Below are 72,089 nucleotides of genomic sequence, written 5' to 3'. Positions count from 1 at the left end.
CTTCAACTGCAATGGCCTTTTAAAGTATAGAGAGGAAATTAATCACCAGTGTTCAGAGCCACATGGAAGAAATTAATGTCTTTCTTCACTAATTCTCTTTTAAGGCGCAATAGTAAATATGCATTATATTTAACAGTCATGTTTCCTAGAGCGAAGCATAGGTGTCAGTGAAAATAATTATTCTTTAATGTGTCTCAAACGCTACCCTAGATTCACAAACAAGCCCTGTGCCCTCAATCCAATCAGATTAAACTTTGTGCATAATGGGAAGGACAGGGATCAATGCATAGAGTTGATGTGTTAGATGGATGTATAATTCATCTTTGCTCGCAAAATGGAAGCTTGATTAGGTGTGAAGATCACTCCCCAAATCTGGCTTTTTTCCAATGTGTTGCTGGCTGAGATGAAGGAAGGGAATTTTCTAAGAACAAGAAAGAGGCATTAGTAATAGTTTTGGCTTGATCAAGGATGTGCTGTTGTAGGTTTGTGGTTCTCATCAAGGAAACAGTCATATGCTCACATATCTGCACACACCTACATATATGTAGTATGTATGATGCTAAATATACATTGATTTCCAACATAAATACATAACATATAGCTCATTATTTTATACAGAGGTTATTTATATATGAAAACTTATTTTATAACAATAAATTGATTGAATATTATGTGATGTATGAATATGGGAGACTATAGTTATTTTTGTGTTTATTTACAATCTCATTAGTACATCTTTTGCTAGAGCAAGAAAGTAGACACAAATCATCTGTGTTTAAGAACTTTTTGAAACAATTTCAAAAATCTTGAGTTCACATAGTAGGATCACAAACATCTATGTATTTTTATGTACATTTGCATGTAAATTTGAATCCCAGCTATGTCACTTGTTAACTCTGGGATCTGACAGAGTATGTATTATTTCCTTTCTGCTTGCACTTTGAGTTTAAAAATTCAGGTATATCAATTGTTGGACTTATTTTTAGCAGGCAGAAAAATTCTACTAAACTAGTCAGTGTGTCCAGGTGGTCAGATTCCCTCAGCCTGCCTAATACAACTATTGAATTTTTACTACTTTCAGCTATTTACAAATGTCATCTCCCTAGATCTCTACAATCACATGGCCAGATAGACAAAAACACTTATCTATTTTTCTACCATCAGGGAAATTTATTCATAAGCTTTAGGTAAACTGCCCAAACCTCACGACAACTCTTTCTGTATCATTTCAATCCTCCTCCCTGAGAGGTAGCTAGCTTTCTCTATGTGTATCTTTTGGTTTGGGGCTATTGCTAGCTGTACTCAAAGCTACTCCCGCTTCATGCTCAAAGGCTCAACCCCAGAAATACTTGGATAAGGGGAATAATACAGTTGGGAGAATTGGGAAACTTGGGCCTCCTATATGCAAAGGAAATTTTTTCAATCCCGTCCCAGGACTTCTTAAATTAAATGGGTTTCAACTAGCTTTCAAAATAAAACAAAAGAGAAATAGCATAGAAGCCTATCACACACTAAGGTTAAAATAGGGTTCTGTCAAACTATGTATATGTTTGGATATTCAGGATATCTGTGCAAAATAGATAGAAAACCAGATTTTTAACTGTAAATCTCAATAAGAAAAGTATGAAAGCTACTACTCTGATTTTTTTTATATTACCCAGCTTCCTGGGAACCCTCCAGGCAGAATAAATTGTTTCCTCGTGTTTGTACCCATAGCAAAGTAAAGTGTACATTCCTATGTTATGGCCCAAATCAAATTGTACTTTGGTTTCCTCCCCAGAGGGTGTCCCTTTATGTGCAGATTCTGTCTTCTCTAGCCTCATAGTGCAACTTCTAGTGGATTCTCTTACTATTACACCTGAGAAAGTTGAGTTCTTAATAAACATTTATAGTTTTGTATTTGATGGAATAGGAAACTGACCGATTTGAAAACCAATTGCTTTAGTTTGTCCATTTTCAGAGTTTTCATTTTGATAGCCTAATCTGAGATGAAATTATTCTCCTTTACCTTCTCTGTCTAGGAAAGACTAAAGGAAAAACAGACCAGAGAGAGAGAGAGAGAGAGAGAGAGAGAGAGAGAGAGAGAGAGAGAAGAAAGAAAGAAAGAAATGGAGAAAGAGAAAGTGTGTGAGAGAGAAAGGTTTGTACTTTCTAATTTGAGTTAGAATTCCCAAAGAAATAAAACCCTAAACTACACAATATGCATTTGGATATAAAGGATATAAGAATTAACTGTTTTTCCAAATGATTACAGGCCCAGAAACTGTCAAAAGCCAATAATTAATAGGGGACTGTAATTGATTCTATCCGAAGGAAGGACATTTGAACTAAATGAACTTTCCACCCACTCTTCCTGAATTGTTCTTTAGCCAGCATAGAAAGTGAAGCCAAGCCCTGCCTCCTGAGGCTAGGGAGGGTTTGCATGTAATTTTTTTGGTTGTTTTTTGTTTACTACTCTCAATTTTCACACGCCTCTTTGCAAGAGAAGAGGAAATGCTAATCCCTGAATGTTCTTTCTCATGAAGTGGAAGCCACAGTAGAGCCTGGGAGAAGCCAAAGACCTCTGGGGCCATGTTTCCCTAGTTCCTTGTAGGAGGAACATACTTGAATCATTGGATATATTATCTGAGATGAACACATTCTTAATGTGGAGTCAAAGTTGACCAGCTGGTTTCCAAACTAGAGTTTAGATAACTAAGCATTTTCTCACTTAGTTGCTAAGAGAAGCTACAAGATAGACATGAATTTCATCCATAAATTCCTTTGGAAATTCACTTACCTGACCTGTTTATTTGTCTATTGTATGATCACTACCTTATTGCATCATAAATTACTATTTTTATTTAAGTATCTTTGATCCTATTCACCAAGATTAGATCTTGTTAGAACTGAAAGGGTAATGTGGAGATGGGCAGAGCACACACTGGAATAGTAGTGGGAAGAGAATAGAGCATATAAACTAGTAAGAACTGGGAATATATAAAAAAGAACAACTAAGAATTTTGATGTCAAAGTTATGCAGAAGACTTTTCTATTCTAACTATACTTAATGTATTCTATTGATTTTGATTACAAGAAAAATGTATGAGTAAATAAACCTATGATGGGTTAAGGAATATGAGTGTAAAAACACATTTTCCTTTCTATTTTTCATTGCAGTGAGACACTAAACATCCTAACCCAGTTGAGACCCATCTTTTTCTTTCTCTCTTGATTGCTTCTTTCTTAATTCAGCCTCTAAATTTTCTTTCCTAAACTGACCTTCTTGCTTTTGCATAATATTTTTCCTATATTTTTCTGAGTGTCTTTAGACAATGGATAGTGAAATGGAAGCCTAAAGGCATCCTCTTAGCCAGTGATTTAAAATGGCAATTAAGATGTATGATGATAACTTTTTTTGAATACTTGAGACTATGACAAAGAAGACATTAGTTCTCTGTTGAGGAATCAGAAAAGTAAACAATGACAACTAACTGCAAATATAGACATGTATATTTATCTATGATTAAGGTACCAATTTGCAATACAAAGTAGTAAAATGAAAGCTCTCTGTATTTCTATTATCCCAGAAAAATATCCTATACATGATTCCAACATATATGTCTTATTAGCAAGCTACTTCTAAACTAATTCTATATTTGACTACAAGATAACTAATATTGCAAAGGAGACCAAGTCATAGATGATCTTGTCTGTATTGTTTAGGAGATTATAATGAGCAATAATTAAGGCATTTCAGAAGTACATTCAGATGTAAATGATACACAAGTCAAGAGTCTTCAGAGAATCCTTTTGAACATGATTGGGTTGTACATGCATGCTATAGCTATAGAGAAACCTAAATTATAATCGTCTTAACTTTGTACTAGCAGACTGGAGCATAATTTTAATATATACATGTAGCATTATGTTGTTGATGTCAGAACAATGAGGCCCTTGGTATAACCATTTTAAAATGTGGATGTAGTTATGTATAGCACCTACTAGAACCCCTATCACTTAGCAAATTTTAACATATACAATGTTCTCTTCATTCTTTTCTGAGTTCAGGGTTTATGTTTCAATGGTGTGAAAGTTATAGTGGTATTATGTTAGATCCTCCAACTCTCATACTTGGTCAAGCCTCCGTGAATCTGCATAGATTATTTACTCAGTCCAGGCTGCTTTCACATTCTTTTCACTATTGGCAAGTTTCCAGTCTTTAATAAACAGGAAGACTATAAAGCAGACAAGCAAGCTTCTACTTATGTATGCATGCTTGATGAAATGTAATAGTCTTCAAACTCTTTCCTGAATCTATCCACCCCTCCATTATTCAAATCCCCACTAATTTTCTCTTCTTACAATTATACATTTGGTATCTTTGCTCTATGCCTCTTGTATATCATTTTGTCACTTAACAATTACTCTATATCACCTCCACTCTACTAGAAGCTTCATGACAATGTCCTAAAATGTACTAAAATCCTTACTTGACTAATTCTCAGTAAAGTCTAACTAAGTCTACTGAGGATCTGCCCCCCCCAAAAAAAAACAGAGAATAAACAAGATTAACACTAAAACTTAGTTTTTGAACAGTGCTAAGATCTTCATATCTTAATGGACAATTATTGTCTCTGTCTCGACACTAAATAATCCACAGAGAGAAGCTTTTCTTAGCCTTACAATTTATTAAACTTTGAGGGAAATTTTTTCTTAGTAATTCTTAAGTCTCATATTTACCTTCTTATGCAAGATCTAATTATGAAAACCTGTATATCTATGCTCTAATCTCTATAATGGTGTAGCATTCTCTTAACCCCTGCTATCAGACCACAATTATTTGAGCCTTGCTCTGTATAAGACCAAATCAATCCATTATCAAGGGATATATATATAGCAGCACTGTTGGGTGCCAGAATCAGCATCCAAGTCCTTAAAAAAAATGTAGCATGGAATTTGAGGCTTTCCCAAAGCAATTCGACTTAGATATTGGGAATTCAGATTTGGAGTGGAATTGTTTTTGTAAATGGAAAATAAAAGTAGGTTAGTCTTTAGTCTTTTGAAAGTAGTTTTGAAATGAAACCTTAATCTGTCCTCAAATGGGAGAGCAATGAAGAAGATGAAAGATTAACACTTGCCTGCTTTGGGGTGGGAGAGCGAAGATCAGAATTTTATTATTATAATTGATTTCTTTTATTTTGCTCTTCAAGAAATGTATTTAACTCTGAAAGTGTGAACATGTCTATATGATTCACTGGAGAATCTTTTTATTCCCGTTTATTGATTTTTGATTGTTGATTGATTGATTTGGGTTTTGGAGATGGAGTAGGTCAGTACCCAAGGACTTCTAATGGCTTAATGTTCCATAATGCATTGCTGAATCTGTCCTAGCCCACTAAGCTATATCTCTTACCTTTTTATCTATTTTCTTTTTTGTTTTGGGTTATACCTAGCTGTGCTCAGGGTTATACTTGTGCTGTGCTCAGAGATTACTCCTGACAGGCTTGGGGTTCCAGGAATCAAAGCAATTTAGGCATTATGCAAAGAAAGCACCCTACCCTCTGTCCTCTCTCTCCAGTACCTGATTCTTCAAATATTTTAAAATCAAATTATTTATTTATTTTTCTGTTACTGAAGGGGAGACACAGCTGGCAATGCTCAGGATTTATCTGAGTCTGTCCTCAGATATCACTCGTGGAAATACTTGCGGTACTATATGCAGTGTCACTACTATATCTTACTTCCTGTATTATCTCTCTGGTCTCCCAAATAATGTCTTTAGAGCTCAATTTATTTCAAAGTATATTTGGTGAGAAATGTAAAAAGTCTTTAACATGTACTACTAAAAATAGATGAACAAATTGAGATTAATAAGAAAGTATATGAGAGATAAAAACTAAAATATGAGAAAAAAGAAATAAAATACTGAAACAATAAATGTAATACACATATAAATTCTTTTTTATAATATCTTTATTTAAACATCTTGATTACAAATATGATTGTGATTAGGTTTCAGTCATGTAAAGAACACCCCCCTTTACCAGTACAACATTCCCACCACCAATGTCCCAAATCTCCCTCCTCCCACCCCACCCCCGCCTGTACTTCAACAGGCTTTCCAGTTCCCTCATTCATTCACATGGTTATGGTAGTTCTCAGTGTAGTTATTTCTATAACTGCACTCACCACTCTTTGTGGTTAGCTTCATGAAGTGAGCTGGTGTTCCGTCCCTCCTCTCATTGTCTCTGAGAATTGTTACAAAAATGACTTCTATTTTTCATAAAACCCATAGATGAGTGAGACTATTCTGCATCTCTATCTCCCTCTGACTTATTTCACTCAGCATGATAGATTCCATGTACATCCATCTATAGAAAAATTTCATGACTTCATCTCTTGACGGCTGCATAATATTCCATTGTGTATGTATACCACCGTTTCTTTAGCCATTCATCTGTTGAAGGGCATCTTGGTTGTTTCCAGAGCCTGGCTATTGTGAATAGAACTGCAATAAATATAGGTATGAGGAAGGGGTTTTTATGTTGTATTTTTGTGTTCTTAGGATTTATCCCTAGGAGTGGAATAGCTGGGTCGAATGGGAGCTCAATTTCCAGATTTTGGAGGAATCTCCATATCGCTTTCCATAAAGGTTGGACTAGATGGCATTCCCACCAGCAGTGGATAAGAGTTCCCTTCTTTCCACATCCCTGCCAGCACTGATTGTTCTCATTTTTTGTGATGTATGCCAATTTCTGTGGTGTGAGATAGTATCTCATCATTGTTTTGATTTGCATCTCCCTGATGATTAGTGATGAGGAGCATTTTTTCATGTGCCTTTTGGCCATTTGTATTTCTTTTTTTATCAAAGTGTCTGTTCATTTCTTCTCCCCATTTTTTTATGGAATTAGATTTTTTTTCTTGTAAAGTTCTGTCAGTGCCCTGTATATTTTGGACATTAGCCCCTTATCTGATGGGTGTTGAGTGAATAGTTTCTCCCACACAGTGAGTGGCTCTTGTATCCTGGGCACTATTTCTTTTGAGGTGCAGAAGCTTCTCAGCTTAATGTATTCTCATCTGTTGATCTCTGCTTCCACTTGTTTGGAAAGTGCAGTTTCCTCCTCTCCTTAAATATGCCTTTAGTCTCAATGTCATGGAGTGTTTTACCGATGTGTTGTTCTATATACCTTATGGTATCAGGTCTGATATCAAGATCTTTAATCCATTTGGATTTTACCTTCATATATGATATTAACTGGAAGTCTGTTCGCTTTTTTGCAAGTGGCTAACCAGTTCTGCCAGCACCACTTGTTGAAGAGGTTTTCCCTGCTCCACTTAGGATTTCTTGCTCCTTTGTCAAAAATAAGGTGTTTGTAAGTCTGGGGAACATTGTCTGAGATCTCAAGCCTATTCCACTGATCTGAGGGTCTGTCTTTATTTCAATACCATATTTTTTTGATAACTATTGCTTTGTAGTACAGTTTAAAGTTGAGGAAAGTAATGCCTCTGATTTTCCTTTTCTCTTGTAGTGCTTTAGCTATTCCAGGGCGTTTATTGTTCCAGATGAACTTCATAAGTGTTTGATCCACTTCTTTGAAGAATGTCATGGGTATCTTTAGAGAGATCACATTAAATCTGTATAATGCTTTGGCGAGTATTGCTATGTTAATGATGTTAATCCTGCCAATCCATAAGCAGGGTATGTGTTTCCATTTCCATGTGTCCGCTCTTATTTCTTGGAGCAGGGCTTTATAATTTTCTTTGTATAGGTCCTTCACGTCTTTGGTCAAGTTGACTCCAAGGTATTTGAGTTTTTGTGATGCTAATATAAATGGGATTGCCTTCTTGACGTCCATCTCTTCCCTATCATTATTGGTGTATAAAAAGGCCATTGATTTCTGTTTGTTAATTTTGTAGCCTGCCACTTTCTGTATGAGTCTATTGTTTCCAGAAGCTTTTTGGTAGAGTCTTTAGGGTTTTCTAAGTAGAGTATCATGTCATCTGCAAACAGTGAGAGCTTGACTTCTTGTTTTGTTGTTTTGTTGTGTTTGTTTTTTTGGGTTATTTCTTTTGGGTTTTGGGCCACACCTGGTGACACTCAGGGGTTACTCCTGGCTATGCTCTCAGAAATCTCTCCTGGCTTTGGGGACCAGATGGGATTCCAGGGATTGGGTACTGGGTCAGCTGTGTGCAAGGCAAAAGCCCTACCAATGTGCTATTGCTCTAGCCAAAAGAGGCACAACTTTATTGACGAAAGCATATTAATTGCCCAGAAAAACCTCAGCTATTCTTATATGGAGATTGTCCACTCCCTGTCCTCACAGAAGCCCTGGTGTATCAGAACACAGTTTCGTAGTAATATCTTCATATTGAAAAAAAGATATTTGTATTGTTTCTTCTTTATTTTTCAAAGTAAAAGATGCAGAGAGTATTTTATCTTAAGTAGTTTGATGTGACAGTGTCAAGTGCATTTAAGCTAATTACTTCTGTTAACTGTTCTGTCTCATTAAAAAATTTAAAGAGAGAAGAAAAGTCATTTATTCTTTCATATTTATTCATTCATTTGAAAAATGCTTAAGAACTTGTCTCTTACTCAAAATATTGCAAAGATAGTTTTATTTCCTACTGCTCACCCTCTTATCTTTAATTATCAGAAGAACAAGAGGCCTATGCACAAAGTTGGAAACTTTCACAGCACTGATTTAAAGATGCAAATTATGAATAATGTTTTCTCCAAAACTTTTCCAGCAAGCCACTCTAGGTTGCGTCGAAATGTTGAATGTTGAATGATGCAGTTAGCATGAAGTTGATGCACAGAATGAAGAAAACTGTGAGTAAAGGTGAAGATTTTCTTGAACAGTCACTATGTACGTAGTATAGATAGAAAAGAATGGCATAGCTTATCCTATTGCCAGATCTACTTTACCATGTTTCTTGTAAATTTTCAGAATATATTTTTAAATATAAAGCTATGTTTATAAACATTATGAGCAGTGGAAATGTCCACATTTGTGGAAACATAAATATGTCATAGAGGCATTTCTTTAATCTTGATATAATAAATTATATTCCTAAAATATTGAAAGGATTGAATAATAATATCCCCAATGTTTTGCGCAAAGTTTTTCTCAAGGAATGTTTGTTTCCTTCTATCATAGAAATTTTGTTCTTATTTTTATACAATTATATAAACTTAAGAGCTTCATTATCTAAATGAATTCTGAAAATCTCCTACAAGTTAAATAAATTAAAATTATGTGTATAGAGAAGCTTAAAAATAAGAAAAAATCATCATTTTAGTTTCTAGAATTGTAGTCTCTGATACATTCTTGGACACTTTTCTTCATAAGAAATGTATTATAGAGATATTTTGACAAGAGTGATATCACTTTCCGCAGAACAAAGATGTTTATATGCAGCATAGTATTTTGGCATTTGATGCTAGGAGCAATGTTTAAAAGTTCTGAATATACATGAATACCCTAACTTCATTTAGCAATATCTTCTTTGAAAAGGTAAACTTGATATGCTTTTAAAGTTTATGCCGTTGGGTCTAGTTAAGATGGCATCTCTGACTGGAAACATTTAAATCTACTCCCCTAAGTGGGATATTTGGGTAATTCTTGAGTCCTCTTCCTCTCTCTCTTTCTTCTTCTTTTTTCATTCTCCTTCTTTACAGACAAATATGTATGTTCATAAGAAGCACTTATGCAGATTTTTATCTCAAAATATCATTTCTAAAAAGAAAAGTGAGTAAATCAACTGGACTGTAAGAAAAAAATCAACTTAAAAACTAAAGATCTCTAAATTAAAGCAATTTCTTTTTATCAACAGTGATGAAACGAATGACAGCCCTAAAACCAGAACATTCAGTGATGTTCTGCTGTGATAGACTTTGCACACTGCTTATACCATTGCAGGTAATAAGCTCCTTTGGTTATTAGAAAGAGATTGCTATTGAAATTAAATTTAATTAATTCATTAAATTATTAAAAAGTCATCCATATCTTTTGAACCAATATCTATGAATCTTGAATTCATTTTGTTTTGTTTTGTTTTGAAAAATGAGAAGTGTACCAAAAACTTTATTAGGCACTTAACTTAAAAAACACTAATGCACTAGAAATTACCTGAAAAAATTGTAATTTATTGAGGAAATTATTTTATATATTGTAAATCCTAACCCTATCTGTAGATTGCTTAGCATTATGTTTAGCTATTCTCTTATACTTGCATCCTTAAAACACTTAGATTTATCTGAGAACTCATAACTTGGATAAAGGAAGGAAAATTTTTTTTGGCTGTTAATTGTGTAGCATTCTCAGATTTAGATTTATACAAACTATTTAGATTTGGATCTGAAGGGCTGGACAGAAGTCACAATTTTACAAGATTATGAGGGTGACCTGGCTCATTATCTTGCCACCCTGCAAACTTCATTTCTTCTTCTTTAAATTAGAGAGATAATGATCTGATTACTAGAGATTACTCCTTCATGTCTTTGTTTTATCTTTCTAGTGTTATATTAATTTTCTTTGATATTAAAATTTTATATTGTAGGCATTTATGTGTGATTTTGTTTTATAGAGAAATACATTAATCCAATCAACCCCATGAATTGTATCATAAAAAGCCTGGCATAAAATCTAGCACATAGAAAACACTTTCCACATACTTACTACTGCAAAATTTCATTTACTTCTTAAATTTTTTTAGATTATCTACTCATTTATATATTACTCCATTCCCGTTCACTGTTGCTATTGACGTCATTTTAATGATGAGAGAGGGTGTGTTTATATTGTGTTGCTAGTACGTGCCAAGCAGTCAATCACATTGGTTGTTGCTCAAAACTTACTTCTGATTTTATACTCATAAACTACTCCGGGCAATGCTTAGGCGATCAATGTGATGCTGAGTTTTCTTAACCATTATACTATCTCAGACCTCTTAGGGATAATTGTAGGTCAGATATCAGGTCATATGACGCTATAAGTTACAGTAATTACTGAAGGTTTTCTTTCCTTTAATTGTAGTGCCTGTACAAAGTTGAACTCTTTAATTGTGGCATGCAAATTCTAGTGGCAGTGCACTTGAAGGGAAGGCTTCCTGTGATACTGATGCACACATCTGCTTACCGGGGTCACATTTCTTTGCCATGGTGCACAAACATCTTCTTAGTTGCAGTGTTGCCTAAGGTTGTATTCCTCTAGCTTCATCTGGGCTTGAAATCATTTGCTTTGACAGGAATCACCTGTCAGTATTGAACACCAGAGTTGCCATGATTGCTATAAGTACACAAGGGGATTGGAATCAATGACCTTATATTTTGTAAGGCTGAACTTCTAAGTTACTGGGCTATTTCTTTGAGGTCCCTTTGATTCTTCTCTATTAGAAACCAGTGAAATGATGAAATATATTATTATGGCTGAGATACATGAATATAGTTTATTCCTTTTGCAAAATATTTCTCCTGGTTGGCTCTCTATAGTTAACAGCTTACAACATTTTTAAAGTATCTTTAATTAAGACCCATGATTGCAAACATGTTTGTAGTTGGGTTTCAGCTATAATAAAGAACACTCCCTTTCACCAGTACAACATTCCCACCACCAATGCACACCATCTCCTGCCTCGTGCACCCCGTGCCTGTATTTCAGACAGGCATTCTATTTTTCTCACTGACTATTGTCATGACAGTAGTCAGTGGAGCTATTTCTCTAACGGAATTTACCACTCTTCATACCTTGGGTCGGTCCTTCCAACATTCATCTCTATTATCTCTGGGTATTATTACAATAATGTCTTTTATTTTTCTTAAGTCCCATAGATGAGTGAAATTAATCTGTGTCTATCTCTCTCCCTCTGACTCATTTCACTCAGCATAACAGTTCTATGTCCATCCATGTATAGGAAAATTTCATAACTTCATTTTTCCTGATGGCTGCATAGTTTCCCATTGTGTATAAGTAGCAGAGTTTTTTTTAGCCACTCCTCTGTTGCCTAGCATCTGAGTTGTTTCAAGATTCTGGATATTGTAAATAGTGCTGCAATGAATATAGGTGTGTAAAAGGCATTTTGTATTGCTTTTTGGGTTCCTAGGGTATATCTCTAAAAGTGGTACAGTTAAATAATATAGGAGCTCAATTTCCAGTTTTTTTGAGGAATCTTCATATTGTTTTCCATAAAGGCTAGACTACATAGCATTTCCACCAGCAGTGAATTAGAGTTCCTTTCTCCCCACATTCCAACCAGCACTTACTATTCTTACTCTTTGTTATGGCTTGAGATGATACTAATTGCTGTTTTGATTTGCATCTCCCGATCACCAGTGATGTGGAGCATTTTTTTCATGTGTCTTTTGGCCATTTGTATTTCTTCTTTGAGGAAGGATCTGTTCATTTCTTCTCCCAATTTTATGAGGTTAAATGTTATTTTCTTGAAAAATTTTGTCAGTACCTTGCATATCTTATATATTAGCCACTAATCTGATAGGTATTAGGTGAATAGTTTCTCCCATTCTGTGGGTGGCTTCTGTATCCTAGTCACTATTTTCTTTGGGGTGCAGAATCTTCTCAGCTTAATATATTCACATCTGTTTATCTCTGCTTCGACTTGTTTGGGCAGTGATATTGTCTCCTTGAAGATGCCTTTGGTCTCAGTGTCATGGAGTGTTTTACCTACATGTTCTTCTATATACCTTATTCCAGGTCTGATATTAAAGTTTTCAATCTATTTGGATTTGACCTTTGTGCATGGTGTTAGATGGAGTTTCTGGTTCACTTTTTTGCATGTGGTTGACCAGTTGTCCCAGCATCACTTGCTGAAGAGGCTTTGTTTACTCCACTTTGTGTTTCTTGCCCCATTAACAAAGATTAATTAATTGCATGTCTGGGGAACATTCTCTGAATACTTAAGTCTATTCCATTGATCTCAGGGTCTGTCTTTATTTCAGAACCATGCTGTTTTAAAGACTATTACTTTGTAGTACAATTTAAAGTTGGGGAAAGTGATGCCTCCCATTTTCTTTTTCCTAAGAATTGCTTTAGCTATTCTTGGGTGTTTATTGTTCCAAATGACTTCAGAAATGTTTTATCCACTTCTACATCTTTTTGGGGCATCTTTTATTTCTTAAAGTAGTGTTTTGTAATTTTCTTTGTATAGGTTATACACCTCTTTAGTTAAGTAGAATCCAAGATATTTGAGTTTATTTGGCAATAATTTGAATGGGAATTTATTTAATGTTTATTACTTATTTATCATTATTTGTGTATAAGAAAGCTATTGATTATTGTGTGTTCGTTTTGTAGCTGCCGCTTTGCTATGTGAATCTATTTCTAAAAGCTTTTTGGTAGAGTCTTTAGGATTTTCTATATATTAGTAGCATGTCTTCTGCAAACAGTGAGAGCTTGACTTTTTCTTTTCTTATCTGGATACCCTTGGTATATTTTTCTTGCCTAATTGCTATGTCAGTTTACAGTACTATGTTGAATATAAGGGGTGAGAAGTGGCACCCTTGTCTTGTACTAGATTTTATAGGAAAGTCTTTTAGTGTATCACCATTGAGAATACTTGCAATTGGCTTGTGGTAGATGTTTTTCACTATACTGAGAAAAGTTTCTCTCATTTCTTTCTATTGAGGGCTTTTACCATGAATGGTTTTTGGACCTTACTGAATGTTTTCTCCACATCTATTGATATCATCATATGTTTTTTTCCTTTTGTTGATATGGTGTATTATGTTATTTGATTTATGTATGTTAAACCATGATTCTATTAATGAAATAAAACCTTCTTGGTCAATGTGTATGACCTTTTTGATTAGGTGTTGAATACTATTTGCCAGTATTTTGTTGAGGAGTTTTGCATATGTGTTGATCAGGGATATTAATCTGTAGTCCTTTTTATTCAGCATCTTTGTCTGTGTTTGGTATCAAGGTGATGTTAGCTTCATAACATCTATTTGAGAGTGTTTCTGTTTCTTCAATTTCCTGAAAGAGCCTGAAAATAATTGGTAGTAGTTCCTCTTGAAAGGTATGAAAGAATTTGTTAGTGAATTCATCTAAGCCTGGACTTTTGTTTGTCAAAGACTTTTAATTAGCATTTTATTTTCCTCAATAGTGATGAGTCTGTTTAGATATTCTAGATAATTCTGATTCTAATGTGGAAAATTATAACAGTCCATTAATTGCATTGGGATCTGAGAAGGTTGTTTGTACAATTCCTATCCACTTGATTTTCTTTATTTTGTTTTGTTTTGTTTTGTTCTTTTTGGGGCCACACTCATTGTTGCTCAGGGATTACTCCTGGCTATGCACTCAGAAATCACTCCTGGCCTGGGGGGACATATGGGATGCTGCGGATATTAAACTGTCCCACCTAGGATAGCACTTGCAAGGCAGATGCCTTACCTCTAGCACCACCACTTCAGCCCCTCCTCTTGATTTTTTGGAGGCATGTTTTATGGGCCAGCATGTGGTCTTTTCTGGAGAATGACCCAGGTGCATTGGAGAAGAATGTGTATTCAGTTTTCTGGGTTGGGTTACCCTGTATAAAAATAAATAAATATGCTAGTACACTTACTTCTATTTCTGTTTTCAAAGCTAGTATATTCTTGTTGGATTCAGTCTGGTTGACATTGCAAGGGGTGACAGGCCATGTTGAGACTCTCACTATTATTGTATTGCTATTGATGCCTTCTCTCAGATTTTTCAACAATTGTTTTAAATAATTTTCTGGTCCTGCATTGATGTGTATATGTTTAGGAGTGTGATTTCTTCCTGTTTTTATATTCCTTGATTATTATGAAATGGCAATCATTGTCTCATAAATTTTCTCAGCCTAAAGTTTGTGTTATCTGAGATTAGTATGCCCACACTAGCTTTTTTAGGGAGGTATATGCTTGGATGCTTGTCCTCCAACCTTTTGAGTCTATGTTTATTCTGACTGTTTCTTGTAGGCAGCAGAATATTTGATTCAGCTTTTTGATCAATTTTGACACTGTGTATCTCTAAACTGGTGCATTTAGTCCATTGTCATTGAAAGATAATTGTCATAAGATTTAGTGTAATCTTTGTGTAGGAGTTTGGTATGTGTCATCTTAAAGTAGGCCTTTAAGTTTGTCTTTTAAGGCTGGTGTAGAGTTTCTAAAATTTCTGAGCTTTTGTTTATCCATGAAGTATGTATACTTTCTTGTAAACTTGAATGTGAGTCTGGCTAGGTTCAATATTATAGGTGAAGGATTCATTTAATTGAGTTTTGTCACTATATACCACCACTGTCTTTTGACTTTGACTATTTTTTTTTTTTGGTTTTTGGGCCACACCCAGCATTGCTCAGGGGTTACTCCTGGCTGTCTGCTCAGAAATAGCTCCTGGCAGGCACGGGGGATCATATGGGACACCAAGATTCGAACCAACCACCTTTGGTCCTGGATCGGCTGATTGCAAGGCAAACACCGCTGTGCTATCTCTCCGGGCTCTAGACTTTGAGGATTCTGCTGTAAGTCTTAAGGATGCTCCTTTGAATGTAATTTCCCTTTTTGATCTTGATGCTTTCATTATTATATCCATATCTGTGCTACTCATCATTGTGACTAAGATGTGTGTTGGTGTACTTTTTATATTTTGGTTTTTGGGCCACACCCTGTGATGCTCAGGGGTTACTCCAGGCTATGAGCTCAGAAATAACTCTTGTTTTGGTGGACCATATGGGATACCAGGGGATAGAATCCCTGTCTGACCTAGGCCAGTCGTGTGCAAGGTAAATGCTCCAGTGTTTGTGCCACCACTCTGGAGTCTTTGTGTATTTTTTATTAGATCTCTTTTTGCTGTTACTCTTTGGGCATGAAGGAGTGTGTTGCATGTAGTCTTTAGCTTTGGGAACTTCTCTTCAATGATTCACTTGACTATTCATTCTTTCTGTATATTTTCTTCCTAGGTCTCTGGGACTCCAATTTTTATGTTGTTTCTGTTGAGTTTATCAAAGACTTCTATTTTCATCTGTCTCCATTCCTGGAAGATTTTTTCAATTGTATGATCATTTGTTTTATTGCTCTTTTCCATTTTCTTTTGTTGCAGCTCACTCAGTCCTCAGCTGCTGTCACTTTGTTGGAGAGGTTTTCCATTTTTGCCTACCACATTTTCAGTCCTTTTATTTCATTTTGGAGTTTTCTGATTTCTATATTCATATCTTCTTGATTCTTATTTGTGGTCCTTTTAGATCAATCTATGCTTTCTTTTAGTTTTATGAACATCCTCTATATTTCTTCTCTAAACTCCTTTTCAGGAAGTCTTATTAAGTGGTTGCCACTTTTTGGGTCATCAGAGCTGTCATCTTCATTCTCTTTGCATGGTATTGACCTGTGTGGTATCCCATTGTCCTGTTTGTAGGGTGACGTTTTCTGCTATTTGTGCTAGGGTTCATTGACTAGGAGATGTGCCTATCTTGGAGCGAATTGTAGCAGTCTGGCTCCTCTGGCCCCACCCTTCCTTGGCTTCTGCAAATGCTTCTGGGTGGGATTGGCCCAAAAACCCAGAACTGCGGGTTCAGGTGGCAGGGGCTTGAAAGTCAGTCCTACAACATTTTTAAAAGTGATTAAATGATCCAGGGAGATACAATAAATATTTGGATACAACAAATGTGGGTTCAATCCCTGGAATCTCTATTAGTTTCTTAAGCCAGAAGAAGAGAAACTCCTGAGCATAGACTAAGAGTAATCCTTGAGCATTGTGAGGTGTGGTTTCATACCAAAATAAATAAATAAGTAAATAAATAAATAAATAAAACTCTTAAACTAAGGTTATTAAAAGCCTTTAATATAAAGTATGTGCATGTCAAAATTTAAATTGAATCTTCTAACAGGTAGACAATGTCTTAATCCTCGCAAAAGATGCTTCTAATTTTTTTAAACTTTATTTATTGATTGGTTGATTTTTGGTCCACACCCAGTGGTGCTCAGGGATTACTTCTGGCTCTGCACTCAGAAATCACTCCTGGCAGGCTTGGGGGACCATATAGATGCTGGGAATCTAACCAGGACCCTCCTGGGTCAGCCACAGGCAAGGCAAATGCCCTACCACTGTGATATTTTTTGGCCCCTAAAATATTTATTTATTTTTAAAGGTTATTACCTCACTTAAATGCTATTGTTTACAATATTGCTTATAATATAGTGGTTTTTGCAATTCTGTGTTCCGACACCAGTTCCAACACTAGTGTAACATTCCCTCTACCATTGTCTCCCATTTTCCATTTCCTCCCAAGATTGCCTGTTTAACAGACATAAAATAATTTACTTTATAGTGCTTATTAAAATGTAATAGTAATTAAATTATTGAAAAAACTTCAATAAAAAATTTATAAAAATATCATAACTCACAATAAAATAAGGAAATTGCTCTCCTGGGTATCTACCCCCAAGTCAGAAGGACATTCATCCCAAAATACGTGTGCACCCCACTATTTATCACAGCACTCAGTATAATAGCCAAGTCTTGGAACCAACCTCAATGTCCAACAACAAATGAATGGATCATTAAGATGTGGTACATATACACAATGGAATACTACATGGCAGTCAGAAATGATACAATCACAGACTTTGCAGCAATGTGGATGGACCTAGAACATATCATGTTAAACGAAGTAAGTCAGAAGACAAAAGATAAACACAGAATGATAGCACTATTCTGAAGCACCTAGAACATACACCTTACATACAACTAATACTCAACAATCAAGTAACGGTTTAACAGGGTAGAAACTCCAAACACTGTAATCAACATATACTTGGGAGCAGTGCCCAAAATACATGAAAAAGGAACAACACAAACTCTTCACTATACATTATACCACAAAGAAACCAGCAACAGCAGAAATAGCAGCATAGAGAGAACAGGTATGTAATCAGCCTTCTACAACAAAGGCCCATAATAATCCCTTAGGAATCTTATACAGGATCACAGGTAAAGAATACCATGGGAAATCACTGACTCCAATGGAAATATCTCATAACACTATGCTTTAATGCCTTAATCTTACTATATTTAAAATAACCTCTTAGCTTTTCTGTCCACAGGCATTCTTGGATACAAACTAAGGTGGCATCTTGGGGCTCAGTCACACGAGATACCATACCCAGCTTGCATTATTAGAATGCCCCAAGAAAACTCTTTAACATACACTTTATCTCTAGGTTATACCTTCTTTTAGGATTTGAAGCTCGGGACCAGTCAGACCACCGAAGCAGCAACTGAGACATACAGACTTATACTACAGGCCCTACTCATCAAATATATTCAAGTAAACTAGCATTCCCTTGCTATTTTCTCCTCTCTTCTCACTACTTTCTTTTTTCTTTTTCTTTTCTTTTCTTTTCTTTTCTTTTCTTCTCTTTTTTCTTTTCTCTTCTCCCTTTTTTTCTAATGTATTTCTCTTTTATTCTTTCATACCCCTTCCATATACTTTTCCCTTTCCCCCCTTAGGAAATTCAACTATCCCTTCACCCCTTAATCCCATCCAGACCTCCCACTGTATTAAAACTCTTCTCCCTCAGTTCTTAATCCATTAGGCATCAAGACTGACCTTCTACCCCCAATGAACCAGTATCCAGCACCCAAGCGAAGGGACACCCAGTCAAACCCACACCTCTCCCCCTGCAAGAAAAGGCTACCAACTCCCCTGTGGACTCATGCTGCTCGGCCCTCCCTACCAACTCCCCTACTGTGGACTGTTACTTGAAACCGGACTTAGCTCTAAAAGTATTCCCAATGCAAGAACTCTTCTAAGACTTCCCTGCCACAAATCTTTTGCCAATCTCAAGAAGATCAGGGGGTGTGATGGAAAGGTCCCTGGGAACCCACACACCAAAAGAAAATCCCAAAAGACAATGAGGAAACCTATGCATCCAACATAAGTATAAGACCTGTATTACACCACCTCTTTACCTGCTTTTCCCCAAATGTAAGGTAGTCTTTTGCATCACTTTGTTCCTTTAATTACTTCGTTAATTCATTTTTAAAATGTTTGTTCTACATATACATATGTGAGCACATATATTTTTATTTCTATTTTTATCTTTTTTGGGTGTGTGACCTGTCTATTTTCTTCTCTGTCTACCCCCAAATGCACTGACAATATAATGTAGCACCATTTCTCCCTGAAAAGGCACACTAAAAAAAGGGAAAAATCTTACATATAAAAAAGAGCTCTTATCTACTAGGGATAAGAACTCATACTTGTTTATAATACAGGGCTGTCTCCCACCTTGAAAATATGTAACGTGGACCCAACTTAGAACTCAGATGATTAAACACCATCCATCCAGCCTTGAACCCTGAATTCCAGACATAGAATCGACACAGTTCTTCACAACAGCTACAGGAAACAAATCTCATCCAGGACATCCTTAATACTGCTGGGCCACCAACAAGTGCCAGGTCTAATATGATATCCTGACAACGAGGAAAATGGGAGCAACTTGATTTAAGAGCAGGTTATCCTACCTCACCAGCTAACAATAAGACAAAATCAGAAGACTTGTCACCCTTTAGTCAGTCCAAAAGCCAAGATTGTGATTCATAGATGACTGGCTGCTAGAACCATGACCGGACTGTATATAGCTTAGGACCAATAAAAAAGCCCTAGTCTAGGGTTTGAACTACGACCTGCACAACAACCATGATCCCCAGTTTCAATGATCTGGCAGAGACAATTGCAACGGAATGGGGCTTCTGGAAACACAATGAAAGACGCTATCCAAGATTCCATCCTAGGATCATTGCAAAGACCAAGACCACCAACCACAAAAGATTGATTAAAATGACACGGAGGGAACAGAACTTCTAGAACCACAAAGAAAAACTTCATCATAAGTCCCACTCCTGGACCTGTGCAGATACTGAGATCTCTAGATACAGAGGTCTGATTTTATCACCAAGGATGGAGAAGTCTTCCAAACACCACAAAAGCACCACTCGGGCCCTGGGGGGAGGGGAAGAAGGGAAACTGCTCCCCTATGTATGTATACTGGACCCCCTGCAGGGATCTTTTCTTACTGATACTCATTTTCAAAACCACGTGGGCGCATTTGCAAATATACTTTTTAAGCATTATCTAAAAATGTTCTTTATTCTAGACTTTTCCTAGGAAAGGAAACGGAATGTCCAAGATTCAGATAACACTCAAATAGATCTTTAAAGTCAGTCTTTATGTGAACATGACTTTCCATACTGACACCAAGTAGAAACCATAAACAATTCATCTATATATTGTATATAGCCCCTATCATGTATTGCCTCTCCCCCAACCTGCATCTCTTCTACCCCCTCATCCCCCAACCCTGATCCATTATCTTCCTCTTATTTAACCCTCTTTACCCTCAGTTCCTAACTTGGTAGGCACCAAGACTGACCTTCTACCCCAACAGACCACCATCCAGCTCCTCAGTGAAAGACACCCTCTTGGTCCCCGATTTCATGCCTCAGCAAAGAACTTCAACCAGCACACCTGCTGACTCATGCTTGATGGCCTCTCTCACCTCACCAAATCGTGGACTGTTGCATGATACAGGAATCAGCCTCAGCAAAACCCCCAGTTCAAGAACACTATAGGGTTCTATAATGCCACAAAATATGTCTCAAACACAACTCCAAGGCCTGTGATACGAAAAAGTACCTTGCCTTTCACTCCCCACAAGAATATATCAAATGACTGATTTGGGAGGTTTATATTGCCTATGGAAGCTTAATACCTGTATAATAATGCATCTTAAGATGTGTATTCCTAAATATACAGGTAACCTCCTCCATCACTTGTTTTCTTCAAATACCTTTTTTAAAAAAAAAACTCAGTTTTATTTATTTGTTCTATTTTAATATATACATATTTTATCTATCCTTACCATTTTGGTGCTGCTTGGTACAAAAAGCCTTGCCTGGAATAAAAGCTGAGATCAAAACCAGACCACAGAGACTATGTGTACAGCCAGTCATCCTTACCCAGAATAGCACCAACAATACAATATGAAACCATATGTTTTTGTATGAGCATAGTAAAAAAAGGGGAAACCATAGACACCGAAACAAGATCTTATCTTCTAGGGATAAGAACTCACTTTTTATAGCAGAAGGGTGCCTCCCATCCTGAACATGTGTCATGTGGATACAACCAGTCCCCAGGAGATTGACAGTGTTAGTCCAATCCCAAACCCCAGATCTCCAATGTAGAAATGATACAGCTCTGGGCAACACCACCAGGATCTAAGCTCCATTGGGAGATTTATAACACCACTCTGGCACCAACTTGTGCCAGTTTTGATATGACAACGAGGAAATGACAACTTGACCTAAAACCAGCTTGTCCTATCACATCACCTAACATTAAATGGAAATCAGAAGAGCTATCGTCCTTTGAACTGTGAAAAATAAGAGCGCCAACTACAGAAAACTGACTTTGACAACCGTGAGTGGACAGAACTTACCTTGGGACCAATAAGGAAGACCCTACCCTAGGCTGTAGCCCACGACACTTAAAAAAAAAACAAACAACAAAACAAGCTGTCTTATTACAGAGACCCAGCTTGGACAACAGAGACTGAGCAGAACCTTTGGATCCATAATATCCTAGGCTTCGGCTTAAGGACTGAATGAAAACAGGGAGCAATTGTTCCAGAAGATTGAACACAACAACAATGATGGATAGAAATCTGTAGAACCGTAAAGACTCTATCCTATACCCTGTCCTATGACCTGCGCAAATATCAAGATCGCTAGCTACAGTGGCTTGATTTTCTCTCCCACAACTGGCACCACAAAAAAGCCCTTGGAATGGGGTAATGAGTATCTATGGAGCCAGTGGTTGTTACCATGACAGTATGCTTCAAGGGTGGAGAAACCCTGAATCTCTTAGGCCACAGAAATTTCCTTTCTTCCCCAATGCTTATTGTGCCTATGCAAAAAAAAAAAAAAAAAGTTGGGGGAACGCCAAACCCTGCCACTCCAGCACCCCTTCTTTTTCTTGTTTTGTTTTGATTTGTTAGTTTTTGACTTTATTTTCCTTCTCTTTTTTCTTCCACTTTTATCTTTCTTTTTCACTCTTGTGGTTATTAATTGGTGATTTTTTTTCTTCTTTGCCAGGTGCATATTTCTTCTTTCTTCTTCCATCTTTCTTTTTTTTCTCTTTTCTTTCTTTGGTAGCTACCAAATTTTTTCTTCCTTTTTTTCTTATACTTTTAACCTCCAATGACGACGGAATGGGTGCTCAATCTACAACAAACTGTAAAAGTGGAGACCAGTTGCATTGGCATACTGGGGGGTAGAGGAGGGAGATATGGGATGCATGCTGGGAATAGGGATGGAGGGAGGTCAGCACTGGTGGTGGGAATGCCCCTCATTCATTGTCACTATGTACCATAAATGATGCAGTGAAAGATTTGTAATGCACTTTGCTCACAATAAAAAAATCATTAAAAAATATTACATCTCACAGTAATTTAAATCTGAAGGTTTACTAAGCTATTTGTTGTTAGATGAGTATTGATTATGTTTGTTGACCTTAGGTGGCTTTTGTGCTACTTTGACATCTAATTTGATGGAATCTTACTTAGATGTCAGTATTGAAAAATCTGGAGGTGTCAAAAAGCCTCAATTTCTATTGGAATTCTGATCTGTAGAGTTGAGCTGATGAGCTAATATGGCAGCTTCTGGGGGACATGGCTATTACTCCCTAGCTTTCTGGAAGCATGGTAATGCAACTGGGGTGGTGGGAAGGGTTGGATGCCACTTGTTTTCACTCTGAAACCCAGAGTTATCAGTCCCAAATCTGGAGATTTTGTTCATTAGGTGTCTGTGTTGAGATCAATGGTAAAGCAGTGGAGGTGAGCCATTGCCTAGGTGGAGATTATAGGGTACAGATGCATTTACTGTGGCTTTCTACAGGTCATGTACCTGCCCCTACCTCCTTTTGAGAGTCCCCCAGAGGTTTCAGCTCTGAGACCTGTGTGTCTATAAATTATTGAGGCTTTGGTTTGCATCTCTTTTGAAAATAAAATGAGTCTATGGATCTGGCTAAAGAGTTGATATGGTGGTGACAGTGGGTCATGTCTGCGGCTCTGGATCTTTAGGAAATTCTTGTTTTGTTACTTAATTTTATTTTTTATGTTCAAATCCACAATGATGGGGAGCATATACAAATTAATTTTTACATTTTACTTTCAATTCCACAGTTATTGGGAGCAATAGAAATGAAAAATGTCTGATCATGGGACTATATTTATTAATCATTAACAACCCAACTCCTATGTTAACATTTTATTGAAGAGATTTTATTTTAAATAAGTAGAGTGGCAACTTTTGCTAAAACCAGCAGCCTGCTTTAGTAGAGATACTTTTATCATCTACGGCAATAGAATAATGAATAATGTGAGTATTTGAGTCAGTATGTGGAAATGATCTCCTGATGGGCTCAGGGACAATTACTTTTAAAATGTCACATCTGCTTCTATAACATTTCTCAGTCCCTAGAATTCATGAATCATGTTATTGCTACATTAATTTTGGGGGAAATAACTTAGAAAGGTGCATGTGTTTTGAATGTTGTTAAAGGAAAAACAGTTGACATAAATATGTATAGGAGAAGATCAGCATATGGAAATTTTCATGTTAAAATTTTCTCAGATTAAATAAAAAGGAATGTCAAGCCACAAGATCCATTTTCCCAAGCTCCTGAGACAGATAGCAAAAATCTCTTCTAAGTACTTAATGGAATAATATGCAGAAATGATTGTCAAGATATATGTATATCATCCATAAAAAAAATACTGTAACATCCAGTTCTTTTTTGAAATGTTTTAAAAATCTTTGTTTTATCAATATAACTTTGGTCTCTTCAAGGTGAGGATATACTGTGAGTTATTTCTCAACTACTGGTTGATTATAAGTAAACTCAATTCTCCTTCACCTCTCCACCTAACCATATCCCACTTGACACTCAGAGGCTAAGCACTCAGATTTTCTCCTAAAGTGCCTTATCTACTCAAGTATACGCCTGGCTTTTCCGCACAAAATGTGTGCCGTAAAACCCGAACTCAGTTTATACTCGGGTCAAACAGGTTATTTGATTCATGTACATAGTCTCCAGTCTTCTGTCGTCTGCTGGAGGTGGCGGTGCTTCAGTTCAGTCCACAAGTCGCGGCTGTACCGAACTGGTTGCCACTGAACTATTGAACCCAGAACATTCAATGGCAACTTTAATAAAGCGAAAACCCATTTAAGGCAGTAAAGTCGCATCAATAAATTTTGTAGATTCTGAATCCTTATAATCATGGGTTTTTGGAGTATAAGGATTCAGGATTTTTTAACCATTTATTTACAATGCTTTACTGTCTTTTTTTTTTTTTTTTTTTTTTTTGGTTTTGGGGCCACACCCGGAGGTGCTCAGGGGTTACTCCTGGCTGTCTGCTTAGAAATAGCTCCTGGCAGGCACGGGGGACCATATGGGACACCGGGATTCGAACCAACCACCTTTGGTCCTGGATTGGCTGTTGGCAAGGCAAACGCCACTGTGCTATCTCTCTGGGCCCGCTTTACTGTCTTAAATGGTTTATTCACTTTGTTAAAGTTGCCATTGAATACTATGGGATAATGAGGTAAGTTAATGGTATGCAGTATATCAAACAATCATGTATTGTAAATGTAACCATGTATTTATTTATTTACTTCATTTATTTACTGATTCCTCAATTATTGTAATTGTTTTGGGTATATATTTTTATTTTTGAAATTTACCAGTGACTGCTGCCTTTTCCACCTGGGCTTATACTCTTGTCACGAAGTTTTCCCAGTTTTTTGGGTAACATTAGGTGGGTCTGCTTAGGCTTGGGATGGCTTGTATGTGAGTATATACAGTATTTCTCTTGTTTATCCCAGATCCATTTTGTCTCAATCTTTCATAAAACCTAAATGGTTAGATGCTTGTAACGTGGTTAACATTTACTTCATACTATACCCTTTGTTATGTTTAAAACATTTTTATCATATTACTAGGTTCCTAAAGGAGATAAATTACCCTTTATTAGTATTCATCCCACCCTTGGGTCATCTGTAGAGGCTTAGCAATAATTGATTTAATAATGCAAATAATTAAACTGTAAATTCCTCATTTCGTGTAGACACTTCTTAGTCATAGTGAAAAAACATTTATCAAACACACTTCTCAAATATTAACTTGTGTTAATGATATGCTTCCTAACCACAAACTTTGTGTTTTAATCCTTATTTGGTAGTTAAGTATATGGAGTCAAAGATAGTGAGCTGCTTTCCCAAGAATAAGCTGCTATAAAAACCGATTATTTAGCACTATTATTATCAGTATATATATTTGGAAAAAAATTACTAAAGATATTTTCTCTATATCAGAGAAAAGGTTTAATTGAGAGATGGACATGATTTTGGATATATGACTTTAAAAGTCTTCTGAATTCTAGAATAATCAGAATGTCCCTGCTGGTTTCCTCAACAACCCAAAGACTGTAGAAGAAGTTGATGAGGAAGATGGAAAAAAGAGACTACTTACGTTAGTAACTCTTTAGCTGCCTTGATGCTCCTTCCAGTTTCAGATAACATAAGTGAGAAATTATTCAATAAGTAGTAATCTTCCTTAATCTTTCTCTTTGCTTTAAACAAAGGGTTGTCAAAATAATAATTTTGATTAATCTAGGTTTTCTCTATACTAGTTATTATATATGGTCTTAGAGGAACATAATTAACCAGAGACACTTAAAAATTTAAGGAACATAAAATGAGTCAGCAGAAGTGGTGGCTGTAGCTTCTTCCCAGAGCAAGAGATGGGGGGCTGAAAGGGTGCCCTTTTACTTTTGGAGTCTGGTGGCTGCTTACTGGGGTAGGTGGACAGTTTTGGTTTCTGAAGAATTAAGAACTGAGGATAAAGAGAGTTGAATAGGGAGAAATAATGGATCAGGATTGAGGGAGTGAGAGTATAGGGTTTTTGTAAAGTGGTGAATTGGGGGGGGTAATATATGAGGGGCAATATAAAATATAGGCATGAATGGAGCCGGAACAATGGCACAGATGGTAGGGCGCTTGCCTTGCATACGCTAACCTAGGACGGCCCACGGTTATGATCCCCCAACTTGGTCCCCCAAGCCAGGAGCGATTTCTGAGTGCATAGCCAGAAGTAACTTCTGAGCATCGCTGGATGTGGCCCAAAAACCAAAGAAAAAAGAAAAAAAAAGCGTATGGTGTGCATTGCCTATTTCAGTGTTCTCTATGGTCATAAGCTATATAGATCATAGAAGCAAACATAATCAAAAGGAAATGGATAATTTGGAGTATTTTGTTAAGACATTGACATATTGCACACTTACCTGAAGTCTAATATGATAGAGCACTGAATTGTAAAATTAGCATGTCCAACCTAAATATCCAAGAACCTTTACGGATAAAAAAAGTTGAAAAGTTATTTTGTTCATAGTAAAATTAAGTCACTGAAACATATGGGATGCATGGTAGGAAATATGGTGGAGGGAGGTCAACACTGGCAGTGGGAATGGCCCTAATTCAGTGTCACTATGTACCTTCAATACAATTGTGAAAGATTGGGAATTCCCATTGGTCTCAATAAAAATTAAAAATAAAAAACGTTTAAGAAACTTTAAAGGTAATTATTATTATAAGCTCAAGTCATGCAAACAAATAATTATATGTAAGTTTAGGAACTATTCACTGTTCTAGTATATATGCATATAAAATGTTCTGGCATATGTGCATAGAAATTTCCTAAGTGGGAACTTATTCAAAGATGAAAAGGGGGGGTAGAAATTTGTACATAACAATTTTTGATGTGAAAATTTAAAGTGGAAATGTAAGTGGAAATTAAAGACTTAAAGGGAGAGTAGAATTTGAGATAGTGAGAAATTCAGTAGCCAAAATATAGTCAAAGGATAAGTCAAGTAAAGAAGAAAACATGAGGGCCCGGCAAGGTGGCGCTAGAGGAAGGTGTCTGCCTTGCAAGCGCTAGCCAAGGAAAGATCGCGACCATGGTTTGATCCCCTGGTGTCCCATATGGTCCCCCCAAGGCAGGGGCAATTTCTGAGTGCTTAGCCAGGAGTTAACCCCTGAGCATCAAATGGGTGTGGCCTGAAAAACAAACAAACAAAAAAGAAGAAAACATGAATAAAATTTAAAATAAAGAAATAGGGATTTTCAAGGATATTTAAATATTCAAGCATAAATATTTTTGTTAAAGTGCATTTTAGACTATGGAACCAGAGGTTATAGTAAAAATTTGAACTCCAACTCATAGATCAATAACTTTATTTTAAATGTAGATTTACTTTGATCAGAGCTAAACTTTAAATATTTCAGAATTATTTAATTATGTGAAATGAGATATCTCAACAGTATCCTTTGTTGATATGTGCAATGAAAGTGGTTTTCTTTTGTTATTGTTGGGATCTGTCTGATGAAGTATCTGATATGTTGAACCTCCTTGATTTCTATCTATTAGATATCAGCCCCATCCCCTTTTACCATTTATAGTAACTAAAATTTTTCTAGACAATGCCTAGAGAGGGCAAATTTCCCTTCATTTGAGAAATGGATATATTGCCTTATTTTAAATTTTTATATTGCATTAGAGTTTATTTTATTTGCACATTTCTCCCCAAATCTAATCTTTTTAAGTAAGTTCCTGCTAGATCCACCCAGATTATTATTGTGTAATAATGTCTCTTGCATGGAGACATGTGTGAAATACTGTAATATTAAGTATTCCATCACCATCTGCCTGGATCCAGGTTTCATCATGCTAAGCATTATGTTACATACATTACAGAGGGATACGCTTTGGAGAAGTCAATGATGAATTAATCACAGTCCCATTATTTACTAACTACATTGTGATCCTGGCATGCAAAAACAAACAAACAATAGTGACACCTAAAACTCCTGTCAGTTCCCATCTAGAGTAACATCTGTTACTTAATTAGATTCTGGAATACTAAGCCTTCAAGGGATCCACAGTTTGCCCTTCTCTATGAAGAAGAGTTTTCGGCTCACCAAACTAGCTCAGAAGAGGCCAGAGCAATAGCACAGTGGTAGGGTGTTTGCCTTGCACGCGGATGACCCAAGATGGACCCGAGTTTGATCTCTGGTGCCCCATATGGTCCCTTGAGCCAGAAGTGATTTCTGAGCACATAGCCAGGAGTAACCCCTGAGAATCAGAGGGTGTGGCCCCAAACCCAACCCCAACCCCCCCCCAAAAAAAAGAGGTGGGCTAAATTCATCCATAGGCAAAATTTGGCCTGATACCTGATATTTGTTTATTTCTTTTTTTTTTTTAGTCATTCATATTAGGATGATTGTAACAAGTTACATTTATGTTTAGGATTAATAACGGCAGAAACACTAGTGCAGTGGGTAGGACATTTGTCTTATATGCAGCTGATCTGTGTTTATCTTTGATCTTTAACATTCCATTTAGTCCCTTGAGTCATTTCATGAGAAATACCGGAGCACAGAGCCATGAATAATCCCTGAGCACTACCATGTGAGGCACCTCCTCCCCCCAAAAAAAAGCTTTAATAGAAAAGGTTTAATTATATTGTGTTATAATCCTTTTATATTATGTTATAATTATATGTATATGATTACATTATGAGTAGAACATATATACCACACAAACACACACACATATATATACTACAACATTTTTCATTTTATATCAGTGGACTATTTGTTTTCTTTATCTTGTCTATCGTCTATTGTCAGTACGGTAGCAATAGGAGTTTGATTATTTTCCAAGATACTCCTTTTATTCCTTTTGAATATTTATGCAGAATGGTGAGAGTACCCAAGGATGTTCAAGGATTGTGTCTTGCTTAACACTCTGGAATAGCTCCTGTAGTGATAGGGGAAATTTGAGAGTCCAGGAATCTAAATCAGTTTTTTTTAATGTGTTTTTCAGTCTTCAGTCAATTTTTGTTTTGGTTTGTTTTGGTTTGTTTTGGTTTGTTTTGGGGCAACACCCATCAGTGCTCAGGGGTTCCTCCTGGTTCTTTGCTAAGAAGTCTCTCCTGGCAGGCTCAGAGGACCATATGTGATACCAGACATTGAACGTAGTCTGTCCCAGTTTGGCCAAGTGCAAGGTAAATGCCTTACCACTGTGCTATCAATCTGATCCCAGTTTTTAATTTTAATAAATAGTCATAATTTTCTTATTGATTACGTCATTACAATTATGATTCTACCAACCTATGTGTAAAGGTTTCCCTTTCTCTATTCATTGTTAATACCTACATATACATTGAGCTATATTCTTGTAAAAGCATCAACACCTTCTGTAACCATTTTTATTTGATGAATTTTCTTCTGGCAATTGATTGCTTTGAGATTTTTTTATATATTTTGAGACTTGATCCTTATTCAATGTGCAGTTTACTAATAAGTAGTACTGTGCTTTAATCTGTACATTATTTACTTTATTATACCACTAATAAGTTGTATTATGCTTTAATCTGTAGATTATTTACTTTGTGTGCAGAAGACTTAGTTAACTATTATATTATTTATGTATTTGTGCTTCTCTTGCTTGTGTTTTATTTTTAAAATATTCTCAGATAAATATCAAAAGGTGTCTTTGTGTTTTATGGTGGTAGTTTGACATTTTCATTCATTTAAATATTTCATCAATTTGAGTTGACTTTGAAAAATATAATAGGTTACAAGGGTTCAATTTTATTTTTATTCATGTATATATCAATATCTTTTATTAAATACACTGTTCTTTACTCCACGTGTGCTCTTGGCATTTTTGTTGACTATCAGTTGACAATAAATTCATAATTCATTTTCTGTGTTCTTAATTCTATTCCAGTACTCTATCTCTATTTTTAATGACTGTACCATATTATTTTGATAATTAAGTCTTTACAGTATATTTTGAGACCAGGTAGTGTGTCCACATTTTTTTTGCACTTTTTGAGATAAAGAGGGCTTTATTTATTAGGAGTTTTTAATATCATTTTGTATAAATTAATTAATTTGTATTAATATAATTAATATGTATAAATTACAAGATTGATTTCTATATGTGTGAAAAACATTACTAAAATTCTTATAGAATTTTTTATAATTTGCTTTGAATCTGTAGTTTGAATTAAATACTATGGTTATTTAAGAATGATTCTTTAAGTACTTGAACAGGGACAATATATTATCTGTTTATACCTTCTAAAATTTTTCTGTAATCTTTCAAAAAAATTGAACAATGAATTTTAGTTATTTATTTGAGCTATAGGCAGTGAATATTATAGCACCATTCTGAACAACTTCCCATCACAATAGTTTTCAAGTTCCTTCTGGTCTTTTATTCCAAAGGCTGGTACCTTGATAGGCACATTTTAAAATTTGGTGGTTATAGCTGGAATCTCATGTTTTCAGTGTTATTGATTCTGTGGTTTGGATACACAAGACAGCCTTCTCTCACATTTTCAATGTACTTGAGGTCTCTGACCCTTACTCCACCATTACTTTTCTTTATTATCTTGACTTTCCCTTCAATTTCTTTCTCTGTCCTTTCCCCTTTTTACAAAATAGTTTATCCCCTTAGTTCAATTTATTACTAAGAATTTTTAGGTCATTGAAATTATAGTTAATAAGATTGTTTTCCATCTTATTCAATTATTCAATCTTAATTATTGGATAATTTCAATTTCTTTTTTGGGGATAGTTTGTTATTAGTTCTTATAAAACAACTGATATTTGTATGTTGATTTTATATCCTACATCTTTAGATATTTTATTTAGTGCAGTATTCAGATCCATATGTAAAACCATATTATTCTCAAAGAAAATTTTATTTATTCCTTTCAGACATGAATGTATGTTAATCCCCGACCTTCCACTTTTGTTTACTTGTTTGATTGGTCTGGCAAGGACTTTCAGAGTGCATTCATGTAGTAGTTTTCAATCTCAGAGTAAAATGTCTTCAAGCTTTTACTATTGAGTATCATGCTAACTGAAACTTCTCACAGATGTCTTTATTAAGTTGAAGTGAGTTGTTTCCATACCTGATTCTCAAAGAATATTCATCATGTAAACATTTATTTTAGCAACTTTTTTCTAATATTTCAATATTTTATTTGGTTTTTCTGTTTGTTTTTATTTTGGGGGGTCACACCAGTAAATGCTCAGGGGTCAGCGAGTGCAAGGCAAATGCCCTACTGCTTGTGCAACTGCTCTGGCCCCTTATTTGATTTATTTTATTTTATTTTTTGGTTTTGGGGCCACAGCCAGAGACACTCAGGGGTTACTCCTGGCCACACATTCAGAAATCATCCTGGCTTGGGGGACCATATGGGATGCCAAGGGATTGAACCATGGTCCATCCTAGGCTAGAGTGGGCAAGGCAGACTCCTTACCTCTTGCGCCACAGCTTCTGTCCCGGGTTTTTTCAATGAAGCATTAGTAACAATCTTAGCTTACTGGCTGAGCAAGAAATTTTAAGTCTGCATTTCTAAATTATGCACATTCACCATAAAAATTATGTATTGCAGTATAATAAAAAATGAATCACTAGCATGAAATGAAGTTCTGTATTGTTCTAAGTGCAGTTGATGTATTATATAATGCAATTTTTATTCATCCATAAATATGTATACAGATTTTCTCTATTTCTTGACTATTGTGCTTAATGCCATGATAAACAGCATTGTAAGGATCTTTTCTAGTTAGAATAGAGATTTGTTTCCTTAGATATGTTTCAATAAATAAAATTATTGCTTTTGTAAAAATCCTCTATGTTGTTTTACAGTTACCAACTGACAGTCTTTCATGTTACACAGGCTTTCCTTTCTACATCTATGATTGTTTTTATTATCCACCTGTCTTTTACATAATGATCATTTTTTGTTTTATTTGGGGAGGTTCACTCCTGATGTTGCTCAGGGGACAATACGGTGCAGAAAATTGAACTCAGAACTTTATCCATGCAAACAAGTGCTCTACCACTCTCACATAGCCAGTCTAATAATGATTAACAATGATTAAGCAGTGTGACATAAGATATTATGTCATTATAGTTTTAAGTAATTTTTGTTTTCCTAATGATAAGTGATGCTTCCAATACCTGTTGGCTTTTAGTATCATTGGAGAGACATCTATTTTGATTCTTTGACAACTTTTAAATTGAGTTGCCCAATATTTTTTGCTATTTAATTGTATCAGTTTTGTTAACTATATGTTGGCTAGTAAGTCTCAGAACTAAATCCTTTGATTCCTTTCAGCATGAATACCCTATAAAAGAGTTACATTATTATCTTTCTTTTTAAGAGAAGGAAACAGAAATTTAGTGATGATAAATAGTTTGCTCCTGATTCAAGACCTGGTAGCAGTCATAGCTGGAATTCAATCTCAGGCAGTCTGGTGCTACAAGCCATGAACATTTTAAAATACTATGAATATTGCTCCTTGTGTTAATGATAAATAAGACCAAGGGTTGTTGGGGCCCGGGATATTGCTCAAATGTAGAGCCCAGCCTACCAGGTTCAAGGCCCTAAATTCGAGCAATTGTTTTCCCCCATCATCCCTGAGGGTAGGCCTGATAGGTCCCAAGTACCATCAACAGGGTGCTGTGTTGGTACCCAAGCACTGCCAGACAGATGTTAGCAATACCATAAAACTAAAATAATGGACTGATTCAGCCATACAAAGGGGGCTGATCATTACTGATATTGATTGTGGAGTCCAATTCTAATGGCCCCTTGTCCCTGTGAGTCCTATTAAGAATAATTTATCTATTAAGAATAGAATAATAATTCTATTAAGAATAGAATAATGATCTATTAAGAATATTTATTATTATTTATATGTTATTAAAATATATTTTTATTAAAATATAAATAATAAATATCTTGGTTTGTAGAATTAGATAACATTCTATTCCATGGAATGACTTTCATCAAGTAATTTGGTTTTGATTTTATAATTTCAGTCATAATAATAGCAGCACTTGATTTATGCATTTCATATGTGTAGTGAGGAAGCAACACCTGGAGAGGTTACCTTTGGTGCCGAGTACAGAGGAAAGAAGCCCTCAAATTCATATATTTTTTAGCTTTACATTTTTTATTTTGCCAAAAATATCATTTTATGGAAGGCAAAATCAGCAAAAGGTGATGCTTAAGAACACGTCTTCTTTGGAGTTTTTATTTTCATAGATACATAGATAACTTATTCTGTTAATTCGTGAAGCCAAGTATGGAAACATTTTCTGCTCTTAAAGTCCATATAAGCTGCCCCTTGACACAAAACAGGAAAAGGATCACTAGGTGCTGCTTTGAGCTCCTGAGTGTAATCACTATTTTATGTGGTTTTGGATATATATATATATATATACATATATATATACTAATATATATATATAAATATAAATATATATTACAGCCACAGTAATGCCAGTATGTATTTCTAACTTACTCCCTGAAAATGGAGCATCAAGCTTTGTAAAAAAAAGAAAATCAACTTTTGATAGCAGTATGAAAACTTGAGTCAATAAGTGCACAGGGGGGCCACAATTAAGCCTTGCCATTTTGTCTTCACTGATTCTATCGAATTCTTTCATTTTCTCTCCTAGAATGACCCATGCAGGTTTTAACCTAAATATATTATGTCCTTCTGAAAATTGAACTCCTGAAACATCTTCCAAAAAATCTTTAGGTTGCACCTCCATGTTTCAAACAATCCTATGGAAACCTTGAATAAAATCCTCTTGCAACGGATCCTCAACAGAGTAAGCTGAGCACATACCCACCACTGAGTATGAAACTTGTACATCAAAAGAGAGGCACAACTGCCCTTCACTCCCCATCCGTGCTTCCCTTTCCTCTCCAAAACTTTGAACAGCCCACCGAGATACTTTCAAGGCTTATTACTGTTGCCAGGGCAACTGTATATTGATCGTTATGGTAATATCTGCAGCTACTCTTTGGGTATTGGTGGACATGAAGTCTGACAGCTCTTTGGGTATCCGTCTTTTACCTCTTTTTAAACATATCATCAGTATCATCTATTCCCAGCCATAGTCAAATTTCAAAGCTGAAATTAAGCTTGGGAGAACTGTTCATTTTGATAGCAATTGTAGATAGGCTGAAAATAAAAGGCCCCTGGGATTAATGGGAAAAGACCTCACTAGAAGTTGAGTTTCCGAGGATGGGAATTAGGGGCGGAGTCAGGAAGAAAAGAAAAATAGGAAACAATTGTTATTCAGCTGCTAAAGTACCAGAGGCCCCAGAGAGCAATCCTTCAATTTGCCACCTCTGAAGTTTTAGCTGTGGGAGGGAGAGGAGAGGCAGGGAGCAGATGAGAGGATTATTGGAGAGCCCAACAATATTAAAAGCAAATCATTCTTGTCACCCAATACTTTAGGAAGAGCCTCAAGGCACACAAGAATAAGGAAAGATAAAAAGCAAATCTATGCAGAAATTAAAGGTATTTTCAGTGTCACAAGTCTAAGACCTTTCCGTTCAAATCCAGACGCAATCACTCCCTGTTTGGAAATTGAGTTTACTTGAACCACTACATAGGTCTTTGGAACAGTTTCATTGTATATGCTATTTTTCTACAAAATGATTCCTTTTAGTACTCTAGTCTCACTTCAGGGAAGAGAAATAAAATGGAAGAACAGATGGAAGCATTCCAAAAATCCTATTTCAAAAACATATTTTCAAAAATTATCTTCCCCTTAGTGGTTTTCTAGACTTAGGTTGAACAGAGCTTTGTTTGCCAGGAGCAGAAATCTAGTATCTGCCACTAACTAACATGTGTCTAGGCAATGTTCTTCGCCTCTCTGAATCTCAATTTTATCACCTTTAAAATGGGCATCTTAAATATCTGGCTAGTTCAGTGGATAGAATGTGAAATCTCTTTATTTTTGGTGGCGGGGCACATCTGGTGACACTCAAGGATTATTCTTGGCTATGCAATGAGCTCAGAAATTGCTCCTGGCTGGGAAATGGAACCATATGCTACGCTGGGGGGAGGATCCAAGGTCTGCCCTGAGTCAGCTGAGAGCAAGACAAATGCCCTACTGCTGCGCCATCACTCCTCCCCAGAATGCGAGACTCTTAAAGTCGGTATCATGTTACCATTTTAGGAATATTATTGAGAGAAGTAAACACAATGTAGATCACCCAGCATGTTTTGTACATTTGGAAAACAGTCCCCATTATTCCTCTTCTATCTAGCAAATTTCAAAACCGAAAGCTAACCTATTATATAAACTGAACTTAAAAGGCTTCTATTACTATTTGGGAAAATTGATTCCATCCAGGCCTGGGAATTGTTTTGAAAGCCAGAGAGAAAATGTTATTTTATCAGTCTCACTTAAAGAGTATTGCTGTTTCCTTTCAGCAATGCAGTTGGATTGGAGTCACATTGCAAGCATATTTCATGTGCAATCTCCACCTATGTGTGTTTTACTCAGCAAGCAGCACATATGGAACAACTCTTTATGGAAAATAAGAATGATGTCATCTCCTTAGGAATACCAGGATATGAACTCACATTCCCACAGTTCTTTTGGGTCACCACAGCTTCCAGTTCACTTTGAGGAAAGGAGACTATTTGGAATGTTTCCGGAGTGGTGTGCTTTGATTTTCTTCTGAGAAATTACTGGAAGAGTGTAATCTGATTTCCACAAAGAGAGATGGGTGTGTGGGGGCCGGAATAGTTTATTCTTAGAGATTCCTAAGGAACTTGTTGAAAGTCTCATATTTCAGAACATAGAAACGTGGAAAATAGAGTAAATGTATTCCCTTTCCTTTTATGTTGAGGAAAACGGTTCCTCTGTTCTTTCAAAACCGCCAGTCTCCGGGAATCTGCTTAGACTTGCTATTCAGTTCACATTCTTCTGTGGAATTGCTGAACAGATTAGCTCAAAAGAGGAGAGTGCATGTTTCTGATTTTTGTTGTTTTAAAACTAGAATTTCAAAATGAAATAGATGAAGAGAAGTCAGATATTTGGACATGCTGTTTCTTAAGGAAATATGTTTTCTTAGAATAAATACTAAATCTATGTATATGATGCATGCATATATACATATATAAGGTTATTCATTAAACTATATTGAGATAGTTTAAATTCCATTCTTTGTATCTAGATACAATGCCTCTCATTAACATTGATCTCCCTATAGAAAGAACCCAAATGCTTGCTTGGAATTCAAACTTTAATCTATTAAGAATTAATCCCCAGAAGCCTGCAGGAATTGCCACCTTGAGTCACACTAGGATGCCTGTCTCATGTAGCTGGAGAGGTCAACTGGTGATCCAAGAATTGATTTATGTAGAAGATGGAATTGGTTTTGCATAAACAGTATAAAGTGTCTGAATTAGAATGCTTTTAGTCAGGTGGATACAGTTCCCATTCCTTTGCAGAAACTAATTCCTCCTAATAAATTTACCACAAGTTTTGACAAATTGTGAAATTACCTGCCCAGTACACAGAAACATTGACTATGAAATCCTGAGACTGTAATGTGTACCATTCACAAAATGTCAATTTTTATCAAGGTCACAATGAAGTGGTCAATAAGTTTTTAGGAGGAAAGAACATTTTCTTCTATTCTCTAAATTCTTTTTATTCTAGAAATACAATTAAACTAGTATAAGGTAAATTAGTGAGGGAAAAAAATGAATATAGCATGGAGAAATAGCATGGAGGTAGGGTGTTTGCCTTGCGTGCTGATGGATGGTGGTTTGAATCCCGGCATCCCATATGGTCCCCCAAGCCTGCCAGGAGCAATTTCTGAGCATAGAGTCAGGAGGAACCCCTGAGCGATGCCGGGTGTGACCCCCCCATAAAAAGAATTATATAAATATATGTGTTTATATATATCACCTAGTCATGAAGTCCAAGATGAATAAAATAATAGAGTATATATCTAAACATAAAAAAGAGTATATATCTAAACATAAAAATATATTGATTGAAGACTTGGGGCATTAAGGAAATGAACTCACCTTATGAAAAGATGATTTATATGATGATCAGATGCTTTACAATTAGAGATGTTGCTTACTCTAAAAGTTACTTTTTCTGATAGTACTAGTACTTCTAGTAAAAACCCAATTTTGAGTAGTAAAACCCAGTTTCTATTTTTTTACTAGTTAAATAAATATCAAGTTTATTCATGAAACTGAAGAGTCCTGATTGACCTCATCTTGTTATAATCCACAGGACTGGGAGGTAGCCTAAAGGTGTGGAGTCCATGCTTTGCATATAGGAGGCCAGGGTTCAAATTTCTGTACCCCGTGCTTTTCCAACTACCACAGAAAGTTGCCTCTGGACAAAAAGCAACTACATGCTTTTAAATTTGTTTATTTTAGGACAAGGAGCGGTGGCGCAGTGGTAGGGCGTTTGCCTTGCAAGGCAGCTGACCTAGAAAGGATTGCATGCAGTTTGATTCCCAGGTGTACCATATGGTCCCCCAAACCAGGAGCTGTTTCTGACTCATATCCAGAAGTAACCCCTGAGCATCACCAGGTGTGGCCCCAAAACAAAAATAAATTGTTTATTTTAGACTCTGTAATTCATTATTTTAATAATGACAGGATGGAATGCCTCCCAAATAAAACAAATACTTTAACACTATACCCTCCATACAGAATATCAGCTTCCCTTCACCGTGTCCTCACCGTGCCTCCTTACCAGTCATATTCCCACATATCCATATCCCCCATATAGCAATATACTATTTACTAAAGACTAGTTCTCAGTTCTTGTTATATTTGAATATTTGTTGTTTACTATGTCATTTTATATGCCACATGTGAGGGGGGTCACTATGTAGCTGTTCCTCTTATTCTGACTAACTTCACTTAGTATGATACCCTCCAGAACTGAGCATAAAAAATCATAAACTGCAGGATAACATCTAATTTTTATAGCTAAGTATCATTTATTCTGTATTTGTATCATAGTTTCCAGATAAACTCTTGCATTGTTGGGACACTTGGGCTGTTTTTAGATTTTGACTATTGTGACTAGTGCTCAAATGAATGTAGGAGTGCAAGTGTCTTTTTTCAAAATAATATTTGAACTTTGGGGTAAATACTAAGACGCGAGTTGCTGAATATTATGGGAAATCAACTCCTAGTTTTTTTGTGAAGTGTCCATATTTTTTTCCAAAAAGATTGGACCAGTCAACATCCCCACTTCTTCTTGTTTGTTTCGGTTTAGGACCACATCTAGTGCTGATTAGTATTACTACTGGCTCTGCACTCAGGATATCATATGGAATGCCAGGGATTGACCCTGGTTAATCAGATGCAAAGCAATAACAACATACCCAAAATACTTTTTGTAATGATAACAAAATCTTCATTTGTTCTTTTAAATCTATATATTTTTCTTTCTGAATTCTGGTAAATTTGCTACTTTTATAGCCAAAGGCTACATGCATCACATGACAGTCATTCAGACTTAACTATCTTGCTATTTGCAATAAATACAAATGCATTTCCTGCTATATCCTCTGAGAAAGTATTTGCCTTACAATCATGGGAATTGATGTCAATAGACAAGCTCCAGTTTTCATCTGCTTGGGAGTATCTCTATACTGTAGAGAGAAATCATACAAATCATAGATAGAGTGAAGTAAACTTAGAAAGACCTGACCATTTATCAGGCAAGTAGAAATGTAAGGAGCTTATTAAAATAGTAAACAAAGATATTGACATTAAAAATGTCTCAAAAATAAAAATATCTCAATAAAAATGTCAGCATTTTTTGATTGATGAGTATAAAAAAAGAACAAATAAAGCAGAATTTTATATTTCTTTCAAAATTCCAAGAACCTTATATCTCAAAACCTGGGATGGAAAGAGACATGGTGTTTGGTTTATATGGGCCTAAATAAGAATAGAAAGAAAGACAAAATCAACAACCTAAAGGCACACCTTAAATATCTTGAAAATCCTGAAACAAAGAAATCCAAACCCAATTGGAAGAAAAGAAATGATAAAAAGTCATGGGGCCTGAGAGATAGCACAGTGGTAATGTGTTAAGTCTTGCATGTAGCTGACCCAGGACGTCCGGATCTGGGTTCAATTCTAGGCATCCCATATGCCAGGAGCTATTTCTAAGCCCTGAGTCAGGAGTAACCCCTGAGAGCTGGTGGGTGTGACCCCAAAAACAAGCAAACAAAAAAAAAAAAAGAAATAAAAAACAAAATAAAAAAGAGTACCAATCAACAGTATAAAAACAAGGAAAACATTAAAAAATAATTGATGAAACCAGTAGCAGTTTTTTAAAGAATAAACAAGCAAACCTTGGGATTGCTTACAGGGAAAAAAAGTATAATCCTCAAATAAATCAATCAGAAATGAAAGGGGAGAAATTACAATAGAACCCCCATAAATCCAAAATATCATTAGTGCTTATTATGAACAACTGTATTCTGTTAAACTAGAGAACCAATAAGAATTGCTAGGACAGATATTTGGAAAAAAACTTCCAAAACTAAATAAGAAGGAAGTATAAGGCCTAAACAGGCTAATCACATATAAGGAAATCAAAATAGTAATTAAGAATCACCACAAACATACAAGTCTATGACCAAATGTGTTTCTGAGTGAGTTTTATCGAACATTCAGAAAAGAGTTACTACCATTGATCCTTAGACTCTTCCAAAACATATAATAACACTAATACTTTCTATGAAGATAACATTATGCTCTTCCTCAAAGTTGATAGAGACATTAACAAGAAATAAAACTATAGGTCAATCTTACTAATGAACATTCATGCAAAATTCCTTAACAAAATCTTTACAGATCAAATCCAACAATGCAACAAAAGATTATACATCATATCCAAGTGGATTTCATCCCAGGAATGCAAGGATGGTTCAATAAATGCAAATCAATCAACATTATATACCACATCATTATAAGAAGGGTAAAAATGATATGATCATATCAATTTATGCAAAAATGCTTTGACAAAATCCAACACACATTCATGATGAAACACCTAAGCAAAATAGGTTTGAATGGAACCTTCCGAAAGATAGTAACAGACAGCTATAAAAATTACACAGCCAACATTATTTTTAATTGTGAAAAATTCAAAGCATTTCCACTAAGGTCTGGCATGAGGCAAGGATGTCCACTATCTCTGTTCTTATTCAACATAGTATAAAAGTTCTAGCAATAGCAATCAGACAAGAGGAGGAAATCCAAGAATCCAAATCAGAAAAGAAGTCAAACTATCTCTATTTGCATAGGACATGATGATAAGCCTTGAAGATCCAGAGTTCAAAGAAAAGCTCCTAGAAAAAATAAACCAATACAGCAAAGTGGCTGGCTACAAAGTCAGTAAACAAAAGACAAATTGCATTCCTTTATACAAATAACGAATCAGAGGAGAAAGAGATCAAAGCATCCATCCCATTTAAAATAGGATCCAAAACTATCAAGTACCTAAGAATCAACATAGCAAGAGATGTTAGAGATCTATATCAAGAAAACCTCAAAACTCTTCAGAAAGAAATTGAAATGAAAGAGTATGCCATGCTCATGGTTTGGCAGAATTAATATCATTAAAAATATGAGCATTACCTAAACTACTAAATAAAATCAATGCAGTCTCTGTACAAAATCAGACAATATTCTTCAATGATAAAGTTTGAATCAAAGTTTATAATTATAAAATTTGTATGAAACCATAAAAGATGTAGGATAGCCAAATAAATATTAAAAAAAAACAATGAACTGGCAGGCATCTCACTACCTAATTTGAAACTCTACTACTATAAAGCCATATGATCAAAAATTATTTATTTTTCCAATCTATGTTGTTCAACAAACACATGAAAAAATTTTCATCATAACTTATCATTAGGAAAATTCAAATCAATACAACCATGAGATATCATTTCACAGAGATATACCAGAGATGATAGTACATATCAAAAATACTAAGAACAATCTGTATTGGTGGGGCTTTGGTTAGAGGGAACTCTTATCCTCTGTTGATGGAATGCTATGTTGTCCAATCCTTATGGAAAACAGTATAGAGGGTTCCCATTAAATTCAAATTTGAACTGCCATATGAAACAGCAATTAAACTTTGGGTTTCTATCCCCAGGACAGAAAACATTCATCCAAAAGGATGTATGCACATCCCTATTCATTGTAGCACTAGTACAATAGAGAAGGCTTTAAAACAACCTAGATTTCCAATCATGGACAAGTAGATCACAAAGATGTGGAACTTATGTACAATGCAATGTTCCATATCTGTAAGAAATGATTCATGTTGCTGCAACATGGATGGAACTGAAACATATTATGTTAAATGAAGTAAGCCAGAATAAAAAGGATAAATGCAGAATATCACTTATATGTGGTATTTAGAATAACTTCATGAAGAAATGCAATGGTCTAAATGGGAGTTATTGTGAACACCTTTAGCCCACAAATAGAGTGAGGAAAGGAAAAAAAAACTAAATGGAGGTTGATAAACACGAATATAAATGTATGTGGGCCAGGGATCTTTGGTTGAGATAGAAAAGAACAGAACAGAAATGTCAAGCCAAAGTCAATAACAATGAAATCAAGGGATCCAAACTCTAAAAATCTAAACTTTAAATGGACCTTTTTACATTAGCAAGTTGGGGGTCATAAGTGAAGAGTGGTGTTCTTTTTCTTAATAATCTTTATTTTGACCAAAGTGGCTTACATATCTTTCACAGTAATATTTTAGGTACATATTAACATTGAATCAGGGGCATTCCCATCACCAAAGTTGTCCTCCCTCCACCTCCGTTCCCATCTTGCATCCCATATCCCCCCATCACACCCTGGGCTACTAGTATAAGTGGTCTCCTCTGTGTCTAGCCTACTACTTAGTGATCATGCAACTGTTTGGTCTTGGTACCCTCCCTTATTTCCTCCTTCATTTGAGAGGCGGAACTAGGTAGTTAAGTTATGTGGTTTTGTTTGAGTAAAGAAAAACAATAAAGTGGGTAAAAATCAAATAAGCTGAATTTGGGACAGAGTCTTTCTAGAGGAGGTGTTCTTTATATGACTGAAACCAAACTACAATCATGTCTGTAATCTAGGTGCTTAAATTGCTTAAATAAAGATATTATTTTAAAAAATAAAGTGTCTTTCAACTGCTTTATAGACTTCTAGATAATTGAGTTCTTTTCTGACACAATTGAAAATGTGAACTTTTTTTGGTAGAAGTGAAGACTCTGGACCCAACTCAGCTGGCTTTGTGCTCTAGAACCATTCCGGGGACCTTGTGCCAGAGATCAAACAGATTGACCATATCAGGAAAAGTACCTTATATCTTTATTTATCCAACTTGCACATGGGATATTTCTAAAAATATTTTATCTCCCATATAATTTTTACATATTAGAACAAAAGATTTTTCTATTCATTGATTTTTCATTCTGAGACTTTATAGGCATACTGGTTCTTGGAGTTTTTTGGCAGTGTATAGTATCCTGTCTTATTTGTAAATAATGACAGTTTGAACTCTTTCCCAGTTTTATTTCCCTTACTTCACATTGTGTAATTTCCATAGCAGAAACTTTCAACATTAGGTTGAATAGTGATGAGTGTCTATCTTTGTCTTGTGCATAATCTTTCAGTTTTTTCATTAAGAATAAGCAATATTAGGTATGGGTTTAATGTATATGGATTTTACAATATTGAGATACTTTCAATACCTTTATTCTTAAGATTTTTAATCACAAATGAGCACTTAAACTTAATGAAAAATTTATTCTACTTCTATGGGATTTGATCATGTAGTTTATCTATTTTTATGTATTGTATCCCAATAAGTGACTTGCAGATTATTAACTAGAATTATTTACAACCACTGGAATAAATATCACTTAATCATAGTGTACATTTAATTTACTGATTTATTGATTCAGTAGACTGATATTGAGAATACATATATCTGTATTTATCAAGGATGTTGCTATGAAATATCTATAGTTTTAGTTATTAATGGGTGTTGGTCACATAGAAAATGGTAAGAAGGACTTCCGATTTTTCCACCTGGTGGAAAACTTAAAAACTATTGATTTTCTCTGAAGGTTTAAAAAAAACCATATAGTCCTGAGCCTTTGTTCTTAGGTAAGTCTTTGGTTACTGTTTTGACTTTCTTGTTAGTAATATATTTATTCAAGTTTTCTACTTTCTTCTAACTTGGAAGATTGTAGAACTCTAGAAATATATTCACTCCTTCCAGTATATCCAATTTAGTTGTATGAAGTTCATAATAATCACATGTGATAGTTTATATTTTTTATACATGTGCTGTTATTTATCTCCTTTCATGGAATTCAACTTTCATGTATTTTTTTTAATCTAACCAGATTTCACTGATATTGCAGATTGAAAGAAAAAAACAAAGTTGGATTGACTTTATCTAAAAGTTGGATAAAATACTACTTGTTTACTTTGTTACATAAAAAATTTCAACAGATAATTTTTATTAAATAAACAGATAAGTTTAATAATTTATTATTTATAAATTATAAATTATTTACAATTTTATTAATATTTAATAAAATAAACAGATACTTTACTAAATTTTATTGACTTGAAAGTACATATGAGATCCTTCGTTTGATTCTTGACAGAAAATGCCCCCCCCCTTTGGGCCTGGAGAGATAGCACAGCGGCGTTTGCCTTGCAAGCAGCCAATCCAGGACCAAAGGTGGTTGGTTCAAATCCCGGTGTCCCATATGGTCCCCCGTGCCTGCCAGGAGCTATTTCTGAGCAGACAGCCAGGAGTAACTCCTGAGCATCGCCGGGTGTGGCCCAAAAACCAAAAAAAAAAAATGCCCCCCAAACACATGTGGATTCATGTTTGATGGTCTCCCTATCTTTGATGGGTCCAAGCTGTTAACCCACATTTCTGCAGGCTTCCTTATTAAGACAGGTTCCAGGCCCCACCCCTAGATATGTTCCCTTTTTAAAAATTACTGAATATTAACAATAGACAAAAGACTGAAAAGATATTTCTAAATAGATCATCTATAAATAATCAGCATATGAAAAAGACCCCAAACCATTATCTAAGATTTCTGGTCTTTAATAATGATGATATCTTCACATAACTTATATATTTCACAGGCTATTTTGAAAAAATATGAAAAAGTATATAAAATGTCTGACTCCGAGTCAATAAATATGGTTCAGAGGACTGTATTAAATTATCTAACTCGAGAGTTTTCGACCTTTTTCAGCTGGGAACCAGCACTAGCTTTTGGACTCATGGTTGAAAACCACTGTCAGTGAAGTAGCTATATAAGTTTTTCCATGGACAGGCATAAAATTTCTGAAGATCAGGACTGCTCCTTGGATCAGCAATGGAAAACCACTGATAAAATCCATTGCATAACACTATAAAAAGTACTATAATTTTAAATCATTTTATAAAATGAGTTCTAATATAAAGGAATTATTACTATTAAAATATTGAATGTATATAATTCCCAAATTCCATCTAGAAATAGGAAGAAACTTTCAGGTTTTTCTAAGAACTGTCAGTATCACTTCCACAGTGATTTTATTATTTTTAAGATACAAAACTAGAAGAAGGATTGCTTTGTCAAGTAGTAGTTTTTAGTTTATTGAGAAACTTTATACTCTTTTCCATACTGTCTATGCCAATTTGCGTTTCCACAAACACATTACTAGGATTTTCTTTTCTTCACATTATCACCAACATGCCTAACCTTTTATCTTTTCGTAATAGTCTGAGATTTATGCCACTATATGTCAATATAGTTCTTATTTTTACTTCTCTGATGTTTAGTGATGTTGATATCTTTTTATGTGCTTCCTGGCAATACATAACAAGTGGATAAAAGAGACACTAGAAAACAAAGACTGAACCTCTTAACTTTGGAAACTAAAAATGATTATTTTAAACAACTGAACTTATAGAAAAAAAGTAGATTGCTACTTGCCAGGGTTATAGGCAAGGAATAGATCTGTATATGTGATCAAAGTGTCTTACAACATGACAAAGCTCTAAAAATGTTTAGTAAAATAATTATAATAACAGTATAATATTATATACATGAAATTGCTAAAACTTTCTCTTTAATGTTCTCACTACATTCATAAAAATTATAACAAAATGAGATAATAAATGTGCCAACTTACCTTATTATAGATATTACTTTGAAATATATTCATAAATCAAATTATAACATTGCATATATTCTAGAAGTTTAACTTTTACCCCTCTTTATTTTCCACATTCACCTTGGAGGCAAAATAGACAAAGAAAGAATAGAGATTTGTCTTTGTACATTCTTGTTCAACAGAGCTTGAGTTAGTCCCTAAGCAGAAAGGTATTCATGATGTGGCTCTCAATTACTATTCTAGCTTTATACCTTAATTAACTTTTCCCTCACTTAATATTTTAGTGACTATGAAAAAAAATTTATAGTCTTGTTAACCTCTCTCATTTCTGGTATCTATGATGTTTTTTCTCTGAATCATCAATCTTAGCCAATTGCTTCTCCAAACACTTATTTAATTTCTATAGGTATTTGAAATCTAAGATAACAGTAATATTTTTCTTGTATTTCGAGCACTCCATCCAAGTTCCCTTAGAACTCTTTAGACTTTGAAAAACAATGGCTTAGTGTTGTCTATTTCTCTTCAGTTCTCCTAATACAGCCTTAATAATGCTTTGGATCTCAGCTCAGTCAGGTGACAGAATATCTCCTTTTGTTGTCACTTGATAATAGAATAACAACTTTTGCATAATAAATTATTGAATACTCTTGATAAATCAGAAAGATTCTTAAGACAAATCGTCACCCATTATGAGGTTTTCTAGAGGTAAAGAAATACTATGGTGTTTAAGTATGTTGAATCTTGGTTTTGAATTTTGACTTATCTGCTAACTAATTGTGCTGTCAATTGCCTAATCTGTCTCATTTCTTTCTGAAAATTAACAGTATAAGTACTGTCAGAATTAAATTAGTATATCATATAAAATATGTCTAACTTATGTAAAATATTTGAAAAGACACTTCACACATAGAAATTATATTTTTAGGCGTCTGAGCGATAACACAGCAGTAGGGCATTTGCCTTGCAAACAGTTGACCTGGTATGGATCTGGGTTTGATCCCCGACATCCCAAATGGCCTCCAAGCTTACCAGGAGCTATTTCTGAGCACAGAGCCAGGAGTAAACCCTGAGTGTCATTGGGTGTGGCCCAACCCCCCTCCAAAAAAGAAATGTGTTTTCCAAAAGAATAAATGTGTGAATGATTGTATGGAAACACAGTGCCCTGCATGTCTGGCCCTCCATTTTTTAAATAAATATAATTTTTATTTTAATCATAGTGGCTTACATATCATTGACAATAATATTTAGGTACATATTAACATAAAATCAGGGGAATTCCCATCACCGAATTGCCCTCCCTCCACCTCCTTTCCTGTCCTACCTCCCATATTCTCCTCCCTCACCCAGGGGACTGCCAGAATAAGTGGTCCCTTCTGTGCCTAGCTTACTACTTAGTGGTCCTACCCCTGTTTGGTATTAGTACCTGCCTTATTTCCCGCTCTAATTGGGAGGCGGTACTAGATAGTTCAAGTTATGTGGTTCTGTTTGAAGAAGAGAAAAGTAATAAACTGGGGATAACAATCAAATACGCCAAAAAATGGGCGGAATCCTTCTGGAGGTTCTCATCCTAGGTTAGAGAGAGGAAGAGGAAAAAGAAGGTGAAACACCACAAAAGTACAAAAAGAAGTGTCAAATAAAATATCCAGTGAGCACTCCAACAATAAAAATAAGCACCACATAAAAGCCATGGTATTGACATTAAAAAAACATGGCAGAGCACATAAATTAAAAAAAGAAAAGAAATAAATATAAATGAAGACAAGAACTTCAATATCCACACCAAAACAAAGACATTGACAGACTAGACAAATAAATAAAAAAAATTGTTTTGTGCTTTTTGCCTTTTTTTTCCCATTTTTTTCTTCCCTCCTGCACAGGCACAGTAAATATTGGGGTCATTCGAAAAGGAATTCCCTTGGCCTAAGAGATACAGGGTTTCTCCACCCATGAAGTATATTGTCATGGGATTAACTATAGACTCCTTTCAGGTTCATTTACTCTCCCCTTGGTGCTTTTGTGGTGTATGGAAGACTTCTGCTCCGTCCTGGGTGATAAAATCAGACCTCTGTATCTAGAGATCTCGGTATCTGCACAGGTCAGGGAGTGGAACTTATGATGAAGTCTTTCTTTGTGGTTCTAGAAGTTCTGTTCCTTCAGTGTCATTTTAATCCGTCTTCTGTGGTTGGTGGTCTTGGTCTTTGCGCTGATCCTAGGATGGAGCCTGGAATAGCGTCTTCCGTTATGTTTCCAGAAGACCCATTCCTTTGCAACAGACCTCTGAAACTAGAGATCATGGTTGTTGTGCAGGTCATAGCTCAAACCCTAGACTAGGGCTTTTTTATTGGTCCCAGGATACATACAGTCTGGTCATGGTTCTATCAGCCAGTCATCTGTAAATCGCGATCTTGGCATTTGGACAGACCAAAGGGTGATAAGTCTTCTGATTTTGTCCAGGGTTCAAGGCTGAACGGTTGGTGTCTAATGACCTGGAGTCTAATTTGGGACCACATGACATATTTTCAAGGTGGAAGATGCCCCTGTATTGTAAGCAAGTATGAGTTCTTATCTCTAGTAGATAAGAGCTCATTTTTATACATAAGATTTCCCCCTATTTTTAGTGTGCCTTTGCAGGGAGAAATGGTGCTACATTATATTGCCGGTGCATTTGAGGGTGGAAAGAGAAGAAAACAGAAATAGGTCACACCCCCAAAAAAGATAAAAATAGAAATTATATATATAAAGAAAAAAGATTACCACTTTTGTGACTGTTTTTTTTTTTTTTTTTACCATACAATTTAAGAAACTGGAGAGAGCACAGTGGTTAAAGTGCTTGACTTAAACATGACTGACAAGGGTAGATCTCCCCTGACCCTTCCAGAAGTGATCACTCACTGAGTATAGAGCTAGGAATAAGCCCTACTGGGTGTGGTGCCAAAAAAAAAAAGATATTCATATGATTTAAGGGTATCTTAAGAACTGTTTCTACTCATAGAACACTTGAATTGGGAAAGTTGGGAGAATACATAAAAAGCTGATTGCTTTCTTCTAGTGCAAGAGCAAGATCATCAAAGGAAAGAAACTAAAGTGTGAAAGGCAAGGTTGTGTGTGTGTGTGTGTGTGTGACAGAGAGAAAAAGATACCGAGACAGTGACAGGAAGAGAGAGAGATGCCAGATAGAGAGTCAGAGGAAAGCTAGGAAATTTCTATCATTTATCCCATCATATTAAAATTTTTCTGCCCTGATTTTTAATGTATAACAAATTCCTAAAAAAAATTTCAGGTATCATACATCTTCTGTGTTCCATTTCACATAATGATACATATAGTTGCCTTGGGTGAGAATATTTTAAAGCATACCAAATTTACAATTTCCAACTTTCATTTCTGAATAATTTGTAGTCCAACTCATATACAAATTATATTAAATGACAGACTCTACTCTGGAGACCTTTAAACAATACAAAGTTATAAAAATTTAAGTTGTTACTGGTATTTTCATTTAAAAATTAAAGAAACCACACATGTACAAAACACTTTAAAATTTATAAATATATTCTTATTTTGACTCTTTCCATGACTTTTATGTAAAAAAATGGATTTATTTTCCATTTTTGAAAAACTTGTAGTCTATATCAACACTTTCTGAGGTGGAGATATATCTTTATATTCACTTAAGGACACTTGTTTACCAAATAATTTCATTTGAAAGTAATTTTTTAAATAGTAATAATATATTTTACTAAAGTATATTGGCATTCTTAAGTTTTATTTATCTGTTGTGAATGTAAATGTTCTTTATCATTCTGTTTATTTGGTTTCCTCCACCTCGGCTCCAAATATTTCTTAGATATGCTACATTTTTGTTGAATAATTTGAGAATAGATATGTCTATTTGTTTTACAAGATTATGAAATATATCCTAGGTTAAATAAGTCAGATAAAAAAGATAAGCACTACATTATGTCATTCATATAAGGTAGAATAATAGAACAAAAGAAAATTCTATTAGAGTTTAGTAAAGAAAATATAGCTTATAAATTTGCATATATCTTGGTATACTTCAACTCTATATAATCTCATAGCTCAATGCTACTTATGTTAAAACAAATCAAATTGAAAATTGACAGTATTATATATTCCCCATAAAACTGTAGTGATAACAGAGAAACAAAGGCATCACAGTAAAATCATAACTAATTCATTTAAATTGGACTTAAAATTGGAGACAGAAAATTTAGAATTTGCATTTCATTTTTCTAATAATTGTGCATATCATAATATTGTCTATAGAATATAGAAAAACTTCACATTGATATATAGATTAATATGACTAAATTAAATGTTTTTAAAGTAACACTGGATCTGATCAATGATAAAGGGTAACCCAAGCGATTATTTTTGTCTATTATTCACTGCACTGTTTATCAAGTCATAGCAAGTTTTAAGTAAGATATATTTAAAGGAACAATAGAAATGTAGAGGACCACTTTTTTCTGTTTGGGTATATTCCATATACCCAATAATATATACCATATATATTTTTTTTTTCCAGGAGTCAGCCAGCTTTATTTCATGGTTCTAACCGCCATGTACACCTTCTCACATGGTCTCTAGCCTTTTCCTAGCAGCTACTTTTCTACTCCTCCTGTCTCTCGGCCTCTGTCTCCCTTTCAGCTGATTCAGGAAAATCCAAACTTCCTAACTGACTTCCATGCTGACTTGGTGATGCTACTGCTTGGTGATGCAAATGCTGAAATGCTGCTGTTTCTTTGATGATGCTCCATTGCTAATGCTTAATCTGACGCTGAATCTCTGATGATGATGCCTCTCATCCACAAAGCTTTGCTATGCTTTCCTGGCCAATGAATAATTTACTAGTGAGTCAACTTTAGGTACAGGAAAGTTAGTCATGCTGCTTTCATCTGGGATTACAGTTCATATATATTTTCTATGAATGTTATAGCAAATCACTACAAAAGTCTGGTAACATAAATGGGGCTGGGCAGATTGTTTAAAGGACTGGAGAATATGCTTTATGTGTGAAACCCTAGGTTCTATTCTGGGCACCTCACAATCCTCCACAACTTTGCCAGTTGTGCCACCTTGCACCGCCCCCAAAATCCTGAAATCAGAAGTTTGAAAGGGATATCATAATGGTATTATTATTGGATTTTATTCCTTTCAAGTGGGTCAATGGAGAAGACATTATTCTTGCTTTTTTTCAGCTTCTACATACTGCCCACATTCTTTACCCTGTGATTCCTTCATTTACAATGGTAGTAGTCACATTTCATTCTGATTTTCTTTTCTGATATTCTTTTTCACGTATCAGCACCTTTTTGTTTGGGTTGTCATATCTCCTTTTTTTTTTTTTGATGTGAGCTTATTAGCAGTCTAATTCCAACCACACTAACTCTTTCCAGAGAGACCCACTAGATTTACAAAAATATTTACAAGAAATAGGTCACAGATTTTTTTTGACAGATTACTTTCACCAATTCAAATCATACTGAATTAGATTTCTCCCAAATCTCAGTTTACGAAAAGAAGCAGCATTTGACTCTGATTCTGAGTTTTGAACTAGACCCTCGTTGATTCCAGGTACTGTTTAATATGACCCAGTTTTCTATCAGCATGGAGCTTTGAATCTAGCTAGTTCATATCACAACCTGTCTTTTCTAGAGCAGTCACATGAAATGAGGAAATTCAGCCCATGAATGTCAGCAGGGTTTATTGGGAGCTTTAAATTCACATCGTTTAAAGTTGATGGTACAAAGGCTAGTTCTACATGCTTCTTTTCTGAAAGCAAACTTTGAAGGCATACTGTTTGCAGCATTCTTTAAAGTTCCTTGTGCAATGTCCCAAAAATACAGGAAATCTCCCTGGCCAAATTAGAATAACATAAGATTTTGGGATAGAGATGCTCGCCTTAATTATGGAAGAAGATTGTGTAAGATACAGGTTGTCCTATCTGGACATAAGCACAAGAATAACAAATGCTTTCCCCATGCCAGGAGATTTATATATAATATCTCTACATGTCATTACATTATTTTGAAGTACAACACACTGTATTTCAAAGGAACTCAATATCTTACTGAATGGCCATTCTGATTTCTATGTTGGAATTCTGAATCAAGTTTCCTTTTCTTAAAGAATTCCTGACTCTTACAAGTCTCTCTCTTGCACATCCTAGGCTGATCACACAAGCTTGTCTTTTCAGAATGTGACATAACTTGGCGGGGATGTGGAGAGAAAGGAACCCTTATCCACTGCTGGTGGGAATGCCATCTAGTTCAACCTTTATGGAAAGCGATATGGAGATTCCTCCAAAAACTGGAAATCGAGCTCCCATACGATCCAGCTATAGCACTCCTAGGAATATACCCTAGGAACACAAAAATACAATACAAAAATCCCTTCCTTACACCTATATTCATTGCAACACTAGTTACCATAGCAAGACTCTGGAAACAGCCAAGATGTCCTTCAACAGACGAATGGCTAAAGAAACTGTGGTACATATACACAATGGAATATTATGCAGCTGTCAGGAGAGATGAAGTCATGAAATTTTCTTATACATGGATGTACACGGAATCTATTATGCTGAGTAAAATAAGTCAGAGAGAGAAAGAAAAACACAGAATGGTCTCACTCATCTATGGGTTTTAAGAAAAATGAAAGACATTCTTGCAATAATAATTTTCAGACACAAAAGAGAAAAGAGCTGGAAGTTACAGCTCACCTCAGGAAGCTCACCACAAAGAGTGATGAGTTTAGTTAGAGAAATAACTACATTATGAACTGTCCTAATAATGAGAATGTATGAGGGAAATGGAGAGCCTGTTTAAAGTACAGGCGGGGGTTCGGGTGGGGAGGAGGGAGATTTGGGACATTGGTGATGGGAATGTTGCACTGGTGATGGGTGGTTTTTTTTACAGGACTAAAACCCAAACACAATCATGTATGTAATCAAGGTGTTTAAATAAAATATAAATAAAAAAAAATGTGACATAACAGGAATATGAACCATGTATTTTCCATGTTTTCAGTATCCAGCATTTTGCCAGGTATTTTGTCAAATTTCAAGACTGTTGACTTATTTTATGAGTAATTTAATTAGAACACTGGAATGGTGTCTTAACCACAGCATCCTATAGAAAATCTCAGATTTGAGTGATGCCATATAAAGACCACATTAACTTAGGACCTCATAAAATCCAGCTCGGAATCCAGGCACTATTTATATGATATTTGATTTGGCTTTCTAAGATGTATTAATCAATCCTCCAAATGCCACTCAAGGCACCACTCTTCTCATTAGTAATCAGCTAATATTTATCTACTGAGACACTTGGGAGGGCAAATGGAAAAAACAGCCTTTCGACTGAGTTCTTTGACTCAATTTTATTTTAAACCGTCTCAAATTATAATGTGAATGCCTTTCCTAGAAAAAATATACACAATACCCCTGAAACTAACTCTGCACACATTGATTGAAAAATCATGTCTACCATATACTATGTATGTCTGAGTAGCATAGCACACATTGGGCAGGAGAGACTGTACATTAAGTAAGGTACTTGCTTTGCACTCATCCATCTGGGTTTAATCGTTGGCATCTCATATAGTCCACAAGAGCATCGGAAATGCTGTTCAAGCACAGAGCTCAGAGTATGTCCTAAAACTACTAGGTGTAATTCCAAAGACAAAACAACATTAAAGATTAAAAAATGATAACAGATGATAAAATTAACATATGCTAATTTATCTAAATTACACGATTCCCAAAGCATTGTACATATAAACAGCCAAGAATAGCTAAGGCGACTCTTAGGAAAAAGAAGATGAAAGGCATCACTTTCCTTAACTTTAAATTGTATTATAAAATTGGTGTTGGGAATGTTGCACTGGTGATGGGGGGTGTCCTCTTATATGACTGAAACACAACCACAATCATGTTTGTAAGCAAGGTATTTAAATAAAAAATATTATTTAAACCCAGATATGAAGAACTTTGTAAATCACAATAGTTTCAATAAAATATTTTCAAAAAGGTGAAAAAATATTATTTAAAAATTGTATTATAAAATAATAGTCATTAAACCACCTGGTACTGAATAAAGACACACCTTCAGATTAAGAAAATAGACTTTAGAATTCAGATAATGTTCCCCAGATATATTATCAATTAATCTTTAATAAAATAGCAAGAAACTCAAAAAGGAACAAGGAAAGCCTCTTCAACAAGTGGTTTTGGGACAGCTGTGCAAAAATGCAAACTCAAATCTCATTCTAACCCCATGCACAAAGGTCAAATCCTAATGGATTAAAGACTTTGCTCTCAGACCCAGAACCATAAGGTATATAGAAGAACACTTAGGTAAAACACTCAATGACATTAAGACTAAAGGCATCTTCAAGGAGGAACCATCACTGTCCAAACAAGTAGAAACAGAGATGAACTAAGAAACTGAGAAGTTTCTGCACCATAAAGGAAATAGTGGCTCAGATACAAAGTCCACCCACAGAATAGGAGACACTATTCACTGAATACACATCAGATAAGGAGCTAATATATAAAATATACAGGTACTGACAGAACTTACAAAGGAAAAAAAATTAAATCCCATCAAAAAATGGGGAGAAGAAATGAACAGACACTTCCTCAAAGAAGAAATACAAATGGCCAAACGACACTGGAAAAATGCTCCAAACACTAATCATCAGGGAGATGCAAATCAAAACAATAATGAGGTACCATCTTAAGCCACAGGAACTGGCATACATCACAAAGAATAAGAACAATTAGTGCTGGCTGGGATGTGGAGTGAAATGAACTCTCACTCACTGCTGGTGGGAATGCCATCTAGTCCAGAATGTAGTATAAATGTTCGTCAAAAATCTGGAAATTCAGCCACTATATCATACAGCTATAACACTCCTAGGGATATACCCTAGAAACACACACACAAATACAAAAATGTCTCTGCACACCTAGATTCATTGCAACACTATTTACAATATACAGAATCCGGAAACAAACCAATGCTATACAACAGATCAGTGGCTAAAGAAACTCTGGTACACATTGAAGACTATGCAGCCATTAGGTACAACGAAGTCATGAACTTTTTCTATACATGGATGGGACATGGAAACTATTAAGCTGAGTGAAATAAGTCATAAATTTCACTCTGTGGAATTTAAGAACAATAAAATACAGTATGTTAATAATACCCAGAGACAATAGAGATGAAGGCTGGAAAGACAGGCCCATGATACGAAGCTTACTACAAAGAGTGGTGAGTGCAGTTAGAGAAATTACAATACCAACAACTATCATGACAACAGCAGTGAGTAAGAGAAATAGATTGCCTGTCTCGAATATAGGCAGGGAGTGCATGAAATGGGGATGGAGGTAGTTATGGTGGGAAAGTTGCAGTGGTAAATGGGAGTGTTCTATTTTTATAACTTAAACCCAACTACAAACATGATTATAATGATGGATGTTAAATATATTATAAAAATAAATAACATGTATCATATGTAGTCTATGATGTAAATTACATGTAGCATATATATGAAATATATATATATGAATATACATGAATCCCTATGTGCTAGCCAAAGCTTCAACAAGGATTCATAGGATAATTTTCCTAAGTAGATTATCAATTTTGTATAATGATTTTTTTGTTTTGTTTTGTTTTGGGGCCACACTCAGTGGCACTCAGGGGTTACTCCTGGCTCGGTACTCAGAAAATGCCCCTGGCTTGGGAAACTATATGGGATGCCAGGGATCAAACCAGCATCTGTTCTGGGCCAGTCATTGCTAGGCAAATATCCTACCATTATGGCCCAATTTTGTATAACTTTTGAGTATCATTATATATATATATATATATATATATTTGTCATTTAAAACTAAAGTGTCCTTTAAAGGTTGACCTGAAAATACTCCTAAGGAACTCTTATAAAGGGCATACCAGAAACTAATTTAGGGATATACCCTAAGAACCCAAAAACACCATTTAACTAAGCCCTCTGCACTCCCATGTTTATCAAAGCATTGTTTACAATATTCAGAATCTGGAAACAACCCAAGTGCCAAGTACAGATAAGTGGCTAAAAATATATTGGTACATCTATACAATTCTATGCAGCTATTAGAAGAAAATGAAGTCATGGAACTTGCTTATACATGGATGGATATGGAGTTTATTATACTGAGTAAAATGAGTCAGAGGGAATTGGGTATATATAGAATAATCTTCTTCATTTGTGGGATATAAGAAAAAAAGATAGTGTGGCAATAAAGTCAAAAGAAAAAAGATAGAGAGAAAGAGAAGTAAAATCTCTGCCAAAAAGTAGGCATAAAGAGGGTGGGAGAGGTTTGAAGGAAAGTTGGGAACATTTGTAGTGGGAAATGTGCAAAGGTGGTGTATATTGTATGGACAAAATTTAATTATAATCAATTTCATAACAATTATGCTTAAATAAAGTGGTTATAAAAATAAAGTACTTGAAAAAAGGCAAGCCAGAAAAAATATATGTATTGATTACAGAACTACACAAAAATGTATGTATCATCATGTGACAACAAATTTGTTATTTTAGCATATTTACTTTACCTTTAAATTCAAAAAAATTAAATGGAGATCAGAAAGAATTCCTATAACCTATCAACACTTATCACCCAAGTGCTCAATAAGTACAGCTAATGAAATATGTTGACACAGCACTATAATTGAAGTTTATAGTTTACTCTAGGATTTACACTTAGTGTTGTAGATCCGATGGGCTTTGACAAATATGAAATGATTGGTTCCCACCATTGCATTATCAGGCAGAACAGTTTTGCTGCCCTAAATATCCTTTGATTTTCTCCTATGTATGTCATTCTACTTTGCCACCAACATTTTGCAACCACTGTCCTTTTTACTATCTTTATAGACTGTTTTTTTCTAGAATGGCACATAATTGAAATCCTGCAGTGTGTTACCCTCTTCAGACTGGCATATTTTAATATATATTATAATATGCATTTAAGATTCCTCCTGCATTCCATGGCTTGATAAGTCATCTTTTCCACATTGATTAATACTCCACAATCTGTATTTATCACAATTTATATGCCATCCTATCTAGGATGCTTTGGTTGCTTGCAGTTTTTGTTAGTTATGAATAAATTACAATAAACCATAGTGTGAAAATTTTCACTTGAACATAAATTTTCAACCTATATAGGTAAAAAATTAATTTCAAGGTTGTACAGTAAACATGTTAAGTTTTTTTTGGGGGGAGGGGTTTGGGCCACACCCGGCGATGCTCAGGGGTTACTCCTGGCTGTCTGCTCAGAAATAGCTCCTGGCAGGCACGGGGGACCATATGGGACACGGGGATTCGAACCAACCACCTTAGGTCCTGGATCGGCTGATTGCAAGGCAAACGCCGCTGTGCTATCTCTCCGGGCCCAAACATGTTAAGTTTTGAAATAAATTGCCAAATTGTCTTTGAAGTGGTATGTCCTTTTGAATTCCCAATAACCATTGGTAAAATTTCCTGTTGTTTCACATTTGATACTGTCATTATTCAGAACTTGGGTCAATCTAATATATGACTATCTATATTTCATTGTTTTTATTTGCATTTGCTGATGATTTATGACATAAAGCACAAGTTAATATGCTTGTTTGCCGTCTGCATATTTTATTGGACATATACTGTTAATGCTTTTGCTGCCTTATTAAATAGGTATTTTATTAATTAGTAAAATTAGTTTATACATTTTAATTAATAGGTTTTTTATTACATATATCTTCTATAAATATGTTACATTATGTTATGTTATACTGGAATTTGTCTTATCAGTTTTACCATTGACTTTGCACAGTAGATAATTTTTCAGTGACGTCTGAAATCAATTAATTCTTTTGTGAATGATTCTGTTGAGATTTTACTTTAAAAGTCACAAAATTTAGTCACATTCATCTACATTTTGTCCTACAAATCTTTGATAGTCTTGTATTTCACAATCATTCTATTGCATTATTTGAACCAATACTTGTGAAATGTTTATATCTAGATTCTTTTCTGTTTCTTTCCCCCACATTCAACCCTCCTTATTTTTTTTGCCAATGTCTAGTTGTTCTATCAACTTTTGTGGAAAACAACTTAGCTGTATTATTTTGCCTTTGTTTCTTTGTAAAAGATCAATGACTGTAATTATGTAGTTCTATTTTAGGCTTCTTACTCTGTTCATTGATATATGTTTTCTCTGTATTTTTATTCTCGCTACTACACTGACTTGATTATTCTGGTTTTATAATTAGCTGTTCAAGCTGAGTAATATTAGTTTTACAACTTAATATTCTTTTAATACTGTCTTGACTCCACTGTGTGTTTCAACTCTACATGTTAACTTTAATATTAGTCAATACCAAAAGAAGTAATTTAAAGGGAATTTTTTGGTATTTATTCTGTATTGATTTGGAATTTGCAGGAATACTCCTGGCTCTTTTCTGTTTGGGATTCTGTGCCTGTGTTATTCAATGAAACATATGTTGGTAGATGGATATTGAACTTTGGCCTCCTTTATGCAATGCATGAGTTTAGCATATTGAGCTCTCTGTTCTTCCCACCAAGAATTTTGGTTAGATAGTTCTTAAAGCATAATATAACTTTGGGAATGATTTATACTTTGATGACACTTTGTGTTTGTCTAATCATAAACATGAAATGAATGCATTTTATTACATTTTTCAGAATATTTTTGCTTTCCTTATATTATCTGGGTATACCTTGTATAATTTGGAAATTACTAATATAAGTTGAATTGTATTTCCAAATCCCAATTCCAATTATTCATTTACTTTTGTTTTGGGGAGATATTCAAAAGTGTTCAGGAGTTACTCCTCCTGTATTTGTGATCCAAAATTACTCCTAGCTTGGTTTAAATAATTACACAATTGCTGGAAATGAATCCAAGCAATGCACATGCAAGGCAAGTCCTACACAATCTACTACCTCTCTGATCCTCTTTGACATTTTTTCCCTGGGCCTTATCTGCCACTGAGTAGGATAGAATTTGTGGAATTTTTTGTAGCTTACTATTATAACGATGAATAATACTCCTTTTACTATGTTTGTTTACTTTTTATTATCATAAAGTTATATTAAATTTGGTCAGGACATTTTGACCTTAACATACAATCTCATATTTTAACCTATTAAGGTTTTTCCATTCTGTTAATTTTCCTTTCTCAATAGGGAAAATTAAAAATTATTAATTATTTTATTTATTATTCTTATTATTTTTTAAATTACTTTAAAATTTCTTCATTAAGAAATCCAGACCATAGGATAGTCATAATGACCATGGCATATACAGCAGCATTGTGCCTTAATATTATTTTATTTTGCATTTATGTGGCTCCAATTCATTCTACATTAAGTAATTTCTGAAATATAATTAAATTATATTTGGTCATGAAAGTTTTGGTATGCTTGTTAAATTTGGTTTGTTAGAATTTTGTTTATTTTTACATATGAAAAAAATTACATATGGACTAAAGAGAGTACAGTAGTTTTGGTACTTGCTTGCAAGCATTTGACCCAGGTTTGAACAGCCTGGGTCCTTGAGCCTATAAGGTCCTTGAACCCCACCAGAATTGATCCTTGATAAGAGAGACAAGTGTAAACCCTGAACACTACCAAGCATGTCTCTCAAAATAAATTTTTGGATGTTTTTTAGATATGTTGGTTTATAGTTTGGAGTACTGTCAGAGCTAATCAAAACCCCAGCAAGAGAGTTACCAACAGGGTTTAATTGAGAAAGAGGCTAAGCAGGGTGTTCTGAGGCCTTACAACCATCCCCTTAGACTAACAGAGGGAGAGAAAGAGAGCAAAGGAATCAGACTAATAAGGAACCAGAGAAGGGGAAAAAAAATAGCAGAAGCAACAAAAGGCAGCAGGATCAGGGAGTTTGTCAGTTTCTCCAGCAATTTGGCAGCTACCACCCAGAAGAAGCAATATGGCAGTGTGCAGTGGGCCCATAATACTTCAGCCTTTCGTTTTATAGGCCAACTGCCCTCCAGAGGCAGTTACAACTGATATCTTCACCATTAAAGGGACAGTATCCCACTAATGACTGACCAGGGGCAATAAGAATTTCTGTTACCTTACATTGCCTCCTTTTACATGGGAAAAAAAAATGGGAGAGTCTGAATCAATATCAGTATCAAGTTTCAGGTAGGTCTGATCCAAATGATTTTAGCTGATGTTGTAATCTATTGGCATAAGGCAGTCATGAATTTAATGATCCACTGCATGTCAAAAGAGTCAGGTTGTTGAGCCAGGACCCCAGTTGAAGAAGCTGATTTAAGTCGCTGGAGGACTGGGATCCAAGCAGCATTTCTATTACTCTGAATAGGGCAAGTTTGGCATTCAATTGCTAGACAATAGGAAAAAAAAAAAGGGAAACTCTGTTTAGGAATTGTAAAATCACCCCATGTGCCATATTTCCTTCAGGGGTGAATGGGTCTGAAGTGGGGTAAAGTAGATGAATTAATAAACTGTGCTTGTCAGGAGAGAATCATGCAGTCAGTTGGCTTCTCAACTTGTGGTCCCTTTCCACATGCCAAGCCAAACTGAAGCCTCTTTATTTACCAACCAGGAGATAATGATAATAGTTAATGTCAAAGGTACTAAATCAAGCTACTTTAGTCTAAATGTACATTTACATATAGGAAATATAGGTGAAAAGGGAAGAGGAAGTTATTTTGGGTAAAAGCAGGGTGTGATCTAATAGAAATAGAAAAATAGCAACAAGGGGCCAGAGAGATGGCATGGAGGTAAGGCATTTACCTTTCATGTAGAAGGTCATCGGTTCGAATCCCGGCATCCCATATGGTCCCCCGTGCCTGCCAGGAGCAGTTTCTGAGCACGGAGCCAGGAAAAACCCCTGAGCACTGCTGGGTGTGACCCAAAAACCACACACACACACACACAAAATAGCAACAAGCTGTAAGAGGCATAGAACAAAAATATTTTTAATATGTATAAAAGCAATGAAAACAAATAGGATCAGAAAAAAATAGCCTAAAAGAGAAAATTTGAAAGATTAATAACTACTGAGAACAAGAACTATTCATTTAAAGGTAACCCCTGTGTAAGGGTTGTTAAAACCTACCATATTTTCCTGCGTATAAGACGACTTTTGAAATAAAAAAAAGTCAACCGAAAATTGGTGGTCATCTTCTATGCTGAGTATATCCTGAAAAATGTTTCAATATGCTGCTAAAAGAAAATCATCTGGATATTGCCACCAAATGAATTTTCCAACTCCATCCTGCACCAATCACTGCAAGGCTGCTTGAATCGCCTCTCTAACTCAGCCAATCCAAGCAGGCTTTTTATGCATGTAAATTATACAATGTTCTGTCCCCGAACCTACACTGTAAAAAGCCTGCTCAGATTGGCCGAAGTCAGAGAGGAAGTCTATTACAGTAGAACCTTTGAATGTATGCTTTAACTGTAAAACTATATGCCAGAAAATATGGTATACAAAAAACAACTCTATTCTTAAAATTATCTGCCTTCAAGAAGTGACAAATGACTTTTTATGAACTAGGGATAAGCTCATCTATTTCCCGTTGATAAGGGGAGTTGTGAGGTTGAAAGAGTTTTACTTTTTGATAGCTACCTAATAGAGATAGGTAAAATGACAAAATTGAATTTTTATTGGGTCAAAAAATAAATAACTATTCTGATTCCTTTATAAAAAATATAAATGTAAGTATATTTTTTGAAAACAAGATAGTCTTTCACATTTTTTGTTTGTTTGTTTGCTTATTTGTTTTTGGACCACACCCAGTGATGCTCAGGGATTACTTCTCTCTGTACTCAGAAATAGCTCCTGGCAGGCTTGTGGTAATATATGGGATGCTGGAACTCCAATCTAGGTAGGCTGCATGCAAGACAAAAGCCCTACCTCTATGCTATTGCTCCAGCTCTTTCACATAATTTTTTAAAGTGATGAAAAGGATAAAAGCTTTTCTCAGTCTCACAGATATCTACTTCTGATGGGGCATAATGGAACCCAGAGCTTCTTTTTGGGATTATCCTTTGTAGAAACGTAAGATTAGCTTTTTGCTTGATAATTAGTTTGTCTGCTACCCAATATTTATCAATTTTCACCAAAATACGTGAATTAATATTTTGCTGAGCTTGTACATATTCTTAAAAATATCTTTCAAGAAGCTGAATGGGGTTCTACTTGAAGTATTTTTTTAATATAATAAAATAATGTTAAGGTTAGAAAATCCCTTTTCTGTGTTTTAATATTTAAGTTTTTAGAGTTCTCTGAGCATACTCAACACTATCTTGTCCTTGAGGATATAGGGTATACAAGTGATATGTTTGATTTTCCATTCTTTGAAAAACTTTGAAAAGTTTTATTAGTGTAGGCTGGCCATTATCAGTTTTGATGGTATTCCAAACATCCATAACAGAAAGCATTGTAATAAAAAATGGCTTTAGCTCTTTCTGAAGTTATAGAGACAAACCATATAAATTAAGCATCGATAAGTACATGTCCAAATGATTTGTGAAGAGGCTACAATGAGCAATATTCATTTGCCATAATTAATTTGTCTGTAGACCTCAAGGCTTAGCTCTGGCCACATAAAGGGTGCAATTCAAAGGAGTGAAAACGGAGCAAGTATAAACTATTTGTCTTACTTGTCTTAACAAGATGTGATGAGGCAATCTTGACCAAGTATTAACACATAATAGGTGAACTGGTCATTCCCTAGGGTAAAACAGTCTGCTGAAACCTGTGCATAGGTGCATTTATGATTTAAAGAAGAAATGGAAAATGAAAAGTGTTTGCAGTTATCTGGGTAAACAGGAATATTGCAAATATGGTTTTTAATATCTGTTACATCCAGTGGCCAATCTTAAGATTCACTCCAGAAGAGGGAAGGCTGAATTTGAGGGGTCCCATTGAATCAGCAGCAAGTCAATAAGTAGTTGCCATTTGCCTGTTTGTTTGTTTTTTTTGGCAATACAAATATAAAAAATGGAGAATTCCATTCTAAATATAATGTTTCAAAATACCCCAATTTAAGATGTTACTCTGCATAATCATTAAGTGCCTTTAGCTTTATTTCATTAAGGGGAAACTGTGTTGTCCACACAGGATCTTAGACTTCTACTTAATGTGGAGTGGTAGTGGACACGAAAGAGCTGCGGCCCAGATTAAAAAATACCAAGCTAAGTAATCCCAATAACCTGGTTCTAACATGAATTCAGAACCCTAGAGAAACTTATCTTCTATAATTTCCTACTAAATAGATCCCCCTCCCCCAAAAAAGGAATGGGGAAAACTACCACTACTTAAGAAATAGACAATAAGAGTTATACCTATTAAGGAAATACATCTAAAGAAATATTCAAAGGAGATATACATGTCCCCTTTATGTCTTCTGAAATAGACTGGGGAAAGATAAAAATCAAGAGCACAGCTTCAGTCTGTGATATGGTCTTGTGGAGTCTGAATAATGGCTCTCAGCAATCACATATCAAGAAATGTCCTTGAGCTAGAAGTTTCTCAGAAACCTAATCTGTTAGTGAGCAACAGTCCATAGTGAAGGGAGGGGGGTGCTGCTAAGAGCAAATTAGCAGCAGCTGTAGTGGCAGCTTCTTTCAGGTTGAGGCAAGGTGTGCTGGGAATCTATCTTATCATTTTTGGAGCTTTTTGTTAGCTGACTGGGGTCAGGAAATGTTAAGGTTCCTGATGAGTTAAGAACAAGGGTAGGTGCCAGAGCAGGGGTGCAAGTGGTAAGGTGTTTGCCTTGCACATGCTAATCTGGGACAGACCATGGTTTGATCCCCAGGTGTCCCATACAGTCCCCAAGACAGGAGCAATTTCTGAGCACATAGGAGAAATCCCTGAGTGTCACTGGATGTGGCCCAAAAACCAAACCAAACAAACAAACAAACCTGAAAATAAAAAGGATTAAGTGAAAGGAAAAATTAGATCAGGGTTGAGATAGTAAAGGGTTAGTCTTGCAAATAGTTTGTTTATCTTGTTTATTCTTTAAAAAAAACAGCTCCTGGTCTCATTAATTCTTTGTATTATATTCTTTGTTTCTATATTTTTTATTACTTCTCTAGTTTTTATTATTTCTTTTCTTCTACGTATATTTGGGTTCTTTTCATGTTGGTTTTCAGGATGTTTAAAGTATCTCTTTAGGTTGTTTATTTTATCATTTTTTTCTTTCATAATGTAGATTGTATTGCTAAGAGTTTCCTCTTAATTACTGCTTTTGCTGTGTCCCATAGATTTTTGGCAATTTGTTCCTTTATTATCATTGATTTCAAGGAAACTCTTGATTTCTTCTTTTATTTATTTATTTTTTTTTTTTTACCTAGCTGTTATTGAGCAGCATGTTGTTTAGTCTCCAGTTGTTAGATTTTCAACACTTCTTTTTACAGTCAATCTTGATCTCTGTGGCATTGTTGTATGACAGTGTTGTTGATATATTTCTTATATTTGTGACTATGTTAGAATTGTGTACTAGAATATGGTCCATCCTGGATAAAGTTACATGTGCACTTGAGAAGAATGTGCATTTCACTTTTTGAAGATGCCCTATATACATCTATTACTTCCAATTCTTCTAACTTCTCATTTATGGATCTCATGTATTTGCTAGTGTTTTGCCTAGTGGAGCTATCTAGTATCAATAATGGGGTATTGAAATCTCCCACTTCTAGTACTTTTCCATCCATATGTTTCTACAGGTTTGTGAGCAAAAGCCTTACATATTTTGCCGAGTCTACATTTAGTACATAGATGTAATAAGAGTTAGTACTTGATCTTTTGTTCCCCTGATCAATAAGTAGTGACAATATTTTTCTCTTAGTACTTTCTTGAGTTTAAATGTAAGGAACCCCTTGCTCAATATCCTGTTAATTTCACCTGGATGATCACACCCACCCACATCAAAAAGGGGTCTGGGGTTTGGAATAAAGAATAGAGGGGGGCAAAGTGATAGTGTAGTAGTAAGGCTTTTGCTTGCATGCAACTGTCCCCAGGAGGGACCTCGATTCAATCCCCAAAGTCCATCTGGTCCCCCAAACCAGGAGCAATTTCTGAGCTCACAGCATCACAACTGTGGCCCAAAAATCAAACAAATAAAAAAGAATAGAGGGTGCTGGCTGGAGCAGAAGAAAGCATCAAGGAAGCATGGAGAGCAGCTAAAAGGGAGAAAAAGACAGAGAGAGCTCCAGATAAAAAAGGATTAGTGCTGCAGACGTCTTGCATCCCTAAGCAAAACCTTAGTGGGGTCCTAAAACCTTAACGGAAGAAACTGGGTACACAAGGTGGACAAATATGAAATATGAAATAATTGAGACCACACAAAATGCATTGTATGGGGGCCCACGTCTATGAGACTAGAGACAAATTTTACTTTTCAGCTGATGACATTTTAAGCACAACCTTGGTATGCAAGGTGTCTTCAGGGAAAGCAAAGGGCAGAGGATTGTTAGGAGGGACAACACAATGATACCAGACTCTAGAATCTACATATCAAATAACTATCCGAATAGGTGATAAAGAGTCCTGCTAGAGGTAAGGCAAAATATGAGGTGGAGGTGTTTATTGGGTAAGCAAAAAACAGGTTTTTCAAGAAACAGGAGGAGAGAACCGGGTTCTGCAAGCAATATTTTTGCAGTGGCTGGAAAATGGATTTTTGGGGGGATGGAAATTATAGTTTACCATCATGGAGTTAGACTCAGAAAAACAAGTTGCTGGCACCAGTCTATACTCGATCTAAGATTTGCAAATAAACCAGCCAGTGGGGAGCTTTGGTGGGCTTTCTTTGGTACTGAAATTTCTTGGTGACTGCAGGATAGCTAAGGCCAAATTTCTGTAGTAGAAAAGGAGACAAAAATCAAAGGAAAAGAGAAATATAATGTCACAGCCATGTCAGAAATATAGCCAGTAATCCATGCAAGGGTCAATGATTGACTTCTCCAATGGGCCTTCTGGCAAATATTTCTTGGGAGGAAAATTAGGCACCGCACCAGGAAGGCCAAAAGCCATGTCTGGTGCGTGCTTCCTAATAATTGGAGACTTGCATGCTGCATGCCTCTACAGATTAGAGAGAAAGACATGGCTTAGGAACAGCAGAGGGAATAACAGGTAGAGAGAGCCAGAGAAAAGCAAAGAAGTGGCTGCTTGGAAAAGACTTAGCATAGAAGCCATGTTAGGAAATACACATGGTGGTTAGGACCATGAAATAAAGCTGATTTGACTCCTATAAAACTTTAACTGACTGCCTATGAAATTATTTCGCCATTACTACACTTCTTCAGACCCACCAGCCAAAGTGGCTCAAGGTACTGTGCTGTGTCAAAGGAGATCTCACCCCCAACCCTAAGACATTAGACTTTATATATTAAATTAAAACAACAGTTAAATGTAGTTTGGTCTGATATGATTATGACTGGCCCAGTTTTTGTTTTTTTTTTTTTGTTTTCTGATGGCTTGGATAATTGTTTTACATCCTTTTACTCTGAGCTTGTGTTTATTCAGAACACAAGTGCGTTTCCTTGAGGCAGCAGATGTCTGGGTTTTGTTTTCTGATTCAACCATTAGTCTGTGCCTTTTAATGAGAGAGTATAGTCCACTGACATATAAGGAAACTGTTGACAAAAAGAGCTGTCATGCCATTATATTGTGTAGGAATATTTTTGTTATAATTGGGGGTTTGGTTTGTGTAATTGCTTTTTGAGTAGTTCATTTAGGGTTGGTTTGGTTAGTGAAATATTGTGAATTATTATTTGTCTGAGAATGTTTTTAATCCTCCCATCCATATAAGTGAGAATTTTACTGGGTAGTGGACTCTACATTGAAAGTTTCTTTCATTCAGTAGTTTGAATATGTCATTTCATTCTTTTCTTGCCAGAATTGTGTCAAATGGAAGATCTGATTTGATTTTTATGTTTTTTTTCCCTTTATACTTGAGATTTTGTTTTCTCCCACACTGCTTAAATAGTCCACTTCTTTCTCTCTCTCTCTCTCTCTCTCTCTCTCTCTCTCTCTCTCTCTCTCTCTCTCTCTCTCTTTGCTACTTGGTGTTGTGCTGTTCAGGTCTATTTTGTTTGGCTCTTTTTTTTACCTTTTGGATTTGTAGAGAAACCTCTTTCCCAAGGGTGAGGAGTTCTCTGCTATAATATCCCTCACTACTTGTTCTTCATCTTTTCTTTTGCTTCCCCTTCTGGTATTTTTAAAATACTAGGATTATTTCACTTGTGCTTTTTTTCTTTTTTTTTTTACTTTATCACTGCTGGCTTGTAATTTGTCTTCAGTTCATCTATTAAATTCTCCACGTGTGTAATTCTACTACTACAGCTTGCAAACTTGATTTTTTAGTTCTTTCAGTTCTATTTGTATGGATTATTTCATCCTCTGAAAGAGTTTTTCTTTAGTTTGGTTGAATTGTTCACCAATAGATTTCTTAATTTTGCAGGATAGAGACTCCTTGGTTTCCACTATTAAACCATTAAGTGTTGATTTTGGGTTCTCATCTATAAGGTTCAGACATTTGGGTGGATTTGGAGATTTGCCAGGATTTCTCTTAATATCTTCCACTGTAGATGACTTCTTTAGCTTCCCCATTGATCTTTGTGGTTTGCAATGCTAAAGTAAAAAAGTGGTCTATTGAATTATATCTTCTTTCACTAAACTAGCAAGGTTGTATAAATTTGATTTAAAAATATTGCATACTAGTTTATTGATTTGTTCAGCTGAGTTTTGAGCTGTATATTTTCTAAGAGAAACAAGTGTTAGATCCAATCTGCCAGGAACACTATGATATAAATTAAAATGATTTCATTTTGGGGAAAGAAGGGCTGATGGGAAAGAGGGATGTTACAGTAATGACACTGAAACTCAGAAGGAGGCTGAGGGAAGGCTGGAAAGAAGGCCTTGTTCATGCTTGGTGGAGGGGATTAGGACAGGAGTTTCCCTGTTCCCACCCAGACACAGTCCTGACTCTTCCCAGGAGACAAAGTATAAGCACTGGGGCTGGGACCCAGAACGAAACTGAGAAAAATACCCAAAATGACAGCCCAGTTTGAGTTTGTTGGAAGGAACTAAAACAAGGTTTCCTCTTCCCTTCCAAACCTGAACTTGGCTGTCCCAAAGGGCAGACTATCAGTGATGGCACTCAAACCCAGAAGGAGACTGAGGGGAAGGGTGGAAAGAAGGCTCTGTTCATGCTTGGTGGAGAGGATTTTTCCATAATTTTTATGTATAATTTTTATAATCCTAAAGTGAAAATTATTTATATATTTGTAAAAACAGGAAGAATTAAGGACTATAGTGATTAGTCATAGCTCTTGGAAAGAATTACCCAGCATCTTGTTGCTATTTTATATCTAATCTTATTTTTTGTGGCATACCTTCCATTAACTTTTAATAATTTAAATTTTACCTCAATAAAAAGTAAAATAAAATATTTAGGTAAATATGGAAATTTAACTTTATTTTTATTGATATAATAAAGGCATGAAATTATTTTGTATGTGAATGTGAAGCAAGATAGATATTAATGAATGGAATTACTTAGAAAGACATGAGACAGGTGAGAGGAAACGAAGAAATAAGTGTTCCAGAAAGAATACAGATATTCTATTAGTGAAACTCAACAGAAACAACTTTTTAACAACTTTGTAACTTGATTCAATTAAGAAATTAATTTATATAAAAGTAAAATAGTCATAGTAAATAAAGAACATATTTGTAATTAGAGAAAAAGCAAGATATAGAAAACACAGGTTTATCCACAGTGAAATGGCAAAGAGACAGAGACAAAAAAGTGACATCTACATTTAAAGAAAAATACAAGATTGTTGAGAAAAACTTAAATTCTTTTTTTTTGTTTGTTTGTTATTTGTTTTGGTTTTTGGGTCACACCTGGCAGCACTCAGGGGTCACTCCTGGCTCTACACTTAGAAATCACCCCCGGCAGACACAGGGGACCATATGGGATGCTGGAATTTGAACTACCATCCTTGCTATCTCCCGGCCCAAAAGATTAAATTCTTCTTTTTAATATTTTATTTAAACACCTTGATTACATACATGATTGTGTTTGGGTTTCAGTCATGTAAAGAGCACCACCCATCATCAGTGCAACATTCCCATCACCAATGTCCCAAATCTCCCTCCTCCCCACCCAACCCTCACCTGTACTCCAGACAGGCTTTCTATTTCCCTCATACATTCTCATTGTTAGGATAGTTCACAATGTAGTTATTTCCCTAACTAAACTCATCACTCTTTGTGGTGAGCTTCATGAGGTGAGCTGGAACTTCCAGCCCTCCTCTCTTTTGTGTCTGAAAATTATTATTTCAAGAATGTCTTTCATTTTTCTTAAAACCCATAGATGAGTAAGACCATTCTGTATCTTTCTCTCTCTCTCTGACTTATTTCACTCAGTATAATAGATTCCGTGTACATCCATGTATAGGAAAATTTTATGAATTAATCTCTCCTGACAGCTTCATAATATTCCATTGTGTATATGTACCACAGTTTCTTTAGCCATTCGTCTGTTGAAGGACATCTTGGTTGTTTCCAGAGTCTTGCTATGGTAAATAGTGCTGCAATGAATATAGGTGTAAGGAAGGGGTTTTTGTATTGTATTTTTGTGTTCCTAGGGTATATTCCTAGGAGTGGTATAGCTGAATCGTATGGGAGCTCGATTTCTAGTTTTGGAGGAATCTCCATATTACTTTCCATAAAGGTTGAACTAGATGGCATTCCGACCAGCAGTAAATAAGAGTTCCTTTCTCTCCACATCCCCACCAACACTGCGTGTTCTCATTCTTTGTGATGTGTGCCAAACTCTGTGGTGTGAGGTGGTACCTCATAGTGATTTGATTTGCATCACCCTGATGATTAGTGATGTGGAGATAGTTATCAAAACAGCATGGTATTGGAATAAAGACAGGCCCTCAGATCAGTGGAATAGGCTTGAATACTCAGAGAATGTTTCCCAGGCATACAATCACCTAATTTTTGATAAAGGAGCAAGAAATCCTAAATGGAGCAAAGAAAGCCTCTTCAACAAGTGGTGGTGGCACAACTGGTTAGCAACTTGCAAAAAAATTGAACTTAGGCCCCCAGTTAACATCATGTACGAAGGTAAAATCCAAATGGATTAAAGACCTCGATAACAGACCTGAAACCATAAGATATATAGAACAACAGGTAGGCAAAACATTCCAGGACATTGAGACTATAGGCATATTCAAGGAGGAAACTGCACTTTCCAAACAAGTGAAAGCAGAGATAAACAGATGGGAATACATTAAGCTGAGAAGCTTCTGCACCTCAAAAGAAATAGTGCCCAGGATACAAGAGCCACCCACTGAGTGGGAGAAACTATTCACCCAATACCCATCAGATAAGGGGCTAATCTCCAAAATATACAAGGCACTGACAGAGCTCTAGAAGAAAAAACATCTATTCCCATCAAAAAATGGGGAGAAGAAATGGACAGACACTTTGACAAAGAAAAAACACAAATGGCCAAAAGACACATGAAAAAAAAAAGCTTAAAATCTTAAATGTCATTGTCTCCACTGATTTTTGTTAACATGGATATTGAAGACTTTTCTTTTTATTGAAAGCCATAACATCAAGTCAATGCCTTTCATATGTGACTTATTTTTCTTTCTTATTTGCTATCCCATGTCCCCATACTATCCCACAATTTATGAGTTCTTGGAATGCAGAGTTCAGAGACTACATCTAGCTTGTTTGTACCCCCCCTCCACAAATACACACATGCACAGGCTTTAAAAGAGCCCCCCTGACTTACTACAGGTACTTCCCACACTAGTTTATTGAACCTCACATTTATGGCATAGCATTTAATTTGAAGTAATGTAGTAGTGATTTAGTGAAAGTATCATCAACAGGTTATCTAATCTATTGTTTTGCCATTTCAGAGCCTGGAACTCTAACAGAAAAATGATAGACTTTGGATTTTGGTGAAGATTAATTTCTTGGCTTTCCATGGTTACCTTTTGCTGAATACTCATATATTCTTTATTCTGTGGCAGGTGGAGAAAAGGGAAGGTGAGGAGAGAAGAAAGGAGAGGAGAGGAGTAGAGGAGAGAAGAGAGAAGAGTGAAGGGGAGAGAAGAGGTGAGGAGAGGCAAAGAGGAGGGAAAAGGAGGGGAGGGGAGGGGAAAAGTGGGGAGAAGAAAGATAAGAAAGGGAGGAGATGGAAAAAGAAGGGAGGGGAGCAGAAGAGAAGAGGGGAAAAAGGAGAAGAGAATGGAAGTGGGACGGGGGGGGGAGGGAGAGGAAGGTGAGGGGAGGGAAAGGAAGGAAAGGGGAAGAGAGGATAAGAAAGCAGAGAAGTATAAATTGAGGTATCAATTTATATTAGCAGTGAAATCATTATTTTACAGCTGCATAACTATCACACGATTTGCTCTGTAGGGTGTCCAATAATTGTGGAATGATGGTGAAAATGTGTTTATTTTTATAAGGATATCAGTCTAATCAGATTAGAGCCTTTATACCTCCAGGAGGCCTCATTTATAAATACAGTAAAAAAGTAATGCTTGAGTCCTACATCAGTAATTTATAAGTAAAAACCTTTTTTTAAGATGTGTCATTTTTTGGAGATCACTTGTTTCTAAACAGAAACATAGTAAAAATTAAAAATCTGACCATAAATCTAACTTTCTTTATTCAGGCATTATTTCAATTGAGGAGAAAGTGTCTCTGCAATTTTCTATTTTAATGCATATTCCCCTGTTGTGTTAAGTCTGTAGAAAGCTTATAGTTTTCTTGAGATCATTAAGTTAACCATTGCTTGCACTAAAAAAAAACCCTGCTATTTATAGATTTTCTATTTTACTGCAGATTCTGTCTTTAGCTGTGAGATAACATGTCCTTAATTGGGTACAAATTATTCACACATTTAAACAAATTGTATAGAACTAACAACTTTTAGGGGCCAGAGCGATGGCGCAGTGTTGCACATTTGCCTTGCAGGTGGCTGACCTGACCCAGGACCATGCCAGGAATGATTTCTGAACTCATACCCAGGAGTAACCCCTGAGTCTCACCGGATGTGGCCCAAAAACTACCCCCCAAAAAATAGAACTAACAACTTTTATACTTTATTTGCATTAACTCTGCTTACCAATGGCCTATCAAGTCATTCTGCCAAGATATGATATAACAAAAAAGTTTATTAAGTTCCAGTTCTCTTTTTCAAGATAGTCTTTAAAATAGCATCCACTAGAGCATGCAGGATCAAATAATTAACTTTTATAAGAACTACACAAATTTGTACAAATAGAATCAGGGTGAAAAATATAAGGTGAAAAAAATAGACATTGTACTAGACACTAGCAAGAATTTATGAGCGTCTTCATTCACTTGTCATGTTTGTGCTGAACATTATTTGACCATAAATACAATTTTAGATGGTGAATAGAACAGAATTCTTCTTCTACACAGTGTGTACTTGGTGGCATCATTAATATGATCTCCTTCAATTTATACAATACAGTAAGGCTGGTAGTCTGTTTGGCTGCTGAAGATGTTGCAGCTTTCCAGTAAATGCGAAGATGAACACGATGCAACCAGAGTAAAAATAATTTTTCCTTACTTAAAATCATTTCAACAGCTTAAATTTGGGATATTGCTCCTGGTTTTTTCTTGTTCTCCTTGCTTTAAGTAAAATATTTTTTTTACTATGTTCTTTTACTTTCCTAATCTTTCTCAGTGCTGATTGAATCTTCCCCTCAGATACTTCTTGTATGGTGATTATCTCATATCTAATAGAAAAAATG

The sequence above is a fragment of the Suncus etruscus genome, chromosome 19 (genome assembly GCF_024139225.1).
Source record: "Suncus etruscus isolate mSunEtr1 chromosome 19, mSunEtr1.pri.cur, whole genome shotgun sequence".
NCBI lineage: Eukaryota > Metazoa > Chordata > Mammalia > Eulipotyphla > Soricidae > Suncus > Suncus etruscus.
Note: the sequence above shows the minus strand (reverse complement) of the source record.